This window comes from Psammomys obesus, unplaced genomic scaffold (assembly GCF_907164565.1).
Source record: "Psammomys obesus unplaced genomic scaffold, mPsaObe1.curated_primary_1811, whole genome shotgun sequence".
Lineage (NCBI taxonomy): Eukaryota > Metazoa > Chordata > Mammalia > Rodentia > Muridae > Psammomys > Psammomys obesus.
In genome coordinates, this window is record NW_026587216.1 from 29,653,062 (window position 1) to 29,725,150 (window position 72,089).

Below are 72,089 nucleotides of genomic sequence, written 5' to 3' on the forward strand. Positions count from 1 at the left end.
ACCACCGCCCAGGTCTGAATTTTTTAGTTTGTTTGTTTGATGGTTTTCAGTGTGGGGATTGAAACCACGGTCTCACATGTGCCAGGTAAGTGCTCTACCATTGAGTTATAGCCAGTCCCCATTAAAACAAACAAACAAACAAACAGATTTTCATTTTCTTTCAAAATTGTGTGTGTGGAGGGACGGTATGTGAGTGCAGGTGCCCTCAGAGGTCAGAGAGGGCATCAGATCCCCTGGAGCTGGAGTTACAGGTGGTTATAAACTTCCCGACATGGGTACTGGGAACTAAAACCCAGTCTTCTGGAGGTAAGCAGCGCTCCTAACCACTGACCCATCTCTACAGCTCTGCCCAGTCTTGTTTAATCACCTTTCTACAGCCTAGGAGTTAGGCAGTCATGCCACTAGCGTTCTCAGAATTTGTCGGACATGTTTTCTAACATTTGCTCAAAATCTTCATTGGTGATCCAGATTTGAACAGTATTTAGTTAGAGATAGGAGACCAATTCTATTTTATTTACTAGCCATTGTGATTTTGGGCTAATTGCTTAATCTTTTCATGTTTTTATGTCCTTGTCTGTGAAGAGGAATAGTGTGAGGACATAATTATACGCAGAAGCAGAACAACTAGTCTAGCTCCTGACACAGTTGATGTCAAGGGATCATAGTATTTGTCCTTCCTCAGGACACTCCCTACAATCTCCAAATCCTTACATACTCTTTCTATTATCGAAGGTGATTTTTAAGTTAAATACAGCAATTACCACAAATTTCGTGAGAGCAGAGACAATGTCTTGCGGCCTTTGCATCATGAATAGTATCTGACATACAGTGAATGGTTGGTGAGTGGATGGCTAAGCATTCAGCCTAGGCCCATATTCCATGGTAATTGTAGGATGAAGAGACATTAGCCAATATAATTAAATAAGCACTTATCAATTTCTTATTATATTAAAAAGCTCTGATCTAAACCCAAGAAATTAAATAAATAAGATGTGACCTCTGCTCTCAAGATAACAGTGCGTCTGGCAAGTAAAGGTGACATCTAGCAAGCCTAATGGCCTGGCTAGTTTTTATGTCAACTTTGCACATGCTACGATCATCTGGGAAGAGGAGAGCTCAAACGGGAAAATGCCTTCTGCCATCAAACTGAACCTGCAGACAGGCTTAGAGAGCATTCTCATGATTAGTAAAGTGATGGGTGAGGGCTTAGCTTGACGTGGGCGGGCAGCGCCACTCCCAGGCAGGGGGTCCTGTACCGTATAAGAAAGCAGGCTGGGCAAGCAATGAGAAGCAAGCCAGTAAGCAGAGCTGCTCCTTGACCTTTGCTTCAGTTTGTCCCCAGGGTATAACCCTTGCTTGAGTTCCTGCTTTGGAATGTCAGTGGACTGTGACCTGGGCTATGGGAGACAAATAAGCTTTTCTTCCATAAGCTGCTGTGTGGTCGATGTTTTATCACAGCAGGAGTGAGCAAACAGGCACTTAATGATCTGAGTTTGATCCCTGGGTCCCACATGATGGGAGGAGAGAACTAATGCTTACAGGTACCCTTTGATCTCCACATACATGCATAAGTAAATGTGCACAAATAAATGCTTAAAAAGAGTTTAGTAGGACACACATAGTTGTACACAGATAGGTGTGATACAAAGCAGGGTATGGTAACTCCGAAGAGCTCAGACAGTAGGAGTGGCTCTCAGTGTGGTTAAGGGAAGGACATACAGTGACTACCAAATTGACATTATACAGGGGCTCAGCAGGGAGAGCTGAGTCTGTACCAGACTCAGAGCTGGAATAGTACCAGACCAGTGGAGGATTCAAGGGACCTGGCTTCCAAACCCTGTCTTACCTTCAAATATCAAATGTGGTGTAACTATAAAACATCTCCATGTTTAGGGTTTGTTCTAGCAGGCATTACCCAAGCCATACTATAAACCCGTTGTTCATTTATTATTCCGAAGGCCTATATATAAGTACGTTATGTTCATTTTATATGAAAATGCATAGACTTGTAGCATTTAAATGATTTATCTTGTGCCATACAGATAGAGAGTGGCAGAGCCCAGACAAACCCCAGAATATTTTGAAAGAACGGAAGGCAAATAACCAGTTCTCTGTAAACGCAGTGCTTGCTTTGAATCATCACATCAGTACATGAAATGATTGACATTAAATAGCTGTTTTGGAAATTCGTTTGCTTTAATTTTGTAGCAGTGTTCATCATACGACAGCGTGTTGAAGCAACAGAGCCCAGCCCTAGCGCTCTGATTCCCATTGCTGCAGCCATGAAGAACTTGTACCATCAATTACAGAGGCCAGCACAGCAAAGCAATCTCATTTTTTTAAGGAGGACATCGATCAAGGTGAAAAACACACACATCGCTTGGCTGGTTTCTTCTTGTATGTACATTTTTTTTAAAGATTTATTTATTTTATGTATGAGTGCTCTATCTGCATGTACACCTGCATGCTAAAAAGGGGCATCGGATTCCAGTCTAGCTGGCTGTGAGTGACCATGTGGTTGCCAGGAATTGAACTCAGGACCTCTGGAAGAGCAGACAGTGCTCTCAACCACTGAGCCATCTCTCCAGTTCCACGAGTACATTCTTTTTTTAATTAATTTTTATTTTTAATATTAATCACAGGTTATTTACTTTGAAAATAACTTGGTTTATGCTGATGATACCTCCAGTTCAACTATTTTTACTTTTTTAATTTCAGAGGTTAAGAAGAATCATCTTAATTGTTTTATAAAATGCTTGTGAGGCTGTGTGCTATTTTCTTATTCTGGTAATTTAATAACAGTTGGCAGATCACAGTGAGGAAACAGGTCAGGAACCCAAGAGTGGATGACAACATGAAAACATTAGGGTGTGTGGGTATAGCCTCATGGGCAATATGCTTGCCTGGCATGCACACAACTCTGGGTTTGCTCTCAGGTACCATGGAAACGGTGTGTGGTGGTGAGCATCCATCATCCTGGAATTTGGGAGCTAGAAGTGGAAGGATCAGAAGATAAAGATCATCCTTGGGTGTTGAGGCCCACCTAGGTTATATAAGAACCTGTCTCCAAAACAAACACACCTTTAAAAACACTAGGCACATTCTTATTAAACAACTTGGTTATCGGTGGCAAGTGTGGTGAGCTTTATGCTTCATTGCGCTGGCTGTCTTGTATTCCAGATACTTCAAAGAACATTCCAGAGAGGGTCTGACTCACTGGCAATTTCAAGCTAGGCCTCAAACTCTGTATTTTGTTCTATCTCTCTTTCTTTCAATTAAGGGATTTTAAGACAACACTTACAGGAACCATTTCTATAGTTCTTTTTCCTTTGTTGTTGTTGTTTTTGTTTTTTTGAGACAGAGTTTTTCTGTGCAACCTTGCCTGTCCTGGACTTGCTTTGTAGACCAGGCTGACCTCGAACTCACAGAGATTCACCTGCCTCTGCCTCCCAGAGTGCTGGGATTACAGGCTTGTGCCACTGCACCTGGCTCAGCTTTCTATAGCTCATTAAATTAAGAGCTTTTATTATGAAGTGTTGAGGCATTTTACTGGACACGTTAGTTTCTATAAGTCAATGACATAAATCTTGAGATTGAGAGATTGATGGGGAGAGGGGATTGGATTAAAGAGAATTAAAAGATCTATGACCTCATTCTTTCTTTTCTGTCTTCTTTCTGTCTTCTTTCTTTCTTTCTTTCTTTCTTTCTTTCTTTCTTTCTTTCTTTCTTTCTTTCTTTCTCTCTCTCTTCCTTTCTTTCTTTTTCCTGAGACAGGGTTTCTCTGTGTAGCCTTGGCTGTTCTGGACTTGGTTGACCAGGCTAGCCTTGAATTCACAGAGATCCTCCTGCTGCTGCTTCCCTGAATGCTGGTACTACTACGCCTGGCTCTATGATCTCATTTTTTTTTTTTTAATCCTGACTGAACAAGTATAAAATAATGTTTTTATTATTATTATTATTTTTTTTTTTAGAAAATCAAGAATATTTGGTTATGAATGGAGCTGGAGAGCTAGCTCAATGGTCAAGAGCACTGGCTGTTCCTCCCCAGATTTTCTTAAGATGATACTTACTTGCCCTAAATTCTTAATTTATGTTGTGACTTATATCACTTTTTTCTCTCAAAATTTCCATGGCCTGAAGCCCTGGAAATTAGAACACTGGGTTCAATTACCAGTACCCACAGGGTGCTCACAGTCATCTGTAACTACAATTCCAGGGGGTCCAACACCTTCTTCTGACTTCTGTGGAATATATATATGCAGACAGCACACAAATAGAATAAATCTTAAGTTTTAAACGAGTATTTGTTAATGGAACTGTTATTAGATCCTACTAATTGTTGTTAGTTTTATGATGTTACTGTGTTATATAAGAAAATGCTCATATTTCATGAATGTTTAAAAAATTGTATGTGTGCATCTGTTTGTGGGTATGTGCATGAAAATGGCAGGTGCCCAGGGACCAGAAGAGAGCACTGGGTCCCCTGGAGCTGGAATTAAAGGTGGTTCTGAACTGTGAAATGTGGGTGCTAGAAACCAAACTTGGGTCCTCTGGAAGAACAGTAAGTGCCCTTAACCACTGAGCTGTTTCTAAAGCCCCAGAAAATGTTCATATTTTAGAGATGAATGATTAATACATCAAAGAACAATGTCTTGATGTATTTCAGCACAGGAAAAAAATGAAGGCAGGCAGATAAAAACCTCAGCACACCGAATAATAAGAATGAAAGTAACAGGAGTTCTTGCATATTTCAAATTTTCAAAATAAAAAGGTTAAGAAATTTCCTAGAATAACTCATGTGTCCCTCGCTGCACCTGTCTTGCAAAGGTTGTCGCTTGCTATTTGTGACTTTAAAAATTTTCTGATGATCAGGAAACACAGCCTTAAGTTGCCCAAATTCTTCTTCATGAATGGCATGTCTGTTTCTACCCAGAGAGAGTCATTCTTCATTGACTAGCTCTGGTTAGACCCCTGGCACCCAAGGTCAGGTGGATGTCTGTGGTCTGCGCTGCTGCCTGAGGCCACGTTGATGTCCTTGACCTGTGCTGCTGCTAGAGACCATGCAGAGGTCCAGGGTACACGCTAAAGCTGGAGACTGCATGGATGTCCATGAGCTGTGCTCCCACTGACTGGCAAGGGGCAAGGAAGCTACTTCTGCAGTGGTATCGATGAGTGCAGACGCACAGTTGAGAAAGAGGGACGTAGAAGGCATCTGTGACAGCCCCTGCCCACCTTGCAACAGCCTAGACAGGAAACCATTAAAGAGAACTCCGAAGAATTGATAGGGAGGCTGAAGAGTGGCTCTCCACAACTGATGCTTCTGCTGGGGGTGCAGGAGGAGAAAGACTCAGTTCTCTCTCTTATTTTTATTTAATGTGCATTGATGTTTTGACTGTACGTATGTCTGTGTGAGGGTGTTGGAACCCCTGGAACTGGAGTTACAGACAGTCGTGAGCTGCCATGTGGGCTGGGAATTGAACCCAGGTCCTTTGGGAAAGCACTCAGTGCTCTTAACTGCTGAGCCACCTCTCCAGCCCCCGGATTCAGTTCTCTTTAAGGGGCATATCTGGAAGGACTGGGAATGAGTGTGATAGGGATTATGATGTGAAATTCTGAAATAATCAATAAAAATATTATGTTGAAAAAAACAACCTTTTGTCTTAGTCTCTGCTTAAAATCCTTCAAAGGAGTCGAGTTTCTGAAATGTAACCAGAAGTTCCTGTGGGGACAGGATGCCTCTGCTACGTCCCTCCCTCAGCCTAGCCTTGCTGTCCTCTTTCAGATCTTCAGGGGCCAAGGTACTGCTTAGAATCATGACCTTCCTGAGCTGCTCAGGGTGTTCTCTTGGAATACTTGGGACACTGTCCTCTACTCATTGTTTTCTCCCTTCTATAAATGAGCTCCTTTCACTGGCAAGTTTTACAACTTGTTCTTTTGTTTCATGCCTCTTTTTTCCACTTCTGAGATCTCCCTGTGTATTCTACTTATTACAGTACAGCCAACAGCACTCTATTTTATCGACTCACTAAGAGACATGTTTTTCTAAGCTTCAATCCTGCGTCACAGGAATACGTTTGACATGTAGCTTAAAAGTGTTAGGAAGAGGGAACTTGGTGAGTGCTATCCAAAACTTTAGAAGGAACAGGGCTGAGGAAAGAAGCTCAGAGGGCAGGAAGTGGTAATTAGGTTCCCAAGTGATATGGGAGCCTAACATGGACAGGTGACACGGTGGTTCTCTGCTTGCCTGAATTCATTCCTTTCTAGATCTTGGAGGCCCCATCTGCTCAGTCAGTGCCTGACCTGCTGCTTACTTCCTCAAAGCGCAGGGGAGGAAGCACAGCCCCCCACTAATGGGCTGTCAGGGGACAGGAGGCAGATGCAGGGCCTGGGGTTCTCACTTGCAGCTAGGCAGCCAGAGTTGAGGGAGGCATGCGAAAATGTACAACACAGGGAGAGCCAAGCACCGTGTTCTAGAAACAGACAGGCAAACATGCAAAATCCTAGTGAGACAGTTAACAATTTGGAGCCTAACTATAAACTTATGTAGAATTGTACAATCATATTTATTTTCAAAACTCAAAACTACATAGCATTTATGCAGAGGGCACTAGAATTCACTTAAAGAATTAAAGAATGCACATCCATTCCCAGAATTCTATGGAACATTTGGAAAAGTACCACATACTCACAGAGCATTGTTGAATTCAGTGCTGACAAATCTAATGACAGGGAGGGGAAAGGATGAAAGCACACAAGAGAGAAAGTTTCTTGACAAAGGAAAAGAAGATGAGCGAGATGAGGGAGGAGGAGAGAGATGGAGGGAGGGAAGGGGGAAGGGGAAGAGAGGAAGAGAAAGAAATCAGAATTGAGGGGATTTTTACCAAAGTAACTGTCCGGTATTATAAGAATGTCAACATTGTGCTGTGCATTGTGGTACACCAATATATATAACTTGCCAGTTCAAGGCCAACCTGAGCTACACAGTGAAACTCTGTCTCAGAAAAAACGCCAGCAGCAGCACAAGGTCAACGGTCAGAGGAGATAAAGACAGAGTGCTGACTGTTCAGAACAAAATCTGAAGACACAGAACAGGAAGTGAAGCACGACCCAGGAGTTTCTGTAGCCGTGAAAAGCTTTCTTAGGACAATCAGTGAATTCTGAAGTTGGTAGGTTAGTCTTTTGTAAATGTTGGTTTCCTGGATTTGAAAAATCGGCCTGTGGTTATGGAGAGAATGCCCTTGTTTTAGGAAATAGGGACCGTGGTACTAGGGGGTGAGAGTCCGTCAAGCCTGTAAATAAGGTAGGTCAGAAAAGCTCTGTATGTGTGGTACAGACAGAGGCAAGATGAACCCGAACACTTACTCCAGGGAAACCGCGATGGGCCAAGAAGGTTCTTCATCGCAGTCTTCCAATTTTTCCTAAAAGATTTAATGTGCATGTATGTGTGTGCATATGTGTGTATGTGTGTGTGCGTGTGTGTGTGTGTGTGTGTGTGTGTGTGTGAATGCACACAGGCGCAGGCAGGCAGGTATCTGCCACAGCACGCCTGTGAAGGTCAGAGGACAGCTCTCTGGAGTCTCTATCTCCATTACCTTGTTTCCCGGGCGGAGTCTATCTTGTGGCTGCTGTGACTCACTTGGTATCCAGGCTAGCTGGCCCAGGAGCTTCCTTTGGTCTCTCCCTCCCACTGCGCTCAGGAGGGCCAGGGTTACAGGTGTGCACCATGCCACCCCTCTCTACAAAGATTCTGGGGACTGAACCAAGTCATCGGCCTTGCACAGAAAGAACCTATACTCACCAAAACACTCCCCTGCCCCCTCTTTCAATTTTTCTACAAGTTTGAAATTAAGTTAAAAAAAGTTCATGTATTCAAGATCTCAATTTTGGACAAATAGGTGTTTCATTATCCCCTTTATGTTTTAAATATTTCATAATTTAAAAGGAAAATTTACACCTAGCCAATAGTTCTCTATAGGGACTCCCCTGGGTCAGGAGAGCCGAGCTGTTATTCCCCCCACAGAAGGTCACCTGTAGCGAGGACAAAGCGCCCTCGGGTCTGCATTCCTCTAGAAGGCTTTAAGCACACAGGATGTAGACACTGGAGTGGCCTGTCCAGCTCAGCAGCTCTGGCCTGACGTCTTATCAGTAAACAGCAGGGTCATGTTTTTTCTCTTTATATTACAGGGTATAGAGATAATAAACACTTAAAAAAAAACCCAATCTTCCAACCCTTGTTTACTGGTTGTTCAGTTCCTGTACTTGTGTGCCAGTGCACTTACACATCTCACCATAAGCAAGACTCTGCACTAATCTAGAAAGGTTATCAAAACAAATAAAAGGGGCCTTTGAGGTGACTCAGCATGTAAAGACACTTGCCCCAACAAGCCTGAGCCTGACTTCCAGAACCTGTGATGGCAAGAGAGAACCAGCACTTAAAAGTGTATGTACACACACATGTGTACACACACACACACACACACACACACACTGAATAAAAAAACAATCAAAATAAAGACACAGTAAGTACTTAGTCTAAATCCACAACCCAACAAGGAGAAGGGCCTGCAATGAGTTTGCTGGTGGCGTCATGCCCACTCTCTCCTTTGCTGCCTCATTTCACTTTCATTTCTGGAAAGGTTTCATTTATCCAGTTTTGTTAGGGTAGAGGAACCCAAAGTAGAAACCTAAAAGAAGTCAACTGTTCCATATTGCACAACCAGGGACTGATAAGGCCAAAGTTCGCCCTCTCAGTCTGACTGCAAGCCTCCTCCACAACACCGTATTTTATGTCACCCGTGACAAACACGGCAGAATTCCACAGACTCGATGACCTTGGGGGTGAGTCATGCTGGAGAGATGAGTCAGTGAAAAGCTACCCTCCAGAAAAATCTCAGAACCTCACAAAGGTAGAGCAGAAATTTCAAAATACCCTAGGGGAAGGTCTCCCCCATGAGTTACTGTGACCTCATGGGATTCTGGGATTACAAGGCCACCACACCTGGTCTTTCCAGACACAGTCTCCCTAGATCTTCCAGCAGATGATGGCTAAAGAGCCAAAAAGCCAGTTTTGTGCTCCCCAACCCAAATGAGACAAATTGATAGTTCAGTAATAATTTCAGTGTATACAAAAGAAGACAGAAACCCCGCAAAGACCCAAACCAGCATTTAAAACAGTTGGTTTTGCTGATCTGGCATACATTTTTCTATCTCCTAAACACTATGAGACGGTTCTAGAGAGCACGTGGCTTTACAGGCCTGCACCCAAGCGCCTCTGCCCCGCCCTTTTTTATTTTATTTTTTACATTTTTGGCACAGGGCCCTGCTACATAGTCTAGTTTGGCCTTAAAGTTAACGATCCTCTGGCCTCAGCCTCTTAAGTGCCAGAATTATCGCCATGTTCTACCGTGCCCAGCTGTTTCCTATCTGACTAGTACTTTGCTATCTCCTGCTCAGGAGACTTAGAATTTGACACGAGACCTAAAAACTGATCTAATGAGTTACTCTACTCTTCAACATGTAAACACTCTGGTTGTAGTTTCCTGTCTGTATAAAGATGAAATAAAAGCACATCATCCCAGCACTTGGGAAGTAGAGGTAGGAAAATCAGAAGTAAGGCCAGCCCCCAGCTACATAATGAGTTCAAGGCCAGCCTGGGCAACATGAAACCTTGTCTCAAAACATCAAAAAAATGTGTATGTTTTTAATCCCAGTACTCAGAAGGCAGAGGCAGCTAGGTCTCTGAGTTCGAGGTGTACAGAATGAGTTCGAGAACATCCAGGGCTACACAGAGAAACCCTGTCTCAAAAGACCCCAAACCACATCAAACCAAACCCCAGACACCTTAAATTAAACCAATTCAAACAGCAGCACACACAAATACAAACAGCAAACAAATAAACAAAGACCCTAGCTCACAACGATCAATGGGAAAACCATACACAGTGATACACAGCGAGTACTCTCAAGTGATCTTCTCTCTTCTCTGCGCACATATCTAATAGTAACAATGACCGTATGAGATTGAAGCTCAGGGCATGGGAGACTGTTCTAAGCACTATGCGGGAATTCGCTAATTTAATCCTCACTGCTGTCTTCACAATGAGCACCTTCATTTTGTAAAGGAAGATAACGAGACACAGGCAGGACCAGCAAGCTTGCCCAAGTTCAATGAGGCACTAAATGACAGAGCCAGGACTCATTCTAGAGAGCCTGGCATTTGTAATCACCACATGTGGCGGCAGCCCTGCTGTAGTGCCAGCTGTCCACACTTGTTCTCTGCCTTCTTCTGGGGTGTCTCCCAAACCGAGAACACATTTTTTTGTCTTTAGTATTTTTTTATATTAATTACAGTTTATTTACTTTGTATCCCAGCTGTAAAGAACACATTTGTAAAGGTAGCTTCCTGTTGGGGAAGTTACTGCCAAGGAAGGTCATTTTCATTTATTTATTTATTTCTTGGTTGCTGTTATTGCTGCTCATTGCATGACAGTTTTAAAATTTCAGTATCAAACTATTGAAATTAGTACAAAAGAATTATATCTTAAAACAAACAGCTAGGATGTTTGCGCAATCTCCATACCTTTGTGGATAAAATCTGTTAAGGCAAAAACAACCAACTTCTGCAACAATGTCACTTATGAATACCTTGCTTTGACTAAAATGATATAAATACCTATATACACAAAGTAAAGAGAGAAACTGGCACATGCCTTTGATGGCCGCTGCTGGTGGTAGAAAGACTGAGTTTGAGGCCAGCTTGGGCTAGAGGGTTAAGAATGATAGCCTATGCTACATAGTTAGACCCTGTCTGGCAAAACAAAACAAAACAAACCAAATAAAATCAAAATAAAGCAAAACAAAAAAACTGCTCTGTACTTGTGACTCAGGCTTATAATTGAAGCTAGTGAAGAGACGGAGACAGGAGGATGGAAAAACTCAAGGGGCTATCTGGGCTATCCACTGAGTTCCAGACCAGCCTATGCAATTTGAACCTTGTCTCAAAACAAAAAGTAAAAAGAAGGCTGGGGTCACAACCCAGCTGTACAGTTCATTTCTAGCATCCACGAGGCCCCTGGGTTCAATTTTCAGCATTACAAATTTAAAAAAGACAGCTTTGGAACACCTTCTATTATAGTTATTTATATATATTTATATATTTATATTTATGTGTGCAGCATACATGAAGAGCTCAGAAAATTAAGTCATGGTGGGGCTCTCCCACTGGCCACCATGTAGATCTCAGGGATCAAACTCAACCTTGTCAGTGAGTGCCCTTTCCCACAGCACAAGCTCTACAGCTCAGATCTATTCCTATATTAAATGTGTATGAGACCCAGGCTCCTTTAAAGATAGTTTTGCTTTTCACCCTAATTATGCTACTAATGAGCAGTCAGACACTGAGTAAAGTACTCAGCTTCCTCAGTTGCTCGGTTTCTTCTTCTCCAAAACAGAAGCCATTTTTGATGCTCACTTCTTGTTAATTTTCTCTTAAATTAGAGCAGTAGAGAGTTAAGCAGTTAGTACATGCTTAACTACAAATAAGGTGAAGCTCAGTTATGGCACTTGCTAGCTAGGTGGTAATAAAAGAAAAAAGATGATAATGTTAACCTTTAGGAGTGAAGAGTATTTGAAAATTTGGTACACTAAAAAAATTAGTAGTTCCACTGAAAACTCCCTCTCCCATTTTCTTAGAACCTCTAACATGGACTAAATCTTTTGATTCCACTTCCTAGCCCGACATATCCCTGGGATATTTTTTCTTTTTCTTTTTTTTTTTTTTTCCCTTTTCTTGCCTTTCATAGCCTTTCCACTCCCCAACCTTTGCAGCTGTCGTGGACTTCAGACCCTCTACCCCACCATTCCCTTTCATTCTTGTTTTCATCAAGCACACTCCTTTCTGCCCAAAGGTAAAGTGAGGCGGGACACCACGCAAACCATGCTAGGACGTATGGTTTCTCTGACTCTTTCGCCTGGGCCATGTAAGGGGGAGGCAAACTACAAAAGAGATCCAGTTAGAAATACAACTACCGACAAGCCCCGCGAGTCATCGGCTTCCTTTCTGCCCCCACCTTACGATTGCCTTCCTCTTTTTCCTCCCCTCGTGCGCCGAGTCGCTTTGCATTGTGGTATTTGAAGTTCTTTCTGGACGGAAGCGCCTAACACTCCTTCGCGAGGGAGGAGCCGGAAGACTCTTATTCCCAGAAGGCAGAGCGGAAGCTACGCCTGCGCAGTCTCGGTGAGGGCGTGTATGTCTGTGTCTGAGGGAGAGAGCGAGAGTCAGTGAGTGTGAGTGCGGGGTGGGGTGGTGGCCGTTACGTTCGAGGCAACGGCTGAGACAGTGGAGAAGTGAGAAGAGAAACAACGTCCGGCGCTTCCGCCTTCGCCTAGGAGGAGGAGGAACTGGTAGGGAAAGGAAAGCCATTCGCCCTAGGCCTGGACTAGACCTCGTCGGGCCGGCAGAGGTCTGGCTATGCGCCTTTGAGGGTCGCTTGGGACGCCGAGCGAGAGCCCAGAGCGATGTCTCAGCCGCCGCCGCCGCCTCCACTGCCGCCGCCGCCTCCTCCCCCCGAGGCTCCGCAGACTTCGTCGTCGCTGGCGGCGGCGGCGGCGGCTACTCCGGGGGGCCTTTCGAAACGAAGGGACCGGAGGATCCTTTCCGGGAGCTGCCCGGATCCCAAGTGCCAGGCGCGTCTGTTCTTCCCGGCCTCCGGTTCTGTCAGCATCGAGTGTACCGAGTGCGGACAGCGGCACGAGCAGCACCAGCTGCTGGGAGTGGAGGAGGTGACTGACCCGGACGTAGTGCTGCACAATCTGCTGCGGAACGCGCTTCTCGGGGTGACGGGGGCTCCCAAAAAGAACACGGAACTGGTAAAGGTGATGGGCCTCTCCAACTACCACTGCAAATTGTTGTCTCCCATATTGGCACGCTACGGAATGGACAAACAAACGGGCCGGGCCAAGCTTCTCCGGGACATGAACCAGGGCGAACTGTTCGATTGCGCCTTACTCGGTGACCGGGCCTTCCTCATCGAACCGGAGCATGTCAACACAGTGGGCTACGGCAAGGACCGCTCCGGAAGCCTGCTCTATTTGCACGACACTCTCGAGGATATCAAACGGGCCAATAAAAGTCAGGAGTGCCTCATCCCGGTGCATGTGGATGGGGACGGACACTGCCTCGTGCATGCTGTGTCCAGAGCTCTGGTAGGCCGAGAGCTCTTCTGGCATGCCCTGAGAGAGAATCTCAAGCAGCACTTTCAGCAGCACCTAGCCCGATATCAAGCCCTGTTTCATGACTTTATCGATGCTGCTGAGTGGGAGGACATTATCAATGAGTGTGACCCTCTGTTTGTGCCACCTGAAGGTGTCCCCTTGGGCTTGAGGAATATCCACATATTTGGCCTTGCTAACGTGTTACATCGCCCCATAATTCTCCTAGATTCCCTCAGCGGCATGAGAAGCTCTGGCGATTATTCAGCCACCTTTCTACCTGGACTCATACCTGCAGAGAAATGCACTGGGAGAGATGGTCATTTGAACAAGCCAATCTGTATTGCGTGGAGTAGCTCCGGTAGAAACCATTATATTCCCTTGGTAGGCATAAAAGGGGCTGCCTTGCCCAAACTACCCATGAATTTGCTCCCTAAAGCATGGGGTGTGCCTCAGGACCTTATTAAGAAGTATATCAAACTTGAGGAGGATGGTGGTTGTGTTATTGGAGGAGACAGAAGTTTGCAAGATAAATACTTACTTAGGCTGGTTGCTGCTATGGAAGAAGTCTTTATGGACAAACATGGTATCCATCCTAGTTTGGTTGCTGATGTACATCAGTATTTCTACAGAAGGACTGGGGTGATTGGAGTTCAGCCTGAGGAAGTTACAGCAGCTGCTAAAAAAGCAGTAATGGATAATCGCCTTCACAAGTGTTTGCTCTGTGGTGCCCTTTCTGAACTTCATGTACCTCCTGAGTGGTTGGCTCCAGGAGGGAAACTGTATAACTTGGCAAAAAGTACTCATGGACAGCTGAGGCCTGACAAAAATTACAGTTTTCCCTTAAACAATTTGGTTTGTTCATATGATCCAGTGAAAGATGTTCTGATACCAGACTATGGATTGAGTAATCTAACAGCTTGTAATTGGTGCCATGGCACATCAGTTCGAAGAGTCAGAGGAGATGGCTCTATTGTATATTTGGATGGAGACAGAACTAATTCTAGGTCTACCGGTGGCAAATGTGGTTGTGGATTCAAACACTTTTGGGAAGGGAAAGAATATGACAATCTCCCAGAAGCTTTTCCTATTACATTGGAATGGGGAGGGAGAGTAGTCAGAGAAACAGTATATTGGTTCCAGTATGAAAGTGATCCATCTTTGAATAGTAATGTTTATGATGTTGCAATGAAACTTGTTACCAAACACTTTCCAGGTGAATTTGGGAGTGAGATCCTAGTTCAGAAAGTTGTCCACACTATATTGCATCAGACTGCAAAGAAAAATCCTGATGATTACACTCCAGTCAATATAGATGGTGCTCATGCTCAAAGAGTTGGAGATGTGCAAGGACAAGAATTGGAGTCTCAGCTTCCAACTAAAATTATTCTTACTGGACAGAAAACAAAAACTTTGCACAAGGAAGAACTAAACATGAGTAAAACTGAAAGAACTATTCAACAGAACATCACTGAACAAGCTTCTGCAATGCAGAAACGGAAAACAGAGAAACTAAAACAAGAGCAAAAGGGGCAGCCCAGAACTGTTTCTCCAAGTACTATTCGTGATGGCCCATCTTCTGCACCTGCCACCCCCACCAAGGTGCCCTACTCTCCTACAACTTCTAAGGAGAAGAAGATTCGAATAACAACTAATGATGGACGGCAGTCCATGGTTACCCTTAAGCCTTCGACAACCTTTTTTGAACTTCAGGAAAGTATAGCCAGAGAGTTCAACATTCCTCCGTATTTGCAGTGTATTCGATATGGCTTTCCTCCTAAAGAGTTAATGCCACCCCAGGCAGGAATGGAAAAAGAGCCAGTTCCTTTACAGCACGGTGACAGAATTACAATAGAGATCTTAAAAGGCAAAGCGGAAGGTGGCCAGTCTGCTGCAGCCCACTCAGCCCACTCTGTGAAGCAAGAAGAGATTGCTGTTACTGGCAAACTGTCGTCCAAGGAACTTCAGGAGCAAGCTGACAAAGAAATGTACTCCTTGTGTCTGTTAGCAACGTTAATGGGTAAGAACAGTTGAACTCTGATAGTGTATCTTAATTGTGAGTTTAAAATACTGAGTCTTTTCTATTGTGGGAAGAAAAAAACTGGTTACCATAAATACTTGATTCAGTACTTAGGAGAAAATTATTTTCTCTAGTGTTTTGGTTGTAAACAATATGATTATTGAGTATTAGAAAAGCATAACTATAAAATGAATTTTTCTTCTACTATTACCAGGTTATTTAAATGTATCTTATTTCAAAAATTGTTTTAAAAAAGCAAATGTATCTAAATAGTTAAAGCTCTTTCTTTTTCTTCCTGCCTGGGCTCTTAGGCTTTTACATCTTAATCCTTTTTCATTTATTTATAATTTTATTTTCCTGCCTGTCATGTGATTTGAGGACTTCCTGTTTGATGAATTGCAGTTTCTGGTGTTTATAGTCTCACTGCACTCCCACCTACTAGCCTATCTCCTCCATTTCCTGTTCTCCCTTTCCTTCATCATATTCTCTTATGTGTACACTAAATTTTGTGTTTAATTTTATGGTTCAGTGACTACCATAATTGCAGTGAATAGCTAATAAGAAGCAAACAAGAAAGATGGCAGTGGGGTTAAGAATTCTTTTGGATAATTTAGCATAAATTAAAGGAAAATATATTATCAGCTAAATACATAATTTCAGCCTTTAGATGATTTGAGATACTGCCTAGTGGTGTACTTTTTACATTATTTGCTTAACTTTTGTCTTTAAGTTGGTGTTAACATGCTTTACATAAGTTTTCAAGTTTGAAGTAAAATTTAAATGTTAGATATTGGAAGAGCCTTGCTTTTGCTAAGATGAGAACTTTTAGCTAGAAAGGTGCTGGCTTTTGATTCTGTTTTCTCAGACTACTAAATAATAGTGAATTGGGCCTTGGCCTACTATCATGAAGATTTGTTATTACTGGCTTATTAAATAGGGGGCCTAGTTAATGGGGGATCTAAAAACTGTATAAACTTTTAAACTTGATATTGTTGATTTTAGTTTGGCAGCCATAAAAACTGAGTTGGATGAGCTGACTTAGGTATTTTCTGTATTTCTGAGATGTTGTGTTCTCTCAGAGACTACATGGAATAGAGGAATGGATGTATAGTCTTTGGAATCAGAAGACACAATTTAACTCTTGGCTCTACTCCTTACTACTAGAGTGATTTCAGACAAACTGTTAACTTCCCAGTACTCCAGGTGCCTCTGTACAAAATATCTGTTGTAGTTGATAAGAGCATGGGTAAAGTATACTCAGAACTCTGAAAAATTAAATAACATCCTCATAAAATAAAGAAAATTAAGTATATACAGAAAACATTTTAAGACTGACAGTTTTCCAAATTAAAAATAGGATGACAGTATCTGTCTTAAAAGAGGTTGAACTTGGACATGTGTGTGGTGAATATCTCCTACTGACTTTGTATATCCAGTAACTAGTATAGTGTCCAACAAGTAGAACAAGTAGAGGGGTTTGGTTTTGTTTTGTTTTTAATTGAATTTAACATGTCTAAAGAAAGACTGTGTCTGCAGAAATGGAATGATGGTCAGCACTCAGCATTGAAAAAGAGTCTGAAAAAGCAGAATTTGGCAATGTTTTTGTACAACACTCTTGTACAAAGGAGAAATATATCACCTGGGATTCATGATAATTCTGGTAACTAGAAAGGTAATCTTTGCTGAAGGACAGGAATATTTTTATGTGTCCTGGTTTTGGCCTCTCAGTCACTCTCTTTACCTAGTTCCATGATTCCATAAGAGCATTTACTTTCACCATTCATTTAGCTTCATTTGGTAACAGGTGAGAGTGCAGGTAAGGATTACATTTACTCTATTGTAGATTAATACATTGGCATGGGTGGCATTACAAATCAGTAGTCTTTAAGAGTTTGCTCAGTATGGTAATATATTCTATAATGAAAGTAAAAATATTAGCTTATAATTACTTTTCAAAAGAACTGATTTAAACTTCCTATATCCAGTTTTCTGAGTTGAGACTGTAATGAGTTCCCTAAGATACTGCCTTCTATTTTGATCCTTTCTCTCTTCACCTTTAATATTTATATTGCTATCCATAAGCCGTAAGATTTTATATTATATGTATATTTTTATATGTATAAAATTTAAGTATAAAGCTCTATTTTGCTAATTTAAAAGTAGTAGCATTTGAGAGATTTCTGCCTTAAGAAATAGCATAAGCGTGGTATGGTGGTGCATACCTGTAATCCTAGCACTTGGGAACCTAAGGTATGAAGATCATGAGCTTGTCTTGAGCCTGTGTTACATAGCAGCACTCTGCCTCCAGTGATGACAACAACAACAGCAAAACAAAACACAAAAAAACCCATCAAAACCCAAAGTAAGCAAAGTACTAAGACAGTGGCTGCTCCTGTTTAAAAAATATTAGTCTTCTCTTTCTGATTTTAAAAAATTATATAGAAGGTACTCTTCAAAAGTAATGTGTTTATAAAAATATTAGTTTTGGAATGGTTATGTACATTTGACCTTATTTAATAAGTATTTAACAACTTAATGTTTAGAGTTGTGATGCTAAAAAAAAAATAACAGTTATTTGGAAAACTACAAATTTCAAAATGCAGACAGTAGCTGCCTTTATGATTGTTTATAAAATAGCACAGAAATCAGGTTTTACAATATTTATTTGTCTCACTTATATTTCGTTTTGAATATATCCTCTAAAGGTTTGAGAGACTTTTGCTTACTGTTCTTTTTAGATCCCCTTTATTTTTGTATCCTTATTCAGTTTCCTTACAGCACTTATTACAAGCTTAATGATCTGAATTGTTCAAATATTTATTTTCCCCTTCCCCACTAGATTTGAAGTCAACAGAGTATATAACCTGTTTTAATGAATACCTTATAACCTAGTGCAGTCCTGAAACATTTTATGATACTAAGCAAATGCTTGCTAAGTGAATGAACACAGATTAGTTCATCAAAATGAATGTATGCTGTGAGCCTGGGACTGTGTTAGTGGTGCAAAGATGAATGAGACATAGTTCCTGCCTTCTGTGAACTTAACGTATTAGTTTTTTTGCTGTTGTTGCTGTGGTAAAGCACCATGACCAAGACAGTTTAATAGATGAAAGGATTTATTTGGTCTTATGGTTCCAGAGGGACAAGTATCCATCATCATGGCAAAGGAGTATGGCAACATGGCATCTGCAGCAGTAAGCCCAGAGCTCACATTGGTTTTTTTGTTTGAATGTTTTTTTTGAGACAGGGTTTCACTGTGTAGCCCTGGTTGTCCTGGACTCGATTTGTAGACCAGCCTGGCCTTGAACTTACAGAGGGTCTGCCTCCTTCCACCTCTCTCTCCAAGTGCTGGGATTATAGGTATGCATCATCTTGCTCAGCTGAGAGCTCATATCTTAAAATGGCAGCAGGAAGCAATAGCTCACTGAGAATAATGGCCCAGGGGGGCTTTGAAACTTAAAAGCCCTCATCTATTGACACTTCCTCCAGCAAGACCACATTTCCTAAACCTACCCAAACAGTACCACCAACTAGGAACCAAACAATCAAATGCCACCCACCAACTATGGGGGACATTTCTCATTTAAATCTTCACATCTTAGAGCTGGGTCAGGTGCCTGTAATCCCAGCACTCTGGGAGGCAGAGGCTGGCATATCTCTGTGAGTTTGAGGCCAGCCTGGTCTACAAAGGGAATCCAGGACAGCCAAGGCTACACAGAGAAACTCTGTCTCGAAAAACAAAACAAATATCATCACAACTTGCCTGCAAGGTTTTCTGCTGAGGGAGTTTCCTGATTTTATAGCTTTCATCAAAACATGTACAACCTTCTTTTCTATAGACATAAAAATGATAAACCACTCATAGCCAAAGTCTGGGCAGAGTGCATGAAATTTATGAAAGAAGGGGAGATAGAAAGACCTGGAGGGGACAGGAACTCCACAAGGAAAACAACAGAGCCAAAATACCTGGGCCCAGGGATCACTGCAGAGACTAATACTCCAATCAAGAACCATGCATGGAGAGGACCTAGATCACCTGTTCAGAGGAAGCCCTTTGGCTGCTCGGTTTCTAAGTGGGTTCCCTAGTGAGGGGAGCAGGGGCTGTTTCTGGCATGAACTCAGTGGCTGGCTCTCTGATCACTTTCCCTGGGGGTGGGGTGGGATGGAGGGTGCAGCCTTACCAGGCCACAGAGGAAGACAATGCAGCCAGTCCTGATGAGACCTGATAGGCTAGGGTCAGATAGAAGGGGTGGACAACCTTCACTATCAGTGGTCTAGGCAAGGGGCATAAGGGGAGAAGAGGGAGGGAGAGTGGGATTGGGTGGGGATGAGGGAGGGGCCTACAGCTGGGGTACAAAGTGAATAAATAATAAATTAAAAAATGATAAACCACAAAGATATCCAACATAGCAGTTTAGAAAAACATTTTTTTAATCACATACACAGAAGCTCATGCACACAGAGATTGTGTGTAATTTTGAAATGTGCTGATATGTAATAGCCAGGAACATGAGTTTTTCCTTTTTCTTGAGAGTGCTTTTTTTTTTTTAGCTACTAGCTTCAGATTTATTATGGTAGGGAAGGTGTGATGGAGCATAACAATTTACATTATGGAGGTCATAAAGCAGAGAAAAGAAGGACTATTTTGAGCTTTTTTTTTTTTTAATTTTACTTTTTGGTATTAGGAATGAACTTAGGACCTTACCTTCTTTTGTCCTAAGGTTTAATATCTATTAAATAGATTTTTGTATTATATCAACAAAAATAATACATAATCAGTCTGCTTAGTTTGTGGCATTCATGGAAATAGTCACAGTTGCTTTGAATCATGATGGTAGTATAAAATAGAATAATATTTTTCCTGTGATATGTCACCTGTACTTTAATTCATTTTATCCAGACCACTAGAGTTTATTTAACTTAGTTTTTGTAGAATGCCACCTTCATTACTTATATAGTGTTTAAATCAGCCCAACTATGGCTTTGCAAAATATGTTACTACAATTCCTTATAGACTAATTATTTTTATTTTGTTTTATGGTAACTATGGTAGATATAAAAATTTGGCTGATTTCTTTTTTTCTTAATATTATTTTCTGACTGTCATAGCTTTATCAGGAGATAAAGATAGGTTTAGGTAAAAATTTGACTGTAGCATATTTAAAATGAGATATTTGTGTGAGTTCACTACCAACTCTTGAGAAATGGAGAAGCTTGTTGGGTTTTATTATACTGCTTTTCTTCCTGAAAGGACTATGGCTTTTTAACCATATATTTTTAAAATATAGGAACTACTTGGATCAATCCCCAGCATCCAAAAACCCTCATAACACTTTGTAATTACTTTGTTTACTTCTTGCTGAAGGTGATACTGGTAATTGAATTTAAGACCTCATACATGCTTAGCAAACATGTTTCTGCTTAGATAGAAGCTCATTATAATACCTCAGGATTTTCCAGACTCACATTTGGAATTCAGATTTTTTTTTTGTGTGTGTGTGTGTGTGTGTGTGACATTGAGTCTCTATATTATTATTCTCTTTATATATATTTTTTAAATGCTGGGTGAAAGTTTGAAATCTAGATCATGATTATCCATATTGTTATACCTAATGTTCCATTGGATGGTTCTACCTATTTATATGTAGTTCACTTGTGGTGAGAATAGTCATAAAGTTGAATATGATAATTGATATATAGATTGTCTTTATGTATACATTACAGGTAATGATTTATGTAATTATACTTTGAAGATTAAGTTAATCGCTTTCTGTGACTTAGCCATTTGATATATTTTACTTTTATTTTCTTCCAAAGAATTCCGATATATATATAAAGTAAGGTGGTAGTTCTTAACTTTTGTACTTCCTGGAAAAAAAAAAATTAATCATTACATCCACACATACACAATTGTGTTTTTGTGCATGTATGCACATTATAAATACATTCTTTTAATGTATTTAATGTATTTAATGGTGACCCTAAAAACTTGATTTACATAAGGAACTGAGTAGTAAGTAAAATGAAAGATACATTTCTTAGAAATAGTTTGGACTGACAAGATGGCTCAGCAGGTGCCCTTTCTGCCAAGCCTCAAGACTTAAGTTTGATTCTTAGGAACCACATGGAAAAAATGGATTACTGAACCCTGAAGTTTATTCTTGGTGGGATTTGAGCCTTCCCCTCCAAATAAATACACATATTTTAAAAACAAAAACAAAAAGGAAAAAACAAAAGCAAAAATGGACAACAAAGAAACCAAAATCTTTAGTTTTGAGTGTTGATAAAAGCAAATGTTTAAATGGGAGGGTCTGTTTGTATAAGGATCAGAGAGTTGTTTTTTCTTAATTTTTTATTTTTATTTAGTTTTTTATTTTATGTGCTTTGGTATGTAGGTATCAGATCCCTTGGAACTGGAGTTACAGTTGTGAGCTGCCATGTGGATGCTAGGAATTGAACCCAGGTCTTTGGAAGAGCACACAGTGCTCTTAATCAGTGAGCCATCTCTCCAGCACACCCCCCCCCCCTTATTTTTTTAAGACAGGGTTTCTCTGTGCAGCCTTGGCTATCCTGGATTCACTTTGAAGACCAGCCTGGCCTTGAACTCACAGACCTCTAGGATTACAGGTGTGCACCAGTGTGTCTGGCTTTCAGAGTTGTAAATGAATACCCTTAGCATTTTATTTAATAGCAACAACTTCATCCTAATTCAAATTCAGTTGCACAAATCATTCATTTAAGGTCTAGGAATATAGTTCAGCGGCTAAAATTCTTGTCTAGCATGCATGAAGTCACAGGACTGCATAAAACTGGGTGTGCTAGTGAATACCTGGCTTGGAATTTCATCACTGAGTAGGTGGAGGAGGTAAGAAGATCTGGAATAAAAGGTCATCTCCAGCTATGTAGTGATTTGGAGGCTAGCTTGGGTGACAGGAGACTTTGTCTCTAAAACAAGCAAACAAACACCTGCTGTTCATTTTGAGTTCATAAAAAACTTAAAAATTTTAAATTACATTTATTTATTTTGTGCATGTACCACTGGGTACACATGGAGGTCAGAGGACACCCTGTTGGGGAATTGGTTCTCTCCGTCCACCATGTGGGTCTTAGCGTTCAAACTCAGGTTGGCAGGCTTGTCAGCAACTGCATTTGTCCATTGAGCCCTCTTGCCAGTCTGAGTTCAGCATTTTAAGTAATTCTTCTGGGTCTTTAAAACATATTTCATGTGGGAGATTGGGAAGTTGGTAAGAACATTTGTTGCCTATAGTTCTAGTGCTATGGTAGGTGGAGCCCCAAAGGTCATTTACACTCACTGGCTGCCACCCTAGCTCTAGGTTTATTGAGGCCCTGTCTGAAAGGAGTCAGGTGGAGAGTGGTAGACACCTGCTGTTCTCTGACCTTCATTTACGTGTGCAATACATGTCCCCCATGCATTCTCCATATATATGTAAATATATAGTTCATATAGATGTTAAGAGTTTTCAAGTTGCAAAGTAGAAACTACAAATTGGCTTTTTACTTAGTATGTTTTAATTTTGATCAACTTAGTTACTGAATGTATTTATGTGGTAAGGTGTAATATTTCAGTACATCTCTTCAGTATGTAATGATCAGATCAGAGATGTTGGCATATTTACCACCTCAGACATATATCATTTCCTGGATTGGGAAAATTAAAGTACCTCTGTGTTAGTAATTTTTGATCATATAGTTAATTATTGTCAACCATATTTAACATGCTATGCTGTAGAATATTGGGTTATTCCTCTTATAACCTGGTGTTGTAGTACATACCTGCAATCATTGGATAAAAGGTCATCTCCAGCTATGTAGTGAATTGGAGGCTAGCTATAGTCGCTGAACCCTTGAGGTGAGGCAGGAGGATTAGTTTGAGTTTGAAGCCAGATAGGTCAAACTGGGTCAAAAAAAACTTTTTTTTTTTTAAATTACTTCTCTGGTTGTCCAACAATATTGTAATGCCTAGTAGCTATTTTATCTGTATTCTTTCCTTCTCAACTTTCCCCAAATTGCCTTCAGAAACATTTATAGTTAAAAAATTGGAGTGATGACTTTTCAAAAAAATTATATTTGTATGTGTGTGTATGTGCCTGTGGACGTCAAAGGACAGTTTATGAGAATCAGTTCTCTCCTTCCACATATGGGTCCCAGGGATCAAATGCAGGTCTCAGGCTTGTAAGAGCCACTCTCCCATTTTGCCAGCCTATGATGACCTTTTAAAAATTCATTTTAACTCTGTTTTATTGTTAGAAAAATGTATAGTATTGGGCCTAGAGAGATGGCTCAGCAGTTATGAACACCGAATACCCTGCTAGAGGTGCTGAGTTCAATTCCCAGCAACCCAACCCTCTAAAATGGGATCTGATGTCCTCTTTTGTCATGTAGGCATATAGAAAGAGTGCAAATAGACCACTCATGTGCATAAGTAAATCTTTTTTTTTTTTTTTTTTTCAAGACAAGGTTTCTCTGTGTGGTCCTGACTGTCTTGGACTCACTTTGTAGACCAGCCTGGCCTCAAACTCACAGTGATCTGCCTGCCTCTGCCTCCCTGAGTGCTGGATTAAAGATATGTGCCACTATGCCTAGCTAAATAAGTAAATCTTTAAACAACAAGAAAAGAAAAGAAATATTCTTAAACATAAATTTAAACATAAATTTTAAAAATTAAAAAAATCACTTCTCAAATACAAAACAAAACAAAACAAAAAAAAAACACCATTAAAGTAAGAAGAAAAATCATCTTTAGTTCTACTCTTACATACACCTTCTGTTTAGAGAGGAGAGCTGATGGGTGTAGGAAGGACTCCAGAAGAAGACAATGGAAAGAGGTTGGTTATGGTGGTGTATGCAGTTTCCTATCTTCACACGAAGTACATCAACTAGAAATATTTTACTGTTGAACTTTGAAAAACAGCTGACTGTCAAGTAAAACTAGTTGAGAGACTATCACAGAAAAATGCATTGGTATAAAGGAGGTTTCACCATATTCCTCTTCTCTTAAGAGAGATGGAGCCACTTTTTGTTTTTGCTGAGTTTGACTTACTAGAGTCTTAAAAATAGGTGGTGCCCTTTGGTTACATTTTACAGATCCAGTGGGAAGGGGCGGTTATGTTACTTCTATTTTTTGTTTGTTTGTTTGAATGCATGTCTGTAGCACTTGTGTTCCTGGTGCCTGCAAAAGTCAGCAAAAGGTGTCAAGTCCCCTGGAACAGCTGATTGTAAGTTGCCAAGTAGGCATTGAGAGTCAAACCCAGGTCCTGTAGTAGAAGAGCCAGTGCTCCTAACTGCTGAGCCATCTCCAGCCAGAAAACGAACAAACGCACCTCATTTATGATACTCTCTCTGTGTTTACTCAACTAGTATTAAGAATGCATTTATTGAGCATTGTGCCAGGTCCTGGGAATAGAAAGTCTGATAAGCCACTGACCTTTCCCAGAATCTGAAAACCTTTTATTTTAAAAAATAAAGAGAAAAGGTAAACTGAATCAGCAGTATGTTAGTGGCCTTGGTATTTGTGTACATATTGCCATCAAAGTAGTTATTTCCCAGCTACTCCCATGAATTGTAGAGGAAGGGGCACTTAAATTGAATTTTATTTTAATTGTGCTTACTTAATTTGTGTGTTTGTGTGTGTGTGCACACTTGTGCACATACTCTTGAGCATATATGTGAGGTTAAAGGACAGCTTGGGGGAGTTGGTTGTTCTCCCATTATGTGGGTCCAGGGGTTGAACTTAGGTTGTCAGGCTTGCCAGTAATGTGCCTTTATCAGATGGGCTGCTATTGAATTTTAAATTGAGTCTTTAAATTGCTGTCCTAGGCTCACTTTGTAGACCAGGCTGGCCTCGAACTCACAGAGATCTGCCTCTGCCTTCTGAGTACATGCACCACCACACCTAGCACTATGTTCTGTTCTTTTCTTCTCTCTTCCTCCTCTTCCTCTTCTTCCTCCTCCTCCTCTTCCTCCTCTTCTTTTTATTTGGGACAGGGTCTCTCTACATAGCCCTGGATGTCCTAGAACTTGCTCTATAGAAGCTGGCCTCAAACTCACAGAGGTCTGCTTACCTCTGCCTCCTAAGTGCTGGATCAGAGGTGTGCACTGCCCCTCCCCCTGCCGCTTTTCTTTTCTCTTCTTTTCTTTTTAGACATCGTCCTATAGCTTACCGTGGCCTTAGGACTCCGTATGTAGTTGTAGATTTCCTTTGCACTGTTTTGCTTCAGTCTAGGTTAAACCTTCAGGGAGGTTTAACTCTGTGTGAACAAAGAAGTTGGGGAGGACAAGACTCAAGGGAAAACCAGTTGAGAGGGGGCAGTAGTCTAGGCAGGAGACAAACGCAGTAGTAATATAGATGGAGAAGATGCCAGTGGAGAGCTTTATGTAACTGTGGTTGACTTGTACAAAGAGTCTGATCTCTAGTTCCTTTTCTTGTTTCTCTTACCTCTTACCAACAAAGATAACTCATTAGAGGTATTTGTTTACTAGAGGAAATGATTTGCCTTTTCTATAGCCAATTGATGCCATACATATTTATAAATCAGGATTGTGAATAGTGCCATCAAATTTGTCTTAACATGATTTGAACTCTAGGGGATGTTTAATTTTAGGGATATGTGTAAATTTTGGATTGATATGCAGTATTTGGACCCTGTTTTTCCATTTATTAGCTGTGTGATCTTGGGGAGATTAAGCATTGTTTTAAGATTGTTTGCTTGTAAGTGAAGTAGAGAGAGCTAGCTGTGATAGTAAAAGAAGCTGTAAAAGTTTCTTCTTAGCTCAGAGATAGGTAGGTAATAGAGGCTTAGGTGGTATCATACTTCCTTTATCCACAGAGTGGTGGCGCAGTATTGTTCTTACTGGGGTAAAAAATTAGTTCTTGGGGGATTAAATAAAACTTTACCCTTAATGTATAAAATTATACACACATACATTACATACACAGAATAATATAGTATAGTATCTGTGCTGTTCAAATGTCATGGGGAGTGGTGGGGCTGATTAGGAAAATAGTGTCTGAATAGCCGTTATGGGAAGATGATGAAAACAAAGAGATACATGACCTGCTTAAGTAAGATAGTCTGGTATGTGAAATGCTAAGAAATGTGACATTTTTCTTGTTTATCACCTGTTAGAGTCTTACCTCTCCTAAAACAACAACAAAAAAAGTCAAAACAACCTCAGACCCTGCTATCCCATACATTTTGATGTTTTCCAAATAGATAATATCCTTAGGTATTTTAGAAAAACTAAATTTAGGCCATTTAGGATAAGAATTACCATAATTAAATAAAAGTTATCACCATAGAAATAAATTTTCCAGATGAAATTTGGTAAGTTTGCCACTATAGCTTCTATCAGGAGTCATTAGTATTTTTGTACTTGGGGAGATTTGATATTTTAAATCAAACTTTTCTGCATGTCTTCACTTAAAGCTATTTTGGTAATAGTATTGTATTATTTGTAAAAGTATTTGTAATATTAATAGAGTATTTGTATATTATTAGTAAAAGTATTGTGGAATATTCTGCTTAATGTTCAAGTGCCAACCAAGGCTTTTAAGATTTTATATTTTAAATCGGGTGCAGTGGCTCACACCAATAATCCCAGTACTTGGGGAAGCAGAGGCATGGAGAACTCTGTGCATTTGAGGCCAGCCTGGTCTACGAAGTGAGTCCAGGACAGCCAAGGCTACACAGAGAAACCCTGTTTTAAAAACAAAACAAAAAAAAAATTAAGGGAATTTATTAAAATTTAGACTGTTATGGTGTCTTGAAAAGTGACACGGGCCTTCAAACACTGGGTCTAGGCTCTTCTGTGACAGCACTTGGCAATAGCTCTCACCTTCACATGGTCTGTCCATTTTCTGGTGTGCCATAGTATCATATCTGTGTTATATTCATTCTGGATCTTGGCCTTGTAATCGCTGTTCTAGGTTAATCTGTGTCAGCACAATCCTGGATGGTACTCTTTTGTTTGAGTTTATACCTTATCTACTTTTGTCTTTCAGGAGAAGACGTGTGGTCTTATGCAAAAGGACTTCCTCACATGTTCCAGCAGGGCGGTGTATTCTACAATATTATGAAGAAAACTATGGGTATAGTTAAATTCTGATTTTATTCTGGGATAATAAGTTTTCATTTAAGCTATTATAAAAGTAAGAACACTCAAATAGGGGTCCAGCGGGATGGCTCAGTTGCTAGAGGCACTTGCTGACAAGCCTGACAACCTGAGTTCCATCTCTGGGACCTACATGGTGGAAGGAGAGAACCAACTCCTGCAGTTGTCCTCTGACCTCCACGTATGCATCATAGCACATGTGTACCCATGCGCACACATACGTACACACAAAATAAGTAAAGTGTAATGCTATATTAAAAGAATAGTCATAATACTTTATTAAAAATACTGATAGCTGGGCATAGTACTGCATGCCTATAGCAGGTTGGGGTATTGATATTGGAGGACTGCTTGAGCCCAGGGGTTCCCAGTCCCAGCCTGGGCAACTCCCTACCTCCCTCCCCCCGAGACAGGGTTTCTCTGTGTAGTCTTGGACTGTCCTGGACTCACTTCGTAGACCAGGCTGGCCTTGAACTCACAGATCTCCATCTGCTTTTGTCTCCCAGAGTGCTGGGATTACAGATGTACAATACCATGCTGGCTTTTTTTTTTTTTTTTTTTTTTTTTTTTGAGACTCTACTTTGTTGCTTTATTATTTGGGAATTTCACATTGTGAACCCTGATCACACTCGCTTCCCAGTCCTCCAGGTTCATTCCCTACCCTGTGGCTTCAAAAAAGAAAAAAAACAAGCCTATATACTCACTGGAGCAAGGCCACACTCCTAGTGCCCAGCCCCTTAAAGAAAACTGAGTCCTTCCCCACCTGCACCCCTGCCAGAAACCATCAGTTGTAGATAGCTGCACTTCAGCATCTTTATCACAATTTTTAGGATTTCTCTTTGATGGCTTCCTGGCTAGGCTGTTACACTTTTCAGGAGGGGAGGTGCGTGTAGGGGCTGTCACCAAAGCCTTCTATGCCCCTTTTTATCAAGGGTGCGTCTGCAGCCATCAGTGCTACTACCAAAGTAGCTCCTTTGCCCTTTACTGTCAGAGGGAGCATGGATGGACTTCCATGTGGTTTCTTGTGACAGCGCAGACCATGGACATCCATCTTCCCACTTTTTCAAGATTTAAATTATGTGTATGCACATGTGTGCAGCTGTGCAGGTGTTGTCAGTAACCAGAAGAAAGCATCAGATCCCCTGATTCCCTTGAGCTTGAGTTAACAGGGCTTTGAAGCTGCCCGATTATGACTTAGGAACTCAACCTGGGTCCTCTGCAAGAGCGGTACATGCTCTTAACCACTGAGCCATCTCCAGTTCAAGAGACCCTCTCCCCTAGTTTTAAAAAGTGTGTGCATGTGTCTTTCTTTTCTTTTTCTCTTTTCTTTAGTGTTAGGCATTGAACCAAAGGCTTCAATCTTGTTAAGGCAAGTGCTCTAACACTGAGCCACATATATGTGATGTGTGTATGTGTTAAGTATCCCACCGCCGAGCTGTATCCCCAGCCTGTGTATAAGTATGTGCATGTTTGTGTGTGTGTGAGTGTGTGGGGGCTTACATATATATGTATGTGCCCATGTGTGTGAAAGCCAGAGCAGAGCTTCAGTGTCATTCCACAGGTGCTATCCCTTGTATTTTTTTTTTTTTTGTGGGGAGGCTAAGGTTTCTTATTGGTCTGGAACTTTCCAAGTAGGTTAGCTCCCAGTGAGCCCCAGAGATTCACTTACCTGTTTCTTCAGCATTGATATTTTAAGTGTGTGCCACTTTTTTTTCCCAGCATGTGTTCTGGGGATTGAACTTAGGACTTTGTGCTCATAGCAAGCACTTTACTGATTGATCCATTGCCTTTCACCCATGTTTATGTTTTTAATACATTGTTTTTATTTACAAATCTGCCTTGTTATTATCCTGAGTGGTTAGGTATGTTTTCTGCAGTATAATTAATACATTTTTTTTATTGCTTTCTTGCTCCTATTTTGATCCTTAATGATAAAAGAATACAAGTTGTGAAATTAGATCTGATTACACTGCTTGTGACTGTCCCAGAAACAAATAATGCAGTGTTTTTATTGTTTTGTTTTAGCAGTGATTGGCATATCATATCATTGCTTTCTAGGTTTTGGGAAGTAGCTTGTTTTACGTTTAACTTCTTTGTTTATAAAGATAAATACACTTGTATGTAAGTGTACGTATAGGATTGAGGGAGAAGTTGGCAGGGCATGTATTTGGACCTCATATGTTTTTTTCAGAGATGTAACATGAGCACTTTTAGCTTTAGATTTATCATTCTATTCTCCTACCTAGCTTTGCAGAGATTAGGTACAAAAGTTTGTGGTGTACACTTACTCTTTGAACTTTTTTTCTTCAAAACAAAACAAATCCCAAATAGGCTATTGTAGAAATGTTCAGACATATAAAGTAGCAAGAGTATTATTATGAGCCCATGTACCTATCACCTGGCTTCCACAATTACTAATACATTTCAGGTACATAATTTTATAAGTAAGTACTCTTAGTGTGCATATATAGTAAAAAATATTAATTTCAACAAATGTCTGTTTAAATAGCAAGCAAATGTTTTCTTCTCCTGGTTCATTTGAATCAGGGAACCTGTTTTATTTTTTAAAAAGACAGGATTATTTTAAACATCTTAATTTTATTACTACTGTGTGTATGATTTGTGTGGTGTGTGGGTTTGGGTGTCACATACCACAGCTCATTCATTGCTCAGTTGTGGCCAGAGGATAACTTTGAGGAGTCAATTCTTTTTTTCCACCTTGGGTTCCAGGTGTTGAATTCTGTTTGTCAGGCTTGTTTTGTAAGCACTTTTCATCTGCTGAGTGTTTTATATGGAGTAAAATTAACATTTTTAGGCGAGATACAGGTGCAAATTAAGTATCACACACCCAATATGTAGAACAAAAGCATTTTGGATTGGGGAGATTTAAGTACACTTTACATACATATAGTGAGCTATTTTGTTGATGAAACTCAAGTCAGAAATTTATTTGTGTGTCCTGTCTGCTTTAAACACATTGCTTGCAGATAATCTTATATTATCTCCTGAAGTAATTTTGTACTTTGAAGCCAGTTTCACAGTGGAATAGTCTTCTGGTAGCATTGTTTTGGCCTGAAGAAAGTTGTTTCAGATTTTGGCACATTATGGATTGTTGGGTTAGAGGTACTCAGAACCTGTATATTCCTTATATACACTGTATATGGATTTTGAGAAACATGCAGTCATGTATCTTTCCCCAGCAAAAAGACAGGGTATTTTCTAGAGTTTTAGCCAACCCGTTTTCTAGTCCCCATATACTGGCAACCACTGATTGTTTTCCGAGTTCATTTATTTCCCTTTTTCCTATTGCTGTGTTAGAGTGACTTTTTGTGCATGGTTCCTTTTGCTTAGCATAGGTATTGACAAATTAGCCTGAGGGCCATGTCCCATCTTTTGCTTGTTGGCCATACTCTTGTCTAGATACTACCTGTTGCTTCTTTTGCAGTGCAGCACTAGAATTGAATAGTATTGGAGATCATGCAGTCTACTAAAATAAAAATATTTATCCCATTGTCCATTAGAGAGAAAAGTCTTTTTCTGTTTTGTTTTTAACTGTATAAAGGATGTTTATTTTTGCATATGGAGATTAAATGTCTGTGATCTATGACCTGGTAAATAGCCTTCTTGTTAGCAAACTCCTGAGGCAGCATGGGACATAATATTGCAAGAAACAGGGATAATTTTTTATTTCTGTTTTATTTCTGTTTTAAGTGTATATTGGCAGGTATTAGTTGATTTCATCTTCTTTGCTGAATAATATTTTATTGATTGAACATATCACATTCAAAAATTAATAAAAGGGGCTGAAGGGATGGGTTAGCTGTTAAGAGTGCTTTTTGCTCTTGCAGAAGATCCAAGTTCAGTTTCCAGCACCCACTTTGGGCAGCTCACAAGCCTGTAATTCCAGCTCCAGGGAATCTGATGCCATTTTGTGTCCTCCACAGGCACTCTTATACATGGAGCATAAAGTCACACACACATACACATAAATTTGAAAAAAGATCTCTACCAAAAGACATTTGAACTGTTTTCAGTTTTTAGCTACTATGTCTCTAGTCCCTGTAAACATTTATCATTTATGTACAAAGTTTTTGTATTCATGTAAATTTCTTCTCTCTCACACTCTTTCTTTTTCTCTCTTTCATACTATTTCAGTGAATGTATAGGCAAGTCAGAAACATTTGATAGCTTAACAATACTGTTTTCTAATTTATGAAGATATTTCTCCATTTACTTTCTGTCATCCAAATTTTGTAATTTTAGCATACAGACATCACAAGTATTTTATTTTTGGATTTTTATCCTATTTTAAAAGATGCTTCTTAAAATTGCTGTTTCTTATCTTTATTGCTAGTTACTAGAAATAAAAATTGGCTTCCTATGTTAACATTGTACCCTGTGACCTTGCTAAGCTCACACATTCTACTGGCTTTTTACATTTTTTTTTTCCTAGATTGTGTAGGTCAACATGTCTTTTGTAAATAAAAGATAACCTCTTCCTTTCACCCGCAAGCCTTTTATTGCTTTTCTTGCTTTATTGAAGTGGCTAGGACTTTAAATTCAGTTTGAATAGAAATGATGAAGAACATAATGCCTTCTTGGGGGAAGCCTTCAGTCTTTTTCATGAATGTGTCCTATTATGTTGAGGACAGTCCCTTGCATTTCCATATTCACTGTCAGTTTCTATTAGGAATGAATACTGAATTTTGTCAGATGGTCCTTTTTATTTATGAAGATGATTGTATCATTTTTCTTTTTTAGTTGGTTGAGAGGGTGACTTATAGCGACTGACACATGTCTGTCTGTCTACTTTTGAGGCAGGGTCTCATTATGTAGCCCTGTTTTGGCTTACTCTGTGGACCATGCAGGCCTCAAACTCACAGAGATCTACCTGACTCTGCTTCCCAAGAGCTAGGATGAAAGGTGTGCAGTACCACACTCAAGAATTGTCCCTTTTTTTTAAAAAGTTACTTAATTTATTTTCTGTGTCTGAGTGTTTTGCCTACATGCATATATGTATACCATGTGTTTTGAGAAGGCCAAAAGAGGTTGTTGGATCTCCTTGAACTGGAATTACAAATGGCTGTAAAATATCTTGTGGCTGCTAGGAACCGATTGTGGGTTTTCTGCAAGAACAGTCTTAACAACTGAGCTAGCCCTCCGGTTCCAGTGATTGATTTTTAAACGTTGAACAAACTCTACATGGTATTTGACAAGTGCTTTGTGATTGTTCATGGTGAATAATGGTTTTTAGTTTTCTCCTAATTACTGTTTAATCAGAGTAATTTTGACTTCCTAAAATGGATTTAAGAAATATGTCCATTTGTTTTCTGCTAGACTTTGTAATTACTTGGTAGATGATGCTAGGTAGAATTGATTGATTAGCGAGGCCACTGTGTTTAGAGTTTTCTTTATTGGGCAGTTTTTTTTAAAAGGATTTACTCTATTTTATATATTTAAATTTTTTCTGTGTATATGTGTATGTTTCAGTGTATGTATGTCATGTATGTAAGAGGGCTTTCCAAGGCTGGAAGAGATGTCAGATCCCCTGGAGCTGGAATTACAGAGAGATTGGGCCATATGACACGAGTGCTGGGAACTGAAAAGAGAAAATAAGGGACTGGAGGGATGACTCAGTGGCTGAGAGCACTGTCTGATCTTCCAGAGGTCCTGGGTTCAATTCTCTGCAACCACATGGCAGCTTACGGCCAGCTATGCTGGAATCTGATGCCATCTTCCGGCATGCGGTCACACAAGCAGCTAGAGCGCCCATACATTAAATTTAAAAAAAATGAATGAATGAATAAACAAACAAACAAACAAACAAATAAATAAGATCTGAAAAAGAGAAAATACTTAGCTGTTAATCCAGTAGGCATGCAGGCGTACATGCAGATAGAGCACTCAGACATTAAATAAGTAAGTAAGCAAGCAAGTAAGTAAGTAAATAAATAAATAAATAGATAGATAAGATCTTAAAAAAAAGAAAAGAGAAAGTACTTAGCTGTTAATCCAGCCATTTCTCTAGCCTCCTGTTGGGCAGGTTTTCACAGTGAATTAATTTCTGTAATAGGTAGTACTTTTAAGGTTATCTCTTCAATATGTCTGTCCATTTCATCCCAGTTGTCAGATGTGGCATAAAGTTGTTTATAATATTCCCCTTGTTCTTCTTTAATGCCTAAGGAGACCTGTACTTCTTTCATTTTTGATGTTGGTCATTTGTGCTTCCTTTGTTAACTTGTCTGGCTAATGTTTGGTTTATCAATTTTATTGGTCTTTATTACAGAAACAACTTTTGGATTCATAGGTTTTCTTTTTCCTTATGCTTGCTTTAGACATGACATATGAAGGAGCACATAAAGCTAATTGTTTTTGTAGGTATTTTTGTATTATTCTTGTGGGTATTTTTGTTATGTTTTAGTGCATATTATGTTATGTTTTATAAATGCATAAAATATAAAAAGTATTGACAGTGTAAAATTTAATGTGAAGCTTTCCATCTTGTTTTGAATGTCTGTTCTAGCTTTAGGTTCATTAAATTATATGTTTACTTGCAAATTTTTAAAAGTTTGTTTTTAAAATTTATTTTTCTTTGTTTTCTTTTTTAATATAACTTTTAAAATAATTTATTTTTATTTCATGTGTGTTGGTGTTTTGCCTGCATGTATGTTGTCTGAGGCTGTTAGATTCTCTAGAACTGGAATTACAATTTTGAGCAGCCATATGGGTGCTGGGAATTGAACCTGGGTCGTCTGGAAGAGCAGTCACTGCTCTTAATTGCTGAGCCTTCTCTCCAGCCCTTCTTCTAGTTTTCTAAGTAGAAGCTTAAGTTATTACCTGTTTGTTTTCTAGTCATAGTCATTATTTAAAATTTTGTTTTATTTGCGTAAGTGTGTGTACACATGAATGTGTCATTGTGCATGTGTGTCAGCGGAAAACTTTTAGGAGTTAGTGCCCTCTTTCTATAGAGTGGGATCTAGGAATCCAACTGAGGTCATCAGGCTTATATGGCGTGTGCTTTTCTTACAGTTACTGTCTTACAAGCCCTGAAATTATTTTTTAAATGTTAGGTATAGAATTGAGACTTGGACAAAAATAACCTATTCTACAAATGAGAACTCGATGTCCATATGCAGTCCACATGGATGAAAGCAGGGAACAGTGATGAAATAGTCTGTTGGCAGTTTATTCAAGCTGCCCTTGAACTCCTGATCCTTCTGTCTCCACCTCCTGGATGCTGGGATTAAAGGCATGACCACTATACTTTGTTTTTAAAAAAAAAAAAAAAATTAGCCATTTAGAGCAGTTCTCTGACTTGAAGATTTTCTTTCTTTCATTTGTGTAGTTTGGCAGGGCTCCTGAGCTACAGCTCTGGAAACTTAAGTTTTTGTTTTTGTTTTTGTTTTTTTTTTTTTTTTTTTTTGGTCACTTTATTGTGCCAGAAGCATGTCGAGAGAACTTTCTACCTGGATTTTTATTAATTGACATTTTGCCTACTACTGAAATTAGTATTTGTTTGAAATCATGATTTAAATTTTAGGAAATAAAATTACCATTTTTTATTGGTTTACATTGTGGTTGGTTTTTGTTTATGTAATTCAGATGTTTGTGAAAACTTTCTTTCCTAACTTTGCTATAGGATAATGATTTCATATACATAAATACACACACACATACACATTCCTCATTCTCTGGGAGAACTACTTTAAGGTCTTACTGATGTTCTTTCTTGTAGTAAAAATAAATTATTTCTGTCAAATCATTTTTGATGATTTCTTATTTATTTATTTATTTGTTTGTTTATTGAGACAGGGTTTCTCTGTGTAGCCCTGGCTGTCTTGGAACTCACTCTGTGGACTAAGCGGGCCTCCAACTCAGAGGTCCACTTGCCTCTGCCTCTTGAGTGCTGGGATTAAAGGCATGCACTACCACTGCCCAGCTACACATCATTTTTTGAAAGTTGTTCATTTATCCATTGCTTTCAGAAATTCACTGTTTCGGCTATAATGGTCTGTTATGTTTTTACTAGTGTTGTAGATAAAAGCTTAATATGTTTAATATCTTTCCTTTTCTTTAGGCATGGCTGATGGCAAACACTGTACTTTTCCACATCTGCCTGGCAAAACCTTTGTTTATAATGCCTCTGAAGATAGACTGGAGTTGTGTGTCGATGCTGCAGGACATTTCCCCATTGGTCCTGATGTTGAAGATTTAGTTAAAGAGGCTGTAAGTCAAGTTCGAGCAGAGGCTACTACAAGAAGTAGGGAATCAAGCCCCTCACATGGGTTATTAAAACTAGGTAGTGGTGGAGTAGTGAAAAAGAAATCTGAGCAACTTCACAATGTAACTGCCTTCCAGGGGAAGGGCCATTCTCTAGGAACTGCATCTAGTAACCCGCACATTGATCCCAGAGCTAGGGAAACTCTGGCTGTAAGAAAGCATAATACAGGGACAGATTTTAGCAATAGTTCAATTAAATCAGAGCCTCCTGTGTTCACAGCTGCTTCTAGTAACAGTGAGCTTATTCGAATAGCTCCTGGAGTAGTAACAATGAGAGACGGCAGGCAGCTTGATCCTGATGTGGTTGAGGCCCAGCGAAAAAAATTGCAGGAAATGGTTTCTTCTATTCAGGCTTCAATGGACAAGCACCTGCGGGATCAAAGTACAGAGCAGACACCATCTGATCTTTCTCAAAGAAAAGTAGAAGCTGTGAGTTCTTCTGTGATTCCCGGGAGTCTTCAGACTGGCTTGCCTGAATCTTTTTCTTTAACTGGTGGCACTGAGAATTCGAATACTGAAACAACTGATAGTTGTGTGGCAGATGTACTGGGAGCAGCATTTGCCACAAGGTCAAAAGCACAAAAAGAAAATTCCATGGAGGAACCTGAAGAGATGGATAGTCAAGATGCTGAGACAAATAACACAACTGAGCCGATGGATCACTCTTGATTTATTAGAGGCTAATAAAGGCAGAATGTTTATTGTGAATATGTAATATTTGTTGGCTGGGCCACATAACTTGAGTAGTCATTAAAAATCTTGTACGTATATAATTCAAAGATTATATCTTGTTATTCAGTGCATGATAGCAAGTGTGTGATTGGCAATAGCTTTTAATATACTGCTGCCCAGGCTGGCTCTGAATTCTTGTAAATTAGTTTAGATCTGTTGAAAGAGTTTCTTCCATATATGTGGTTCATTGGAAGTTCTTTGTCATTTTTAATTCCATAAAAGTCTTAATTTTCAGACATGAAAATTCTCTTGCTAAATGCTTGGTTTCTGCAGAGACCAGAATTGAAGATGAAATGGGAGTTTGTACATGTTGTCATCAAGGTAGCCATCCTACATTTCATGAGAATGTTGATTTCAAGTTTACCTTAACTAAATGTATCTTAAAATACATAAAACATTTTATTAGACTACTTAAAAGTTATAATATTATAGAACAGCTATTGTTGACAAAAATATCTTGACAACATTTTTCTGATTTGAGCAACATTGCTAAGAAATATCTATCCTAGTATGATAAAGTCAGTGTGATTCAGTTAGTTGGTTTGAGCCAATATGGCCATTCGTATGCTTTTTGTGGATAATATGTTGCCATTATTTTTTTAATCTTGGCCTTTTCAAATTCCATCTATTATTTTTTAAATCTTTCGTAAAGAATCACAATTTGTTCTAGAATATTTAAAAATAATGGTGGCAGTAGTTAATTTCTAATTTTCAGACTATGTCAGAGTCACAGAGAATTTATCTTCATAAATGGTTTTATAGTTTGACACAGTGATATGTAAGCCTATATATGCTAAATATCTCTAACCCCTTTGAACCAAAAATGTTTCCTTTTTTCTTAGAGTCCTTAAGATTTCCTTTTTGTTAGCTACACTTGAGTTTGGATGCATAGTTTACTCCAGCAGACCATGAGCAACTGCACATTTGCTTAAACATTGCATTCATTAACTCTTCAGTGCCAGTTTCCTCAAAGCGGCTTTCATGCTAATTCTTTAAAAGCAGAGTGTATACTTCTGATATTGGTACTGCACCATTGTATTGTGTTAATCTGTATTTGTAAATGTATTTCAGTCCATCATCTTCCCTTGTTTACTGAAATTAAGTTGAATTTGAATGAACGAAAGACAAATGTATGTTAATATAATCTCTTAGAGCACTCAAAGCCTGGCTGTCTCTGTTTGCTGGCTGTCTCTGTAACAGATGCAGAACTGTTTGCACTTCTACAAAACTGTATGTCAAAAAATACACTATCAGGTGTTTAAAAATCTCTACCTGTTCATTCAAAAGGGATATAGGTTGTATATTAACTTTTTTTAGGTAAGGGAGGTGTCTTTTTTTTTTTTTTCTTCGTGTGACAGTATCTTTAATTGAGTCTACATAATGACTACCCCACTTTGCTGAATAAGGAAGGAAGGAAAGCAGGAAAGGAGAATCTAGACTTTTTGCAAGTGTAGCTGAGGTTAAGATAATGTACAATACCACACACACACACACCTGGATTAGAGTTGATCATATCACATGCTTTGCAAAATTTTATCTCCATTCATCCATTTCTAAACTTACTCTCACACATCTTTATGTCAAAGTACCAGGATAATTTAAAACTTTTATATTGGATACTAGTTTTGCATGAAGTAAGAAAGCTACCAAAATCTTAACAATTAGCTGTGCTTTAAATAAAAAAATCAGCCCCCATCACTTCACTAACCACTATCATTTTGGCTTATTCAGCCACTGAGATATTCTTTATTTTTCTTTCCTCGTTCAAGTACAAGGAAACTACTGAATAAGCAGAAAATGTACTGCTCCAAATAAATTATATAATCACCCTGCTTAAACAGATGCCCTTCTGTGGCTTGGTATGTTTAATTAATAACTGGCAAGATCTCAAAGCATTAGTAGGAATATCAGAAACAAATTTTGCATTATTTGGACACAGTCTCACCTTGTAGCCTTGGCTGGCCTGGAGCTCACTATGTAGATCAGGCTGGCCTTAATCTCACAAAGATATCTGCCTGCCTCTGCCTCCCAAGTGTTGGGACAAAAGGCATACACTAACATGCCTGGCTAGTAACAAATTTTATCTTCCTATTAAATACTTGAATTTAATGTAAATTATGCACATGTGAATGTTAGAAGATGGGCTTAATCTCTGACAATACTTCACTGTCTCTAGTGACAGTAGTGGTATTTAAGGTTAGAAACTTAACTGAGTATAAATAAAAGTTTGGGTTTTCCCTTGATATAAAATAACAAACAAACCAACAAACAAAAAAAACAGGCTTGAGAATTCATCAGCATTCTTTGAACGTATTTTAAATCAGTTGAAATTTGAATGGGATTGTTAGTGGTTTTTGGGTAAGTTTTGAGAGGGTTTCTTTTTTTAAAACATCCTTGTATTTATGTGAATGTAGATGTTTTATCATTGTGATGCCACTGTACTGCATCAGTGGAGCACAATAGCTTGTGATCGCAAGTAAAAGTGGTTTTTAGCCCTAGGTGTAACATAACTAATTCAAACCTACTCAGTTCTATTTGCAGTGTTCCACTGAATACTGAAGTAATATTGTAAATATTTTTCTTCAGTAATCCATTCTGTAATCATACCAAGTTTGAGTTGATGACCCAAAGTCCAGGCGGTTAAAGGTGGTGTATGTCCAGAAAGTTGGTAATGAACGATTGTTCAAATTGAAGGAAACAAGACACTGCCAAGTATTATGAATAGTATACAATTAGCTCCAAGGAAATGGTTACTCAGGAACTAAAGAGCAAGTCCATTCCTCTCCCACCTCTTAAACTATGTTTCAAGTATTTATTGAAAATTACTAGGAAAGAGGCCTGAGAAATTTAGCAAATGCTGGTATTTGAAATTCACTTTATACCTTTTTACAGTTTTTAGTTTGGTTTTTATAATTAAGCTTTACTGCTTGCAGTTGACATAGCATTCTGGGATGTACCTGTGAGACTAGCCACAGGTTTTACAGGTCTTTATTGCCACTATTTTAAGGATCATACTCATTGGGTGTTAACAGCGTCTTACACAGGGTCTCTTACCTCAGGGAAGATCATTTACTAGCAACTCCTATACTAGTACTGACAGGTTTTGGAGAACTACTTTGACATATCACATGTTAACTACCAAATTAAAAAAGGTATTATTTTACATAGTTACTGGATGTCTGCTCCCCAACATTTCTCTAGATATTAGGACCCTCAGAATAAGTAACATTTAGATATGAAATAAACTTCTAAGTTCTGTCATTAGTTAAGTTTCATCTTGTCACTATAGTGATAGTATAATTTTTTTAATTTCAGAGCATTAATGCAGTTTTGTCCTCATTTTCAACAGGCCTAAACTTAAAATACTCAAGTACGAATTTTGAGAGTTTTAGTTTTCTTCCTTTGTTTTTTTTTTTTTTTTTTTTTTTAAATGGCTCTTAAAGCAAGGTCTGTACCTTAAGATTCTTAAGAAACCAGAGGCCTTGCAAAATTGGTTTAAATTGTACTGATTTTAACATAGATTTAAAGTTACCTTTTATAACAAATAGATGCACATTCTAGGTTGGCTAAATGTTCTACTTTCTAAGACTAATTTAACAACACAGAGTTACAACACAGAGGCTCTTCACAATTAGAGTATTTTTTCAGATAAAAAACAACTCATGAAAATAGGCCATAGTAGTAAAATGTATATTTAAGGAATAAAGTAACAAAGGGGAGATAGATCACTAATGTCACAGAATTAATTGCAAGTTCTGCCATTCTTTGAGATGCCAAGTGTTTCAATTCATATTTAATGACTCTAATCGTGGAAATTTTAACGTTTGTTCCAAAGTAGCAGAAACTGTAAAAAAAAAAAAAAAATTGTGAATTATTGGAGAAAATGCCATTACTTGTATATCTGACATTTAAAGTTTTTAATTATGGAGTTGACTTGTTTTTGTAGTATAATAATACAATGACTATTCTCTTGTAAAAGAAAAGGAAAAACTAGTAAAGAAAAAGTTTTAGTTGATGTTATTTGCTTGTATCAATTACTAGTATTTTAAATTCAAGGTATTGCATACTTTTCTTTAGAATACAGAAATCCCTCCTGGAGCCTTTATGCCTGTTGTAGAGCAATAAAGGACTGAAAAGCTTATCAATATTTTCAGGTTTGTTTCGCTTTAAGCATTAGTGCTAAAAATTGGGGAATCTTCTTTTTAGAGGGAAGTGCTAACCAGGCAGTAATAGGATAAATATGTAAATAAATAAAAATAAATATGACAAAAAACCAGCAAGTGCTTTAACTTGGCAGTGAAGTAGTGTGGATGCCATATCATCCATAAAGCACTAGCTGCTAGACATCACTTTCTGATTTCATGATTTGTTTGTCTGTATTACAGTTGAGTAATTGATAACAGTATAACAGCATAGTGTTCTTGAGCACACCTCACTGTAGTCTTTGAAATTTTGTAATTATAAAACTAAATAATATATTACTGATTACCCCTCAACTTCACATTGGCTTTTTAAAGTAATGTTCTTTAGTTTCATGGAATTAGACTTTAATATCATAATGCATGAACAAATAGTTCAGTTTTATAAAAGATGTTCTTAATGTTTTTAGAACATATTATATATAATATATATATTATATATATATGAATCACACAGGAACTGTAATTTCTTTCCTTAATGCAGATTTTAATATTAGATGAAATGGATCCAGTTATTAAAATTTGTTTAGAAACCTGGGCCATGTAATGCTTACTAAATATCTTTAAACAAGGTATGTTCTGTTAGAGAATTCGTGTTTTTTAAAAAGTACTGGTGGTGATAATGAGGAAATGAAGGCAAATACAGAAAGTAGCACTAAAGTCCTTGTTCTCAGAGCTTATCACTCAACTCTCCACTTAAATTTACTTATAAGTTTTAACATATTTCCTTAATATTTATCATATCACAGACCATTTACCTCAATGGTCGAACTGCCCTAGACCCCAGACTCTGGTTCAAGTCTAAGCATACTACCTACTGTGTAACCTCTGTTTCACTCTCCTCTTGGGAGGATGATAATGGCATTTACCCCTGGAGTTGTGAGAATCAATGAGTTATTACCTGAATATTAGAACTGTGCTGGCATAGTGTACATTCAAATATTTGCTGTGGCTAGTATCCTTTTAAGTTGTGATGAGAGTTCAGCTGCCACTGAGGTGCAATACAGCCTCACATGTAGGGCATTTGTGTTACTGACTGTCTTAAATCTAAAACTTGTTGAATTTGTAGTATGTTGCCAATGAGTAGAAACTGGGTGTTTTTACATCTAGCTTTTTCTATGAGGGCTTTATCTCATGAACTATGAGACTCTGGAGAATTGACACTGATTGAGATGAGCTATGACACTTTTAAAGGCCCCATTTCTGCTGTACCGCTGAGGTTTTACTGTTGTACCTCTGTTCTGCTGACCATAGGTGCACCTGCTGAGCGGTGCTTCTGCAACAGGCACTGTGAACTAATAATGCTGAGACTACAGTCACAAAGTTGGACATGAGGTCTTCTGTGTGCATGCCATTGGTCACATACCATCAAGATAGAGCTCTCAGAAACTTCAGTAAATAAAGTAAGATAAACATCCCACTTAAGATAGTTCGTTACTGGTTTTACTTTTATTGACTGGTTGTCATACCCCAGTAAGTACAATCTGGGTGAATAATTGTTTCTAATAATTAAAAATGTACAGAGAAAAGTTGAAGTAAGTCAATTGATTGTCTACACTATGGTTCATGGAAGGTGAAAAACAGGCTCTTTCAGTTTGTGCTCTTTGGAACTAAACCAGTCTTTGGTCTACTTAATCATTCTTGTGTGTGTGCATGTGTGTATGCACATATGCGTGTGTGTGTGTGTGTGTGTGTGTGTGTGTGTGTGATTATTCCTTGGTTTTATACATCAAAACAGATGAGATGTGCTCTGCTTCTAAAATTACTTTCACATTTGATTTATGGAATCAGGATATTGAATAGTTACAGGGTAATCATTGAAAACAAGTATTTGTCAAAAACCACACTTTTCTAGGAACTGGCAAAACTGTTCTGAAAGACAAATTTCACATGCTCTTATGTGCTTATAGTCAAGTAACAACCACACTGTCTTAGAGTGATAAGTCACTCCAGCTGTCAAAATGATTCCTTTAAGCACTTAGCACACAATGATTAACTTAGACCTTTGCGCCTGGCTGCCAAGCTTAGACAGATTAGGAAGTCTTCCCAAGAGTTGTGGAACTGTGTCTCTGGGCATGACATGGTCATTACTGTCTTAGACTGGCTCCCTCGTTGAAATTGGTTAGGCCTCAAGAGCTCTTGAGATAGTATGCTGGAGGATCCAGGGAGGGCTCCTGCTTTTCTTGAGGCTATGCAAGCAGTTGGTATTGTGGCTTACGCTCCTGTGACCAACTTAATCCCCCATGTTCTGTAAGTAGACTCATTTCATCTCTTTACCAAGCCAGGCTTGGGTGGCATCCTTTCTTAGGTCTGTTGTTGGTACCCTGTTCGGAGTGATTAGGCATTTTTTTTCCACATCTCCCCAGGAAAGGTCACAAAACACCAATGTGTTGTAGTTAAGTGGCAGAACTGGGTAGTGTCTGGAATAGCAAAAGAGTAAGACAGGGTGGTCCTAAGTCTTTTGAACATCATTTAAATCTAGCTTAATTGTTACGTTTACCAGTCTGGTTTGACCTCATTTCAAAGTACAGTACATGGCTTTAATATTTCCTGCTATTTTACTCTCTGAAGCCCAGTTTTCTACCTGAGTTCCTACTTTGGGTTACTTTATTTTCCTGCCTCCACATGTTAAGGTTCTATAGAAAAAGTTTTCATATTTTCCACCATGACTAATCTGGGTAAATATCAGTGATGAGATAAAAGTCCAACACCCTCACTTCAAAGTCCTAGAATAGTTACTGGTTTGCTAGATTGGTCTCTTGCTTTGACAGGCGGGCTCTCCAGATGTCATGTTTCTCAAAGTGTAGCTCGTGTACTATATACACTTGTAGACTTCTGGTAGAATCATGTGTGAGGTACTCTGCAATAGTAATAGGTATGAGGTTGGCTGGTAGAGTTCTTACCTAGCACACAGAGCACTGGGTTTCACCTCTGACACCACGTAAAATAGGCGTGGGGCTGCACACTTGTAATCCCAGTGCTTGGGGCATGTAGTTAGGACGATCAGAAGTGCTAGCCCCTCAGCTACATTGTGTACTTGAAGCCAGCCTGGGCTGCATAAGACTGGCCGGAGCCAGTCTTCCTAATGCTGAGACCTTTACTATAGTTCCTCATGTTGTAGTGACCCCCACCATAAAATTATTTTTTGTTGCTGCTTCGTAGCTATATTTTTGCTACTGTTAAGAATCATAGTGTATAAATACTTTTGGAGATAGAGGCTTGCTAGCAGGCTACAGCCCACAGGTGAGAACTGCTGGTCTGGAAAAACAAACAAACAAACTTCTAAACTTCTAAGGAATAATAAGTTTGTATGAGCAATACACACTCCCTGCTTTCATTATGGTCACATTTCTAGTGAAGGAAAGAGACAGTAAAATAAGTAGATAGAGAGGAGAGCTGGGTTCTGTTACTATGCACCAAGAACTAAGCAGATCTTAGTTAGGGATGATTAGGGAATGTTTCTGAAGAGGTGACCAATCAAACTGTCCCTGTCTTGAAAAACAAAATGAAACAAAATCAAGCTGTCAAGATTGAATACTTCCAAAAAAGTTATTTACAGTGCCAGTCCAACAAGCAGAATTAAGTGGTATCAGATGGAGAGCTGTCTCAGAGGTTAAAAGTGGGTCCTGTTCTTGAAGAATAACAGTTTTGTTCCCAGCACCCATGCCCCTCAATTAAACTCTTTTAAAAATTTAAGTGAGATGCTTGTGTTCGACACTATAGAACCTGGTTCTTCCTATAAGGAGCTAGTGGTAATATGGAGAAGGATGAGAATTTTGAAAGGCTTGTCAGAATAGAGTCTAGAGTCCAGCATGGTGACGTGGGAAAAGGTGCTTACTGCTAAGCCTGATGACCTGAATTCAATCTCAGGAGACCATATGGCAGGTGAGAATGGGCTCCCACTAATTGTCCTATGAACTTGGCACATGGATGGTGGCATGTGTGGGCCAAAACACTCGAGTGTGTGTGTGTGCGCGCACGCGCGCACACACACACACACACACACACACACACACACACACACACACACACACACACACACCAAGAATGCAAGATCAAATTAGGGATTGGAACTCAACCCTCAGTGTTGTTTCAAAACAGGGTCTCATGTAGCTTAGGCTATGTACTCAAAGATGATGTTGAACTCCTGATTTTCCTACCTCCACCCTCTGTGTAATGGGATTACAGGCATGTGCCTGTTTTATATGTCATTGGTGAACCGAATCTAGGGCTCCATGCTAGGCACACATTCTACCAGCCATGCTACATCCCAGTCCAGAAACTTTCATCATCTTTATAGAAAGATTATAGGATTATATAGACTCACTTACGGCCTTGTCCAAGTCTCTTCCACCTTTTCTTGTTTCTCTTAAGCAGTGACTAGTAACCAAATGTCTGACTTAAGATTCATTAAGGCAATTACTTTTCAATTTAATATTATCATATGATACTTCTTATGATCCACTATTTGGCTCTTTAGTAAATGTCACGTTGTTATATTTATTTTTGGTTCATGAGGTGTTATAAAAATTGAACGGCAAACTGAGCATGGTGGTACACGCCTCTATTATTCAGCAAAAGTGAAGTTGAGTCAGGAAGATTGGGAGTTTAAGGTCAGCCTGGGCTATATAATAAACCTTTATGTTTAAAATACAAGTAAACAAAAAAGGGTCTAGGGAGATGGCTAGTGGATAAGACCTTGCTCTGTTGACATTAGGATTAAGGTTTGAGTTTCCACCATCTATGTAAAAGGCTGGGTATGGCCTTGCCTACCTGTACCTCCAGCAGTAGCAGACAGAGACAGCCTGATTCTAAGAGCTTGCTGGCCAGCCATCTAGTCAAAAAAGGCAAGCTTCTAGATCAGCGAGAGACCCTGTCCCAAAACAATGGCAATAAGGTAGACTAGTAGAGGAAGATACCCACAGTCTTGCTCTGACCCCTACAGATACTTTTAGGGCTGAGTGCTTCTGCATATTGACAGGCGTGACGGTACATACATATACTATACATACACACGCAGACACAGCAGACAAACACGCACAGCCCCCCAAGTGGAAAATATCTGAAGAAGCAATATATAAAAGGTCTCATTTAAATAGGTCCTAACCTATATTTTTTTCCTCTACCTTTTCCAATTTAAAGGTATGGCTCTATCACAGTGTTTTTTATTTTTCAAGACAGGGTTTCCCTGTGTAGCCTTGGCTGTCCTGAACTCACTATGTAGACCAGGCTGGCCTAGAACTCACAAAGTTCTGCACTCTGCCTCCCAGAGTGCTGGGATTACAGGAGTGTGCCACTGTGCCTGGCTCACAGTGGCTCTCAACCTATGGGTTTCGACCTCTTTGGGTGGGGGTTGAATGACCCATTCAGAAGGTCACCTAAGACCACTAGATATTTACAATACAATTCGTAACAGTAGCAAAACTACGATTATGAAGTAGCAATGAAAATAATTTTATGGTTGGGGGTCACCACAAGACTGCAGCATTAGGATGGCTGAGAACCACTTATTTGTCATTTTTCTGTGGCTAGAATGATAAGACACCTACCATCCCTATCCCAGTTGCTAAATCAACTAGCTCTTTGGTGAAAAACTTAAACACGATGTGTGTAAGTGTAATTTAATTTACCAATTTTATTTTTAATTTTAGAAAGATAATATTTTCATTTAATGTATTTGTATGTTTTTGCCTGTGGTTGTAAGCTGTAAGAAGGCACCGTGTGGGTGGCAGGAGCTGAACCTGGGTCTTCTACCAGAGCAGCCGGTGCTGTTAACCATTGAGCCAGCTCTCCAGGTTCTATCAATTTTAGTATTTTCTTTATTTATGGAAGTTGAGCGCCCTTGTCCTTTTTATGACATTTTTTATAACTTTAGATATTATATGTCTGTATCAAGCCATCACCGTTTTTACATTATCTCTTGTCACTCTAATGCAGAAAATATTTTTACCCAAATTGTCCTTCTCAATTTATTTTCTAGCTTTTAACACCTGTATTATTTACGCTACCAAGAGGAGTGGTGTCAAAATGATGGTCTTGGAGTCATAAATGCTTTAAATAACTATTTGTACTTTATGTGTATGGGTACTTTGCCTGAATATATGTCTGTGCATCACCTGTGTGCCTGGAATGGCCAGAGGAGGGTATTAACTCCCCTAGGACTGGGGTTAGACGTGACTATGAGCTGCTGCAGAGGTCTTCTAGAATAGCATCCCATGTTCTTAACCACTGAGTCATGGCTCCAGGTTCCTCCATAATTCCTTTTTATTTGCCAGTCTGTAGTTGGACTAAGTTGGCAAATAGCTGGAGCTGTTCTCAAATGTTAAAATGAAAAGGATTCCCCTTAACCCCTCAGGATATACACTAGAAGTTGGAGTTTCCCAAGGCAGATACCGCTTTTGCCTGGATATCAATGACCCAGTAGTTTCTTCACAAGAAGGATGTTGGACTGTCTAATGTGGTAGATTAATATAGCTGTCCCATAGATGATTCAGCTACTATGGTTTATGTCCTACTATCACTCTTATCTTTAGACCTGCACTTCTTAATTTGGAGCCTTAAGACCTCATTGGGAAATTCACCTCCCATTTTGCAGTTATCTAGTGTATAGTCTGAAATGTATAATATATTATACAATGTTATAATATATTATATATACATATAGATAATATGTCTTCTATATAGTCTGAAGTATATGTTTATAATATATAGCACATTATAATATATATTGTATATTTATTGTATGTTATTATTACATATAAATATTTATTATATTTATACATATTTAGTATATATTATTACATATTAATATATGTTATATATTATAATATATGTAATACATAATTGTTATATTTTAATGATATATTATATCAATATAATATAATATATTATATATACACTTCAGACTATATAGAAGACAACAGCAAAACGGGAGGTCATACATAATATATAATACAATATAAATTATTTATATAACATACTATATAGTATATAGTATATACTATATATTGTACTATAATATCTTATATAATAATATGATTTATTCCCTATTGTACAATAGATCATATTATATTCTATTATAATTAATTCATATTATATTTATATTTAATTTAATAATATTTACTATAATTTAATAACACAATGAATTTATATTATAATATATTTATTAAGCTAAATATTAATAAGTGAATATTAATGTCACTAATATTATATAATAAATATATAATATATTTAATATTCATAATATATAATGATATAAAATATATGATAGAATAGAATATATGGTATATGATATATGTAATAATTATATATCATATATCATATAATATATATTCATATATAATATAAATATATAAGTATATAATGTATATTATATAAATATGTGGATTTATATAACAAGCTGTTCTATAAATATGTAATATATAATGTATATTAAACACAGGGCTTACATGATAAGCACATCCTCCCCTGAGCTGCACTTCCTCCCTCAGTTATCAGTATGCTTTATTCATCAATATTTCCCATTTCTTGTCTTCTAGAAACACATTAGTAAGAATGTGTCCCTCCTGCTTCTCTTGATGTTTTAGGGCTGGTTCCTTTATCTCCTTACTGTAATAACATGTCCTTGGGATAGAAAAGAATCCATCAGCCATAATGAACCAACAGCCAAGATCTTAAAATTTGTAATGAAATTACAGGTATAGTTTCAGATTTTTGTTTTGTTGATTTTTAAAATGATTTCATCATTTTGTAAATGAAAAATATTTTTACCTCATAGCAAGGCTGTTACTCTTTTACGAGGAAGAAATATTAAAAATTAAAATAACTCTCTAGCTGGTTTATTTGTTTATTTGTTTGTTTGTTTTTCAAGACAAGGTTCTCTGTGTAGCCCTGGCTGTCATGGTATTCATTGTGTAGAATGTCCAGGATGGCTTCGAACTCAGAGATCCACCTGTCTCTGCCTCCAAAGTGCTGGAATTAAAGGCATGTGTCACCACTGCCCAGCTACTCTTTAGCTTTTATTTGTTTTAGTATGTAACACACACATCCATCCCTACACAGAGAGAAAGAGAGGTCATGAGAGCAAAAGCATGTGTTTATTGTTGTCCAATTTTTCGGTACCCCACCATTCTGTTTCATACTGTAGCACAACTCAACAGTTTCAGCTGTGCTTTAGAGTTGCTTGTGTGGCTAGTACGGAGAAGCCCTCCGTAGCCTTCTCGCACTTCTACACAAATCTGGCTGGATATGCCAAGTGTGCAAGCCCCTGGGTAATATGTTAGTCAGATCATTTCTAAGAGTTGTTTTACAACTGGTGACCTTGAAGTAACATCTTGCCTCAAACAAAAAACCAGGTTCATTTTCTCCAAAAGTAGCAGGACAAGAGAAATGGATTGAAAGTTTAAAGGCAGTGGGTTCTTCCAAAGCTCAGCATTTCTCCACTGAAGCACAAACTCCCTGTGTGTATCTGGGCCTGGTCACTTCCTTACCTCAGAGAGCTAAGGGAACAGGCACAAGTATGTTGGTGCTCATGGTGTCTGCCTTGCTGTAAGTTATAATAATCCTTTGTTACTGACCTCAGGATGATCGTTAGGAAGCAAACATGAGCCAGTCACAGGCTATCTTAGGTTGTAAATAATCCCGGATCTGATTGCTTCTGGACCAAAGTGTCATAAATAAAGGGGACTCCTAGACATTGTGATTCTGTAATTCTCTTTATTAGAACATTTCTATAAAGTTCCATTTTGTTTTTCAAAAGTTTCTGGATTCCCCTATGTGCATGTGTATGTAAAAGAGTTCATGAACTCCCGAGTTGAACTTTGGTTGTGTAATAGTTCAGTAGCGCAGTACCGTCCCAGCATGTGCAAAACCCTGGGGTCAATCACCAGGACTGAAAAAAAATAGGTATCAGAATGTTCCATTGGATGTGGGATCACGGGGACATTGAAAGCATTCATATCTACTGTTGATTCCTTTCTAAAGATTTCCAAGTGTTTCCTTTATATATTGTCAGGTAAAAATCTTTGAAAATGAAAATCTGAACACTTTGATTTTTGTTTTAGAAATATCTACTTGGTGGCTTCAGAGACAGCTCAGTTGGAAGAACTGGCTAAACGGAGGTTAAATCAGGCTAGTGAGATGGCTCAGTGAGAAGAATTGCTTGTGCGCAGAACCTGATAAACTGAGTGTAAGTTGTCAGAAAAGACCAAGAACCAGATGTCATCCCCGCACCTCAACACATGTGTCACATGCATGCACATACAAAATAAACAATTTTTTTTTTTATAAAAAAAGGTTAAGTTAAGAGAGTAGCAGCAAGGTCAGATAGGAACCTAGATTTCTAAATTGACAGCCAGAACCAATTTTTAAGTATCAATGCGTGAGAATATATTAGCAATCACATGCATAGGGGCCGGGAGATAGCTTAGTCGGTAAAGTGGTTGGTGCATCAGTAGGAAGACAAATTTGTGCTCCCTTAAAAAGCCGTGTGTGGTGGCTTTGGCTTGTAATTCCTGCACTGGTAGACAAAAGCTGGTGAGTCCTTTGAGCTGGCCAGCCAGCTTAGCCTACTCGGTAAACTCCAGACCAATGAAAGCTCCTGGCTAGACAGACTGTGGGCTGCTAAAGACACGCCAGGTTGCCCTCTGGCCTCCACATGCACAGGCACAGGAGATCACTCCCCCGAAAATACCCACCTGCACCCAAAACAGTCTCATACACAAAGGACGTGTTCCCATGATTATTTTTAATCTTCCTTATAAAGTATCATGTTCTAGATTAGCAGGAAGTGGGAACTGATTATATTAGTGAATAAGCTCTTCCTACATTATATAAACGCATTACTCTCCCAGCCATCTTGAATTCAGCTCTATTATTATTCCCTAACACTCTGTCAAAATGCAATACAGGACGAATCTTAAAACCTGGTTACAAATGCTCCAAATTAAAAACTTTTTAGGCTGACATACCACACCCAACTTCATATGGCAGTAAGCAGAGGGAGATGAAAAATATCACATAAGATTAAATCCAGGTCACAGGTATAAGAAACAAATCTCATTTCTAAGCTTTAGTCTTATCGAGATACTGTATATGTAAATACTCCTAAATCTGAAACATTTCTTCTCAGGAATTTCAGATAAAGCATATGCAACCCACAACTTCATATGATCCACATATTTAATGCATACAAGTGGTTTTCTTTTTAAACATGTTTAGGGGGTTGTACAGCCACTACCACAGTCAATTTTGGACCATCTCATCGCTACCAAAGAGAGCTGTACCCATGAGTGCCCTATTTCTCCTGAGGAGAACCTAGGCAGTTAATTTGTTGTTTGAGTAGGAATTTGGACACAAAAGAATAGGTTCTTATTTGAGAGGCTGGCTGGCAGTGCTGCCGATTTAGGGTAGGACACAGAAGCAACCACAGTTGGCAGGTTGGAAGTGAGTTCTGCTGTGGACATGGCATGTTTGTGTGTTTAGTGCTTCCAGAAGGAGAAATATGAAGTTCAAGTGTGTGCTTGAGAAAGGAAACATTTTGTTAATCATAGGATAACTGAAATCACAAGTGTGGATGAGACTGTCTAATAAGGTGAAGATTAAGAAGAGCTAATTAAGAAGAGCTGATTTCCTAATAAAAGGAATTCTGAAAAGTCAGCGGAACAGGCTTTGCAAAGGAGCCTGAGAGGTACAAAATATGGACATGATATCACAGAAATTGAAGAATAACTTCCTAATACAGAGTATAAATGAACTTGAATGCTATAAAACCTTCAAGTAAGATGAAGAGTAATTCATTTTCTACAAACATCCAAACTGACAGGATTTGGTCCACAGATGGAACCGTATGGTGGTGTTGGTAAAGGCAGAGTGCTAGAGGCCGGGAGGATGATGGGGACTGAAGTCAAGATTCTCTGTAGGGAAAAGGGAGCTGGCAAAGAGAGGGCTAAGACGCAATTCATGGGCTACTTACAACTTTTCACAGCACTTTATTTCTTGCCTTGTTTTGGATATGCTTGGTGTGTCCCTCAGTGGCTCATTCATTGTGGTTTGGTCTTCAGAGTAGCTGCGCTGGGAGATGAGGTCTTGTGGAAATCTCTAGATCATTGTGCTGTGTCTTCAGAAACAACTTTGGGACTCACTCTTCTGGATTTTTGCTTTTGACCTAACATTCTCTGACACTTATGGTTGGCATTTGACCCTCTTCTCTAAAGTGAGGCTAATACTACCGGCCAAACCAATGTTTTTCTCGTTCAGCTTCATCTTGGATTCTGAACTTCCAGAATTTTGAGCTAAATAAACCTTAGGTATTTCATGGTAACAGAAGATGAGGCTAATACGGTGTTCTACTGACAATGCAGAGGAGAAACAGAAGATCTCTCACTGAACATGGAACTTATCAATTTGTCTATACTGGCTAGCTACTAAGCCCCAGGGATCCTTCTGTCTCTACCTCTCCAGCATGGGGATTACAGGTCTACACTGCCATGTTTGGTATTTCACTGGGATCCAGACTCAGATACTGGGGTTTATACTGGAAACAGTTTACTGAGCCAGTTCCCAGCTCCTGATAAAGTAGAAGGCGATAGCATTCAGAGTGGGGATGGAGCTCAGCACTGAAGAAAAGCAGGATACATGCTCACGTGTTGGCGGATGAAATGTTTTCCATGGTGGAAACCTTGCTTTGAAGGGAGGGTATGGTGTAGGTTGGCAAGTTATTTTGCTTTGAATGTTGAGGTCATCTCCCCTGGCCTGGAGTTCCTGCCCTCCATTCAACTAGGAGTAGTAGGGTTACTTGTTACAAATAAGGGCCAAATATGAACACTGTGAAAGAATGCTTTTTAAAGATTTGAAAGCATTATTTTTATTAGTTCAGGCCAAAATGTTGGACATTTCAAAGGCAGTGAATTAATTTCCTATTGGTGCAATAGCCAGTTACTACAAATGTAATTCAAAACAATACAAACTTCTTTTTTTCATCATCATCATTATTATTATTATTATTTACAATTTATTCACTTTGTATCCTGGCTGTGGCCCCCTCCCTTGTCTCCTCCCAATTCCTCCTTTCCTCCTTCTTCTACCCCTTTGCCCCTCCCCTAGTCCACTGATAGGGAAGGACCTCCTCCCCTTCTACCTGACCCTATCCTATCAGGTCCCATCAAGAGTGGCTGCATTGTCTTCCTCAGTGGCCTGGCAAGGTTGCTCCCCCCCAGGGGGAGGTGACCAGAGAGCCAGCCACTGAGTTCATGTTAGAGACAGTCCTTGTTTCCCTTACTAGGGAACCCACTTGGAGACTGGGCTGCCTATCGGCTACATCTGAGCAGGGGTTCTAGGTCCTCTCCATACATGGTCCTTTATTGGGGTATCAGTCTCTACAGGGCCCCCAGAGCACAGTTTTTAGTTTAGTTTTGTTTTGTTTTTGCTCTGTTGGTCTCCTTTTGGAGCTCCTCTCCCCTTCAGGTCTTTCTATCTTTCCTTTCATTCATAAGATTCCCTGTACTCTGCCCAAAGTTTGGCTATGAGTCTTAACCTCTGCTTTGACACCTTGATCAGTAGAGTCTTTCAGAGGTCCTTTGTGGTAGTCTCCTTTCCTGTTTTCTCCTGCTTCTGATGTCTATTTGCATTTACCCTTCTGAATGAGGATTCAGCATCTTCCCTAGGGTCTTCCTTGTTGTTTAGCTTCTTTAGAAGTATAGATTTTAGTATGTTTATCCTATAGTATATGTCTAATAACCACTTATTAGTGAGTATATACCATGTGTGTCTTTCTGCTTCTGGGTTACCTCATTCAAGATGATCTTTTCTAGTTCCCACCATTTGCCTGAAATTTTCAAAATTTCCTTGTTTTTAATAGCTGAGTAGTATTCCATTGTGTAAATGTACCACAATTTCTGTATCCATTCCTCAGGTGAGGGACATCTGGGTTGTTTCCAGTTTCTGGCCATTACGAATAGAGCTGCTATGAACAAGGCTGAGCAAATGTCCTTGTTGCATAGTTGAGCGTATTTCGGATAAATGCCTAGGAGTAGCATGTCATACTAATGGTAAAAGCCATTTCTGTCTCTTTGCACTGCACCTTACTATCTCCAAACCTCATGCGCACTCACAGCTGAGCACCCACAGATGCTAATGTGTTAGAAGAGTGGAAGCCTGGCTTTCATTCCAGTCTGCCTTGGACAAATTAACCTTTGGAAGTCCAGCTTTCCAATAGATGAAAGTAATAGTACCTACACTTCTTAGGGTTGTTATGATTAAATAAATTAGTGCACCTGAAGCATGGGAAAGGCAAAGGAAGGCACGGGAAGGGAGACAGCCACTCAGTTGTACACAATTTTTATTGGCTGAAGAACCATTTAAGCCTCTTAAGTGTAAATGTTCCTTGCTTGGGGTTGTAATGAAATACACTACATATAAGTACACAGACACATCCTTTTCTTTTTCCTCTACTGAATTATGCCCTTAAGTTAAAATGTCTGTCAAAGGCTGTATATGTATTTATGGGTTTTGCCCATTATTGTTTTCAAAAAGAATTATATCAGTTTTCAATACAAGTATTGGGATTGCTTAAGTGCTGTTCTCAGAATTTAGGGAAAATTTGCTACTGCAGCAGCTGTAACATGGCATTTCACATATACATTAATTTATATTTTTATCACATTAGTGTGTGCATACATATTCAAATGCTTGGCTATCACTTGCTTGTCTTCATTTGTTCTACCGAGGTTTCATTTATTGATAGCCAGGTATGTCCCTGTTTTAAAGCCTGGGAAGGTTGCAGTAATAAACAGACCAAAAAATATATATCCTCATGGAAATGGTTGTACTCACACTTCTATTAAAATACTATCATAGGTACTACTTGAATGAAAGCTTTCAAACTGGCAAATCTTGGGTAAACTTGGTCTTTTGTCATGGAGGATGGGAAGAAAGTGCATCTAGGGCACTGGTACATTTCCCTGGGATTCACTTAATGATTTCAAGAAAGGGAATTAGTAATGCTTGTGCTTTGCGTGTGTTTGTGTGTGTGTGTGCCCACACGCGCGTGCACGTGTGCGTGCCGTGGTGGAACAACTTCACAATACTCTTGAGCAGCTGCTGTGTATGTAGGTGAACTACATCCTGAGCCTGGTAAAGCATTTAGACATTATTTTCTTAATAAAAATGTCTGCCAGGTATGGAAGATCAAGCCTGCAATCGCAGCACTGGGGAGGGTAGGCAACAGGAAGCCAGCCTAAGTCAGCAAGACTCTGTCTCAAAAAGCCAGCACGACAACAACAAATCCCAGAGAACATGAATAGCAAAATAACTTTATCATGAAAAATAAATACAAAGGTAGCTTAAAGGAATTTTCACTGGGAAAGCTTGACATGAGCATTAACCGTACGTCCAAACTATTCTCAGCTGTTGAGGGGTAAAAAACGAGAACTATCTTTTCTTGTGTTTGTGTTTATTTTATTTTTTTCCAGACAGGCTCTCTCACTGTAGCTCAGGTTAGTTTGGAGTTCATTATGTACTTTAGGCTGGCATTGAACTCAAATGTTCAGTTGGTTTTAGAAGCATGTGCCATCATGCCTGGCTTATTTTCAGCTTCTGATATACACACATGCATGCACGCACACACATGTACACACATACACATACAACCTGTTTTGCCTGTGGTGCACTGATACACACACAGACACACAGACACACACACACACACAGACATGGTTTGCCGGTAGTGCAGTGTCAGTGGGAGCCAGAAGAGGGCACCAGATTCCCTGAAACTAGAGTTAAAACCATTGTGAGCTGCTATGTGGCTGGGAACTGAAAGCAAGTACTCTGGAAGAGCTCTTAACCGCTGAGCCATCCCTCCAGCTCCAGTTTGTAAAAGTTATGAATGAAGCAATTGTAAATGCTTCCAAAGGTGCTTAAACTGTTATGCCCAGATCTTAAGGTCTTCAAAGACCACCAGGAGCCAGACCACGTATGGAAGAGAAAAGAGCTTTATTTGGGCTTAAGCTCCATCTCTCCATCATCACCAGCACAGTGGCTCAGAGAGGAGAGCCCCGAGCAGCTACATGGCAGGGTTTTTATTTGGGGCTTGAGCAAGAACCTGGAACTCCCAGCTTTGCAGTTACATGATTGGATGATATTCAGCAAGCAAGCTTGTTACAAAGTGATTGGCTAACTAACATAACTAACATTGAGTGAGCTCTCTATAGACTTCAGCAATGTTAGGTCTGTGGGCTGCCCAGCACAGATGCCCCACCCTGAGATAAGATACCTTCCCATTCTTGCCCATTCTTGTGGTTACCTCCAGGCTATTCCTTGGGTAGAGAATTTTATGTTTTTTTTTTGTTTTGTTTTTTTATTCCTGGAATTGTTGAGCTATGGCCTAGTTCCTGGGACTAATGACTTTTGGGGGAGAGGGTAAGGCCTGGTCCTTTCAAACCACCAGCATTCCTACAAGCAAGGCAGGGAAATTCTATTCTTTTCAGCATTTTCATCATTAGCACTATGAAAAAAAAGGATAATAGTATCTCACTGTGGTTGTATTTTTATTATATATTGTTAGACAAGATCTCGTATAACTCAGGCTGGCTGAGAACTCATAATCCTTTTGCCTTGGCCTTTTTCATTTCAGGGTTACATTTCTGGCTTCTCTGTGGCTGTAATTTGCATTTTTCTAATGTTTTACTGAAGTGAGACACTGTCATATGTGCTTATTACAGAGGCCATCTGCCTCTGCTTTCCAACAGCTGGATTGCAACAGCTCACTTACTTAAAAAAAAGATTAATTATTGATACAATGTTCTCCCTGAACATATGCCTGCAGGCCAGAAGAGGGCACCAGATCTCATCCCATGTGGTTGCTGGGAATTGAACTCAGGACCTCTGGAGAACAGCCAGTGCTCTTAACCTCTGAGCCAGCTCTCCAACCCTCATCTCATCTCTCCCTCTCTCCCTCTCTCTTTCTGCAAAGTAATCTAGTCATCTTTTGTAGGTTTTAATTGCCGTTATTGCTCATTGAATTTTGAGAGTTCAGTAGTGTAAAACTGCTTATTTTAAAAATCTTGTACGCATATGAGTGCATGTAAACATGTAAGCTGCGAATGTGGAGCTCAGAGGTTAACAACTGTGTATTGATCCTTGCCTTCCACTTTATTTTTGACTAGCTGGCCCAAGAACTTCTAGTATCTCCTTTATCTACTTCTGTCTTGCTGTGGGAGCTATGGTCAACCTGGGGTCCATAACAACACCTTGTCTCAAACAATATTAATTTCTAAACGAGGCTCTCTCTTTACCAGTTACTGAGTAATCCAGAAAATAATTCAAAAGTGCTTTTCCTTCCCAGAATCTACCTTGAGAAAAAAGGATTTTTTTTTTAAAATAAAAAGCGAGTGTTTTTTTTTTTTTTTTTTTTTTTTAAAGTGAGAGATGTATGCTCCTTGATCCTGACTGGAGATCTGAACTCAGGTCTATTACACTTGCACTGCAGTTGCTTTATTTATTGAGCCATCCCCTCAGCCCAAATGTTGTAGTTTTAAAGAAAACCTTCAAATCTGTTTGATACATTTGAGCTAATGTATACAAATGACTGTGAACTGTTTTAATTTCATACTTCATCTAATTTTATAAGATTTACATACTTGTATTTTTTTAAGTTTCTTAAAAATAAATTTTACACTTAGGTCCCCTCCACAATGTAGCAGATGGGCAGCTCAGGCTTCATGTGGGTCCTCTAGTAAAGGGAGTGGGGGACTCTGTTGCCCCACCGGGCCACAGGGGCCGAGGACTGCCTCAGTCCTGATGGGACTTGATGAACTGGGGTGGGTGGGTGCGGCTCCCCTTTTTTGAGGAATAGGAGAGGGGGGATAGGGGAAGAGAGAAGGAGGGTGGGACTTGGAGGACAGGAGGGAGGGCGCAATGATCAGGATGGAAAGTGAAGACATAAATTAATTAAAATAAATAAAAAATTTACAATAGCATACAAAAGTAATACTAGATTTTGGAGAACTTTTCCCTATATAAAACTATGGGAATAATTTTTACTTAAAAATCTGAAACACTTGCTTTCAAGTTCTGAAAAAGTAGTCTGTATAAAACATAACTTAAACATAGCCATTTTGCTTCCTGTTAGAATAAACATGGAATCGTGTATTGCCAAGAGTAAGTAAGAAAGCACTGGTTCCAGATGACATGTGAAAGCTAAGGGGAGGAGCTTGCCATTGCACTCCAAAATCTAACACGGGGAAAGCTGAGGTAGATTGAGAAGCCAGCCTGGGCTCTATAGTGAGTTCAAGATCAGCCTGGGGTACATAACAACACCTTGTCTCAAAAAAATTAATTTCTAAATTTGTCTCTCTCTTTAGAAGTTACTCAGAAAATAGTAATTTAAAGGTGCTTTTTCATCCCAGACTCTACGCTGAGAAAAAGGAAGTTCTTTTTTTATATATATAAAAAAATGAAAGTTTATTACTTGATCGTATCAGATTGCAAGCTCATTTTGATCTGTATTTGCACCTGCATTTCTGATTTGCAAAAGACGATGCGTACAGTTTCAAAATAGCAAAAATATCAGCTCGTGACAGTATTAATCTGTGGCTCAGCACTCTGTGCAGCAGAGCGTGGTGCCTTGCAAATGTGGGCTCTTCTCCGCGTCTAATCGTCACCGCAGTTAACCTCCTGGTGTGCTTCTTTAACCGAATAACTGTCAGAGAAGTTGCGACCGTAAGAAGCTCCTTTCCCTATGCAAATTCTCTAACTCCCGTTTTCAGGCGCGGTTCCCTGGCTCCGGGCTCGTCCAGCGCGCAGAGCATCCCGCCCCCTTTGGAGTGCGTGGTGAAGCTTCTTGAGCACTATCACCAGCCCTTTCCCGTTCCACGCGAGTCTCCAGATAACGACGTCTCCCCCTTGTCACACTTTTACTCATCCTTGGGGAAAACGAGCGAGACGGCCACAGGGCATCCTGGCCCACCTTCTTTGTCACCTCTGAGTAAAGCTAGCTCACGGGTGCTTGAAAAAATAACGGCGGCGCCAAGTTCCCGACTCCCAGGCCAAGGGGAAGACCGCGCCCCTGAGTGGAGAGGTTCGCGGCGCCCGCCACGTCCACCCGGGCCCGGGACCCCTCCGCAGCCGGTGGGACCGGTCCCGGAGCCTCTTCCGGCCCACGCCCCGGAGGGCAGAAACTCTCCTTCCCGGCAAGCTCCGCGCGCTCCCCGCCGCCGAGGAGGCTCGGGCAGCGTTCCGGGTCCTGTCACCTCGGGCCCGCGAGCCGGGCCTACGCGCCTCCCTCGGGCTCCGCGGGCGCCTCCGCCCCCCGCACCCCGCCCCCCCGCCACTCCACGCCCCACGACTCCCGCGAGTTCCAGTCCCGGCTTCCAGCGCCGCCGGCCCCGCCCTCCGGCGCGCGCGCGCTCCCCGCCCCGGCCCCGCCCCCGCCCCGCGCGCCGCCGCCCCAGCCAATGAGGTTCGGGGCCGCGTGCGCAGATTCAAACGGCGGCTCCTGAGGGAGGCTGGGCGCGAGATTCGGCGGTGCGGACAAAACCCTGCAGGAGGCTGCGAGTGCTGCAGAGCAACTCGCTGCGGGGAGAGGGCGGGGGTCGGCGCCCGTGACCCAGCGGCGCAGGGCCGGCGGCTCCGAGGCGGAGGCGGCGGCGGGGGCGGGCGGAGGGCGGGAGCACGCCTCCTGACATGTCGAGGGCATCCCGGACCGGGCCCGGCCGCGGCTAGGAGCAGCGGGTCTCGGTCCGCCCCTCGGCCCCGCAGTCCCGCCGGACCCCCGCCTGACGGGGCCTGCGTTCCGCTCTTCGGCCCCCCGAGGGAAGGAGCTGGGGGGAGCGGCGGGAGGGTCGCGGAGAAGGGAGCATCCGCCCGAGGCTGGAGGAGGCTGGCCCCGCGTCCCCGCCCAGCCCGCGCCTATGCGGTACTTGAAGGATGGCGAAGAGGTCGCGCAGGTGGGTGCCCTCCCCCTCGGCCCGGGCCTGGCGGCCCCGTCGCTCCGGCCGCCGGTCCTCGCCGGCCGGTCCCCCACCAGGCCCTCTCGGCCTGGGCATAGCTTTTCCTTCCCGCTGCCCCACACCCCCTTCGGCCGCGCTGGCCGGAGCGCATCCTTCAGGAGAGGAAGAGGCAGGACCGCTGCGTGGAGGGCGCTAACCCCGGGCTCCCAACCCCTCCTAGCCACTTACGGGGAGGTTTCTTGCCAGGTAACTTTGCGCACTTTGAGGGGGATGCGCCACGCCGGGGGAAGTGGTTGCCTTTGCCTGGATGACTAGAAACTGGGGTTCACTCCTCCGACTTACCGTGCCAAATCAAAACACGATCTCCTTGACAAACCTGGGCAGGCGGCGTTCTGAGAGAAGTCCTTTTGAGAAGGGGGCCTGCTAAATCTCTTCTGTCACTCCCCATACTGCTGTTCTGAGGTTCTGAGTACCTTCTGAGAAGATTTGTTACCTTGTTACCATCCGGTAAACTTGATCTTAACTGTGTGTTTTAGTTACTTTGTATTCCAAGCGTTCGCTTTGGATCCTGAATGTATCTGTGTTGTACAGGACACCCAGTTTCATTGTTGTTGTTGAAAGATGTGCTAGAATGTCTTTAGGCACAACTTTTATTTTATGCCGCTGTTTAATCACCGCTCCTAAATTGTGTAGAATAATCAGATGACAGAAATTTAGTGTCTCGATTTTCAGTATTAAGGAAACCTGAAAAGTATTTTCCAAATACTTCCATTTATCTAAATCCAAAGCCTCAAAAATCTTAGAGTTGTATTTCCTGCGTTGAAATTTAGTATTGAGAGACATTCTTGCAGATTTGGCTTTAAAATAATTACACAAAAATACTTTGCGTTATTCATTTATTAAGCATCTGCTGTATGTAAGATGATTCTACAGATATCAACACAAATTTAATTATGGCCGACTTACTTTATGTGTAGCAGCTACAGAATAGATTAAACACTGAAGTGGAACAAATGTGCATACACCTGCAGGCACACTGGCCTGGCACTATTATTATTTTGGATTAGATAGTTGTAGGATTTTTAGCAGCATCAGTACCTCTACTCAGTAGAAGACAGTAGCCCTTTTTCCCACAGTCGGGACAACCAAAAGTGTCTACAGATGGTGCCACTTATCTTTTGGGGGATGGAAACAGGACCATGCAGGTAAGAACTGCTAATCTATAACTTCAAGGACATAACATTCCCATCTTTGGAAAACATGCAGATTTAAAAATAAATAAGGCGCTGTGGTACAGCTTTAGGTTTTTTTGAATTTTGAAGTCTAACAATGTTTTTAAATGATGCAAAGTGATGAGTTAATATGCCATTATCTACTTAGAATTAGTGTTAATCTTCCTTGAAACAGTGTCTTGGCTAATTCTGTCATTTAATTAAAAGCTACTGCTAGACATTGGTAGATGAATGTCAGATTCTTCTCTCAAATTTTTTTTTTTTTGCCTTTTCATGTCACAGTTGATCTTGTTTCCTAATAGGCTAAGGAGAAATGGTTTAATAATTATAAATTATTAACTGTATTTTGAGTTTGACCTCTAAACATTAGTTGTACTGTTGACTTTTATTTTTTGCCAGATGTTTAAGTTAATTGAAACAATATAGGATGGTGTAAAGAGTTATAAGTCCAGAGTAATTGCACTGCAGTGAAACTATACTTCTCTGGGAGAATAGAGGATGTGGTGGGAAATCACCACCTCTGGTGTGTTTCTTCGGGTTTTATTCAGTGACTTCCATGTGCTGTTAATTTTTTGTATATTTAAATATGACTCATGCATATTAGAAGATAATATAATGTGAAGTATTTGAGGGTGAAATAACTTATTCATTTTCACTCTAGTCTTCTTTTGGCTAAGAATCTTAGTATATATGAATTCAATTTATAATAGAGAAACAGAAACCTCCAGTTTTGCATAAGGATACAGGCATAAATATAGTAAGACGTTTTCTGTGTGATTTGAAAAACAAAAACAAAACCCAAAACAGTTAAGAGCAGAAAATGTTTGCCCTAAGTATGAAATAACCAAATGATGTTGGTTATTTTTAGTTTTTTTTAGTAGCTGCAGAGTTTGTCACTGAGATTTACATATAGAAAAAGGTGATGTAGTTTTGTGACTTAAAATAGTTTAAGAACCCAATGGGGGTTTTAATGACACAATTTACAGCTAATTCTTATATTAGGACATCTTTTAACAGCATTATTTGATTTTTAAAGCATTTTATGTAAAAGTAGCTGTAGTTTTATTTTAGTACTTAAACTTTTTTATCTTTGTGTGTGTGTGTGTGCGTGTGCGTGTGTGTGTGCGCTCGTGCATGCACTTATGCCAAGGTATGCAAGCTGAAAGGACAGTTATCTGGAATTAGTTCACTTTTTCTGCCATGGTTGTCCTGAGGTTCAAACTCAAACTCTGGTTGACAGGCTTGGCAGAAAAAACCTGCTGAGTCATCTTTTCTGCTCCAGTTTAGTTTTTAAAAGCTAATCGAATGCTTAAAAATAAATTCACAATAATTCTGATGCTGCAAAGTCTACTTACTAGGTGCAGATTAAGGTATTATAAATATAATTTAAGATGACTGGTGATTAAATTAAAATGATGAGATGAAAGCTAGATTCTACATAGGAAGTTTTTTCCTTAATGGTGTATATGCATTTGTGTATGTATGTGAGACCGTCACTGTTGTTTCTAGAAACATGAGTGGAGTGAATGAATACAAGACTATGAGAAAGGATTATTTAGCCAGCTCTGTCTTTAACTAGCAATACTATTTTGGGAAAGCAGATATAATTTTTAGTTTTTAATTGTTAATATAAGGGGTTTGGACTCTTTCGTCTGCAAGGTAGCTTATAATTTTAATGTGTATGGTATTTTGAGGACTTTTGTAACCTTCCTTTTTTTTTAAATATACATACTTTAAAATAATTAGAAATATTGTCTATTGTTTTTGCTTATGGATAACTATATAGAATTCTTTTCAGTCTTTATTTCAGTGTTGTGATAGCAATGGTCTAGATTGTTTGAAGTCAAACCTTGTCTTACTCTAATAAAGCTAGTTTGTCGTCTGGAGGTGGAAGCCGATATTCAGGCATGCAGTACAGCATATTAACCACTGGGTGGCCTGATTTCACTTTGTTAAATCAGCTTGGTAAATATAATTTTTGAGTGCAGTGGAACTGAAAATAAACATACAGTTGCAGTGACCTCAAGAAGCATAACAAAGTTTTTTCTATTTCTTTCTGTCTGTCTCTCTTTTTAAAGACAGGGTCTCACTCTGTAGTACTGAAGAGCCTCAAAGCCTCAAAATCACCATCTCATTATGTAGCCTGGGCTGGACTTGAATTCATGAAAATCCTCCAGACTCAGTCTCCCAAGTGTTGGAATAACAGATCTGAGCCACTATGACCAGCCGTGTTTTATTATTATTATTATTATTATTATTATAAATATTTAAGACTTGAGGAAATTTGAGTTAAAAATGTGATCAAATTGAAGCAGTTTTACTAGGGCAAATTTTTTAATTTCAAACTAGAGGTTACTTTTTCAGTAAAAGTAAATTATATTCTTTGTTTAATTCATCTTTATTAGGTTGTCTGTTATTCTGTACTTCTCCCAAATTTTTATTTTAAAAACCAAGTATAATTTTGTGTATTGATTCACAAGTAAATCATGACTATCATATCCTATTAGCTTATATTCTAACATGTTACAGATATTTTGTGCTTCTTTTTGTCGTTTCATAGTCATCCCTATTACTTTATTTACCTGTAAACCATTTTTTACTTGAACATAATATGCTTATGTATTGAGAATTTTTTATGTGTATGTATGTGCTAGTGTATGTCTGGGGGCATGTAAGCATGTGCAGGGGCTCTTGTGCTGAGGTAAGAGAACTGCCTTCAGGAGTCAAGTCTCTCTTTCCATCATGTGGGTCCTGGAGATCAAACTTAGGTTTTCAGGCCTGTACAACTGTCTCTGAATCATCTTGCTAGCCCAAGCCCTTCCCTTTTCTTCTTAGTAATTTATAAGCATCCTTAGGCATCTTCTTGTTATAGATAGTAAAACTGATACGTTTCTAGGCTTCTTTGTTATGTTACTAGAAATCGTGTCCTGTTTTCAGCAATCAAGTGCACATAGAAATAACTTGGGGCTAGAGATATAGCTGCATGGTATGATGCTTGTCTAGTACAAATGAAGGCTCTGAGTTCAACACTCATCTCTGAACACAAAAATCGAAACAAAAGAAGCCTGTGCACAAAGAGTTTAAGCTAAAATTAAAAGGTAGATTAGTTAAATGCTAGGAAAGTCCCAGTGGCAGAGATGATTCCAAGAATTCTACCTTGTCCTTTCCCTCACTGACTCACCCAGCTTCCTGAATGCTGAGTGGACTGTGGAGCTTACTGTCTGAAATTGATGGCCATGTTAAGTGAAAAACAGAATACAACCTCACATAGAAATAGAAATTCCTCACAAAGTATACAGTCAGAAGTTAAAGAGCAGAAGCTTTTAAACATTTTATTTATTTATTTATTTATTTGTTTGTTTGTTTGTTTAGGTTTTTGAGGCAGGGTTTCTCTGGGTAGCCATGGCTCTTCTGGGCTCACTTTGTAGACCAGTCTGGCCTTGAACTCACAGTGATCTACCTCCCTCTGCCTCTCTGAGCACTGGGATTAAAGGCATGTGCCACCATGCCCAGCAAGAGCAGAGTTTTAAAGTGAACAAGGTTTTAGAAATATTACTCCTTGGTGACTAGTCTTTTTGATCAAAGTAACACTTTTATAACTCATATCTTAAAATATAAGAATTTTAAGGTGGCTTTTATACAGATAAGATGTGGTATAGGCATTTTTATGATTTATTAGCGATCTAAGCAAGCACACTTCTAAGTTAAAATTAGTTTGGGCATAGAGATAACTTAGTTAAAAAAATAGTTTTGAATATGCTGTGATGGAAGCTCTTGGGACCAGAGGGGAATGAGGACAAAGAGAAATTGTGAGAAGTATGCCTGACAAGTTTTTCTGGGGGTCAGAATGTTGTTGGGGAATTTCTAGGAAAGCTTAGACCAGATTGTAGAAACCCTCAATCAACCGCTTGTGTGCTGACTGAATTACGCTTAAAAATTTTGTTTTAGCAGGTTCTGCTTCTTAAAACTCTACCATTTGGTGGTTCATTTGGGTTTTAGCAAATGAGAATGTCTTCCCTATCCTTCCATAGCAGTCTCAATCTTCCTAATGCTATAACCCTTTAATTCAGTTCCTTATGTTGTGGTGACCCCCAATCATAAAATTATTTCATTATTACTCCATAATTATAATTTTGGTACTGTTATGAGTTGTAATATAAATATCTGATATGCAACCCAAAGGGGGTCACAATCCACAGGTTGAGAAGCATTGCTCTAGAGTTTTTGTTTGTTTCGTTGCTTTTTCCTTCTTGTATTTCCTTTGAGATCACACTGGTATTGAGGAAGTCAGACATTTTAGATGGGCTGAAATGGAATACCACAAATTTTGGAGTATAAAGCTGGTAGAGGAAAAGAAAGATTTTACAAACCTTTGAATGACAGGTACTGTGCTTGGTTTTGGGAGGTAAACGTGGTAATGCTGGTCTGTGAACTTACTCTTTTGCTGGGAAGGTTGGCAGATGGGATGAGTATCAAGAAAGATGGAGGTAGTGCACGCCTGTAATCCCAGCACTCCGGGAGGTAGAGGCAGGTGGGTCTCTGTGAGTTCAAGGCCAGTCTGGTCTACAAAATGAGTCCAGGACAGCCAGGCTACACAGAGAAACCCTGTATCTGAGGAGTGGGGGGAAAGAGCAGATATTCTGTAAAAGAAATTTGAAATCACTAAATTTTGAAGCATTTCCGTGCTATTGTGTGTTGGTTAATCCCATATTTCTGATAATTGATTTTGGCCTCTAATAATAGATACTTTCTTTAATTAAATCTGTGTGTTGATTTGAGGCATAGTTTGAAAACAATACTAAGAGCTAGCAGATTGTTGTTGCAATATAGGAATCATAGCAAATAGTCTAGATAATTTTGCTGTTTGGTCTGCTCAAATATGAAGAATTTTGTCAAATGGATTTGACAAGTCAGAGGAAATTAGAGGTTCCTGTAAAGGGTGTGTGTATGTGTGTATAAAATCTAGAGCTTAATTTTTAATTTTTGTAAGATTGAGTTTGTGTACTACATTTAGATATTAAAAGTCATTTGTATGTTGTACTAAATTTAGTCAAATCTTCAGACTTGATACTTGGAATCAGAATTAATTTTTAGGAGTTGAATTCTTTAGTAAGGCAAAAAATAATTTTGAATACTGTTAGACAATCTAGTCACATAATACTGAATCCCCTTTTCTTAAAGGTAGGTAACAGACCCAAGAGGTTAGTGTGTTTAGGGCTATAATGTTAGAACTTGAACCATGTTCTTATTTCAGAATGTATTTGAGGTTTGTCTTGGCTAATTCCAGCTTCTTCCTATGCTTTTCTCATTTTTCCCGTGTGTTCTATATAGTAAAGTGGTTGGCTATTGAACTTTAGAGTCCTATGCATATTTGGTGAGACTTTAGGAAGAAGTTAGTTTTCTTTTTTTTGAAATTTACTTTATATGCGTTAATGTTTTGCCTGCATGTATGTCTGTGTGAAGGTGCCAGATATTGGAGTTACAGACAGTTGTGAGCTTCCAGGTAGGTGCTGGGAATTGAACCCAGGTCCACTGGAAGAGCAGTCAGTGCTCTTAAACACTGAGCCATCTCTCTAGCCCAAAGTTACTTTTCTTAGTTACTTTTCAAGCTTTTTTTAACTCTAGGAAATGGCAATAGTAATAATATTGCTTTCTAATAGTTGTGGAGTTTGTTTTCTTTTAATGATTTATTTAAAAATTTTTAGATAAGGTCTCACCGTGTAGCTACAGCTGGTCTAGAACTTCCTGTTTAGACCAGGCTGGCCTCAAGTAGAGATCCACCTGCTTCTGCCTCCTGAGTGCTGAGATTAAAGACCTGTGCCATCATGCCTAGCAAGATTTCTTTAAAATAATTTTTTATGCATATGAGTGTTTGCTTGCATGAATATATGTGAACCATGTGTGTGCCTAGCGCCTGAGGAGGCCAGAAAAGGGTGAAATAGGTGGTTGTGAGCCACTGTGTGGGTACTGGAAACCAAACCTAGGCCTTTGTAAGATCTGCAAGTGTGCTTAACCCCTAAAGGATCTCTCTAGCCCAGTGCGAAGTTTTAAGTGGGAAATTTCATAGGTGTCATACTGTTAGTACTTGAAAAGTTTTAAATAAATTTAGAGAGCATTGTTTTCAGTTTTTTCAGTTACTCATTACTCTGGCTACTCAGTGTCATCTAATTTAGATTATCAAGGAGATGTGCCTCTCTGGGGGGGGGCTTCATTCTGTAAATCCCTCCTTCCTTCCTTCCTCCCTCCCTCCCTCCCTCTCTCGCTTCCACCCTCTTCCCACAAAAACTCAGGCTCTGATTTTGTTTGCCCTCAGTACATCAATATTTTGGATCATCTCATGGCCTCAATTATTATTTTTTAATTGTATTCTCTCTCTCTATCACTCTCTCTCGTGTTTGTATGTGTGTGTTTACACGCACATGTGTGCATGTGCTTGTGGCGGCCAGAAGACAATCTTGTTTTCCTCAGTATAGACCAATTTATTTTTGGAGACTGTCTTGCTGAACCCATAGCTTGCTGATTTGCTTTTACTCATCCTGTCTCATAGGGCCCCATTGTTTCCCAGATAGTTTCTTTTTTTGATGTTACATGTATTCCAGTACCATGTATGTTCCCATCTTCCCTTTTAAGACTTGATTTTTTTATTCTTTGATTAATGTTGAGACTGTATGGTTTATTCTGAATAGCTTCTGTAGGCATGCCTGTTTGAATTAAATAATTTAAGTAAAATTCTTGGGCGTACACATTGTTTTGTAGTGAGGACGAGGATGACGACCTTCAATACGCTGATCATGATTATGAAGTACCTCAGCAAAAAGGACTGAAAAAACTCTGGAACAGAGTAAAGTGGACAAGAGATGAGGTAGTTACCTGGCAAGATTTACTAATCTCATATTTATTAATTAATACTGTTATAATTATGAAAGGAATTATAAAAACAATGTGAGGAAAAATCAATTTACTTGTGCATTCTTTTTAAAAAAAATCAGTAAGTGACATGAATGGTTGATTTTTGGGATTGTCTGAAATAGTTTGGAATTTGTGTAATAGTGACTAGTTCTCAAAATGAAAACCAAGTATGACTTGAGAGGATGAGAATGTCTTCTGCGTACTAGGGGTTGAGGAAAGATTCTAACTTTTATGCCTCTCTTAACAGGATGACAAGTTAAAGAAGTTGGTTGAACAACATGGAACTGATGATTGGACTCTAATTGCTAGTCATCTTCAAGTAAGTGAGATGTGAAGTTGCATTTCTGTAACAACATCTTACTTATGCATTGGGTTACATCTTCTGGCTTTTAGAAGTGTGTTTTCATTCTTTAAAATATCTGGTTAAATTTTTTTTCTGGCATGTTTGTAGTTGTTTGCTAATGATTTAGAAAACACTTTTCTAGTACAGGTTGAGTACTTTAAATAAAAAAATCTGAAATCTGAAGTGCTTCAAAACTCAAAACTTTTTGAGTACTGACACAGAGCCACAGTCTAATGTTTTACACGTGACCTAGTATATATGTCACAGTAAAAATGCCAGGTGTACTTAAATGTATAAAATTATTAGATTGTGTGTATAAGGTAGATATAAAGCATATATGAGTTTCATCTATAAATATGTCCCATCTCTAAGATATCATTTTATATATATGTAAATATTTCCAAATCCAAAAAAAACCTGAAATCTGAAATATTTTTAGTCTCAAGAATTTTGAATAACAGATACTCAAGCCTGGAAGCATTTATCCAGGGGCCCGAAAGGACTATTACTATAAAACAAAAATGGCATTAAGTTTGGGTAGGACTTCACAAATATTTGTGATAAATGGTTATATTTTTTCTATGTTGGAAATTGAATCTAGGGCCTTGCAAATTGAGGCAATTACTTTATGACTGACCTTAACTGTGATATATGTTAAAATATTTTGAAAGAATTTTACTATTAAAACATTTTGACAGCTACCCAATAAAATAAAGAAAAAATTGTTAGGTTTATTATCTAATTCATATGTTTTTAAGTATTTTTATTGATTTTTTTTTTTTTGAGATAAAGTCTTACTTTGTAGTCCTGGCTAGCCTGAGCTTACTATATAAATCAGGCTAGCCTCAAACCCATAGGTATCTGCTTGCCTCTTTCTCCTGAGTGATAAGATTAAAGGTGTGCATTACCCCACCTGGCTATTTATGTATTTATTTTAAATTATGCTTGTTCATCATACCAATATTTACATATTAATTGGCTTGTAATTTATAGATTATGGAAATAGTTTTGCATGTACTTATTTTTCAGAGCATTGTGGGTAGTTAGAATTACCCATATTTTAAATTTGGTTTTAGAAACAATGTTACCTGTACTTTTTTTTTTCCCCCATATAATCATAGAATCTCTCAGTATAACCTAAAAATTAAGGTCAAATAATGGGAGGAAAAATAGATTGTGAAGTTAGTCTAAACTGTATTCAAATGTCAGCTCTGTTAATTTAGAAAAATTTCTTAACCTCTTTGGCCTTCAGCTACTTGCTTCTGTAGTATTGTGAGAATTACAGGCATAAGAAGGTTGGCATACTTTCTGTCATTTAACACGTGTTCAATAAAAGCAAGCTAAGTTGGAAATTAGTATACTAGATTGGACATAGAATTGATACAAGATTATATGAAAGTTGTTTTTGAAGAAAGAAGTAGCTTTAAATGCATCAGCCTAGATAGATGGAAGCTATACATAAAGAAGCTTAGTTTAAATAAAAGTAATGCAGTCTTATGGTACAAAGGCATTAATAGCGAAGACATTTTTATGCATCCATTATATTTATTTTTAGGTTTTCTATAGTCTGGTATATGAATAGATAATTTTGTAGGTTGTATATTGGTAATGAAATAGTAGGTATTATTATTTATTGTTATCTTAGAATTACTTTGTAGATACTTGGTCATGAACAGATTAAAAAAAGGCTTCATTTTATCACTTTTGGAGTTGAAGCTGTTTCATTTCTTGTGTGTGTATGTTAGTGGGATTGAACCTGGGGCCTTGTGCATGCTAGTTGAGCACTCTGCCTCAGAACTGTATTAACCATTAACCTACTTAATTGAACTATAATGCATATCTTCTATAAAAACATTTTATGTTTGATTAATAATTTAGAGGGTGCCACTTATAAATAATTATGCTTTTAACACTAGTGATGCCTTTAGGCTTTTTGTTTGTTTGTTTGTTTGTTTTTGAGACAGGGTTTCTCTGTGTAGTCTTGGCTATCCTGGACTCAACTTTGTAGACCAGGCCTGCCACAAACTCACAGAGATCTGCCTGCCTCTGCCTCTCTGAGCCTTTATGTTTTTGTTTTTGTTTTTTAACTTGTACTATGTGAATTTGAGCTGTTCTGTTTGAAGTTTTATATCTGCTTCGATGCCTACTGTCACTTATTTCTCAGTTCTGGATCAATTTTTTTATGGAATATGTCTTGCTGCTTGCTGTATTATAAAGGATAATATAGAGGTATATATTTTAATTTCAAATGTATTATTTTTAATTTGTAGCCTAAACGTGATTATTAAAAGAACAGAACTGGGATTTTAGGCATGTAAAATAAATATTACATGTAAAAGTTTGGTGTGAATATATTATTGATTCATATTTTATGTGGGTATACTTAAATTTGGGTTAATTTGCTTTTTGGAAGACATTTATTTAACAATAAATTTGTCCAAATTCTTTCAGAATCGTTCCGATTTTCAGTGCCAACATCGATGGCAGAAGGTTTTAAATCCAGAATTGATAAAGGGTCCTTGGACTAAGGAAGAAGATCAGAGGGTAACACATTCATATTCTTTTGAAAAAATTTTAAGTGTTATTTATTTGTGTGCATGTATTTGGACACATGTGTGTTCATGCATGCATGCTCATGGCACAGCTTACCTGTGGAGGTCAAAGGATAATTCGTGGGAGCTAGTCCTCTCCTTCCACCTACTGTTTGGATCTCAGGGGTCAAACACAGCTCTTCGGACTTAATGGCAAGTGCCATTGAGCAATTCCTTACCTCATGTTCATATTCTTTATGTTCACTGTGCAGGTGGATTAGATTTATTTTCTTATTAACATGCTGTAACACATAAAATTTAAGTGTGTGATTAAGTGTATGTGTATGCTAGTGTTGGAGGTGGACATACATGACTTGCGTACGTACATGAGGTGGCTCGAGGACTACATAGGTGGTGGTGTTCCCCAAGACAGTGTCATCCTCCAGTTTTTATGAAATAGTCATTAACCTTAAGCTTTCAAGTAGTGGTAGGTTGTTGAGCCTCTGAGCATCATGGGTCTGCCCTTCTGCCTCCCTAATGCTGGGATGGCAAGTACATGCCACTGTGCCCAGCTTTTAAAAATGTGGTTCCAGGGGATGGAATTCTGGGCATGGTTTTCATGCTTGCAAGGGAAGCACTTTAATAACTGAATCATCTTCTCAGCTCTCACTTTAAGTTACTTGGTACTGTTCTTTAGAGGCTTGTGTTCATAAGAATTGAATGTTGAATGTCTTGAAATACAGCTTTTTCCACCCCAGGGCAAGGATGAGTGAAACTACTTATAATAAATACAATCCTTTTTGAGAGATTCACTTACAAAAGGAAGAATGCTTTATTTAAACTTTACTTTAACAACATTTAAGGCATAGTTTTAATTAACATTAAAAATAGATTTTAATTTTATTTTTACACTTAATAACTTCATACGTAAAAAAGTTGTTCTTAATTTTTTTCTCTTGGCCTTAAATGAACCCCATTATTATTAGATAAATGTCAGGACATCCTGTTTCCAGAGGGTTTATGATAAAAAAAAAAACAATTATAATAAAAAGCCAGTAAAAGTTGTTGAAGAATAGAAGCATCTGCCCTCCACTAGGAATTGCTCTTTAATTTATGCGCTTAGTTTGCCTGTTGCTAATATACTCATAGAATACCCATAAGAGCAAATAAGCAGAAGTTTACTTCACAAGGCCCAGGACTAATCTGACTTTTTTTTTCTTTGTTTCTTTCTTCTCTCTCTCTCTCTCTCTCTCTCTCTCTCTCTCTCCCCCACAAGACTCCCTTCACTCCACTCCAATGTTTGGTTGTGGGTCTCTGCATCTGTTTCCATCAGTGCTGGGTGGATCGCCTCTAGTCTGACTTTTCTTAATGGCCAATGATAGGTTTTGAAATGTGTGATCTGGGGCTGGGGAGATGGCTCCACTGCTAAAAGTCCTGTAGTTTGCCATGAAAGCACAACTTTAGTTCAAACCCTGAATTTACAGTGGAAGGAGAGAACTGCCTAGTGAAAATTGTACTTTCACACAGTCACCATGGTTTGTACATGCCTATGCTCACA

The 72,089-nt window shown here is 39.2% G+C and overlaps 2 protein-coding genes across 3 annotated transcripts in view; both read left to right on the forward strand.

The window, feature by feature from the left end:
• Positions 1–12,254: 12,254 nt before the first annotated feature.
• On the forward strand, positions 12,255–40,514 carry Vcpip1 (valosin containing protein interacting protein 1). Its single transcript, XM_055603342.1, has 3 exons — positions 12,255–15,229; positions 27,252–27,338; positions 35,439–40,514. The coding sequence occupies exons 1-3, from the start codon at positions 12,517–12,519 to the stop codon at positions 36,308–36,310; spliced, it is 3,672 nt and encodes a 1,223-aa protein (XP_055459317.1). The 5' UTR covers positions 12,255–12,516; the 3' UTR covers positions 36,311–40,514.
• An 18,937-nt stretch (positions 40,515–59,451) lies between these two features.
• The window catches only part of Mybl1 (MYB proto-oncogene like 1), a 35,330-nt gene continuing 22,692 nt past the window's right edge, over positions 59,452–72,089 (forward strand). For both annotated transcript variants that reach the window (XM_055603400.1, XM_055603401.1), the window contains exons 1-4: positions 59,452–59,513; positions 67,505–67,610; positions 67,905–67,976; positions 70,452–70,544. In XM_055603400.1, coding sequence (XP_055459375.1) covers positions 59,494–59,513; positions 67,505–67,610; positions 67,905–67,976; positions 70,452–70,544 — 291 coding nt within the window. In that variant the 5' untranslated portion in view covers positions 59,452–59,493. The remainder of the gene's footprint in view (positions 59,514–67,504; positions 67,611–67,904; positions 67,977–70,451; positions 70,545–72,089) is intronic.

What these genes read in the sequence shown, in the direction of transcription:
- Vcpip1 (XM_055603342.1), top strand. Translation starts at nt 12,517, where the DNA reads ATGTCTCAGCCGCCGCCGCCGCCTCCACTGCCGCCGCCGCCTCCTCCC. An exon ending in TCTGTTAGCAACGTTAATGG is followed by an intron (nt 15,230 to 27,251) that starts GTAAGAACAGTT and finishes TTTGTCTTTCAG; the next exon opens with GAGAAGACGTGTGGTCTTAT. An exon ending in TATTATGAAGAAAACTATGG is followed by an intron (nt 27,339 to 35,438) that starts GTATAGTTAAAT and finishes CCTTTTCTTTAG; the next exon opens with GCATGGCTGATGGCAAACAC.